The following is a 72,089-nucleotide window of genomic DNA, read 5'->3' as shown; positions in this document are numbered from 1 at the left end:
ACCCGCGAAAAAAATAAAAATTATTCCCAAACCCGATTAACCGACCCCAATCCCGTCCCAAATGTGTCGAGTTTCGGGTTTACCCAACGGGTTCGGGTTTGATTGCCATCCCTACTCCTAAAATCTATATATAATTAAAAATTTAGTTATATGAACTATTTTACAACCTTCATTAATGAGACTCTTAAATACATAAGTCTCTTAAATACATTCTTTCTTCAAATTAATAAAGTTAATATTCTATATATAATTAAAAATTTAGTTTTTTTTACAACCTTCATTATGAGCCTCTTAAATACATTTGTGCCTTTCAAGTTATTGAATGAATAACATCTAAATTATTATAACTTTGGTTACTTGCACCATTAAACCAAAAAAAAAAAAAAAAAACCTTCAACTTCCTTACGAAGAAAAATATCGAAGACTCCATTTTTGTAACTGGCATGTATTAATCCTATAATCAATGATTTTAATTAAATGAAAAATTAAAATCATTGAATGAATAGCATCTGAATTATTATAACTTTGGTTACTTGCACCATAAAAAAAAAAAAAAAAACCTTCAACTTCCTGACGAAGAAAAAAAACGAAGACTCCATTTTTGTAACTGCCATGTATTAATCCTATAATCAATGACTTGAATTAATTTTACAACCTTCATTAATGAGACTCTTAAATACATGAGTCTCTTAAATATATTCTTTCTTCAAATTAATAAAATTAATATTCTATATATAATTAAAAATTTAGTTTTTTTACAACCTTCATTATGAGCCTCTTAAATACATTTGTGCCTTTCAAGTTATTGAATGAATAACATCTAAATTATTATAACTTTGGTTACTTGCACCATTAAACCAAAAAAAAAAAATAATAACCTTCAACTTCCTTACGAAGAAAAATATCGAAGACTCCATTTTTGTAACTGGCATGTATTAATCCTATAATCAATGATTTTAATTAAATGAAAAATTAAAATCATTGAATGAATAGCATCTGAATTATTATAACTTTGGTTACTTGCACCATCAAAAAAAAACCTTCAACTTCCTGACGAAGAAAAAAATCGAAGACTTCATTTTTGTAACTGCCATGTATTAATCCTATAAAATCAATGACTTGAATTAATTAATAATTGTTGGTTACTGAATCATTTTGATGTTATAAAAGAGATGGATGTCACCGGTTTCACACACAAGCTCGATTTTGATTAGGAGCACAATGGTCGCTGCCGCACACCTTTGCTAGCGTGACGCACCATGACGCCAACGCTTTCCTTGCGTTCTGTTCTGAGTTACATCCCAACCGAGCACCAACAACGCAATCACCATAACTCTCCCCGTACTACAGCGCCCTTTGGAGTTCTAACCGCCGCCACCGTTGAACTCCCACCCTGATTTCGATCACGACAAAGGTAATACACCGATTTGTTTGCTATGAAAACCGTTAACGAATTTAAGAAAGTTTTAACCATTGTTCAACTTATATATACAAATTAATGAGGGAACGAAGCAGGTTTTGATCATCCCAAGATTTCTAAAAGATTTCTGAATGAGAAGAACAAGATGATGAAGGTGGTTACTTATTTGATTGTGGCGGTCATTCCAGAAACAGAAGTTTTGCCTTGGTTAGGGTAGATTCCAAAGAAAGTTAATTGTTTTTATGGTAGGATGAGAAGGAAAGTTAATGTGTGATGTGCTTTATGGTGAGGGAGTTGGCTGATCGTTTAATGATCATTTAAAGGCTCGAGCAAAGGTACCGGATACGGCATGGGAGAAATTGGAATGTGCTCTAAGGTGAGGGAGTTGGCTGATCGTTTAATGATCATTTACAAGCTCGAGCAAAGGTACCGGATCCGACATGGGAGAAATTGGAAAGTTTCAGCTTTTCAAAATTTTCTATGCATTGTATGGTTGCCCTCTTGTGTCTATGGGGTTGTCCTTTTCACTTTTCTTTCCTTTTTGCTTAATTTTTGGCTAAGCAAGGTGCTTAGCCTTTAATAAAATTGCTTTTCCAAAAAATATTGATAGTATTAGTGATGATGATTGGTACAAAGGGAACCATATTTTATATATACATGAATTTATACGGGTTGAACAGCAACACAAGTTGTTAATATTATGAATACTTGATATTTCATCTTTCAGTGAAATCATAATAAAAATCTTATTTATTAAAACTTATATTGTGAATACTTGATATTTCTACTTCATGTCCCACACCAAAGAATTATTAGATATACATGTTTCGTTGTAAAACACAAAAAGACTGGTTTAATAGAATATTGTATTAGACATATCCAATTTTATTGTTGTAATATTGTTCCGCTAAAATCATCAACCGAAGTTTTGTTACAGAAACTCCTAAAGCGACAACTAAAATGTCCAGCCAGAAAAAATTAAAAGGTCATCCCCAACTTTCATATGCATTGTCCCACCGACCGCAATGTGGCAATGCAACTTTTTTATGTTCACCCCATTATATTAATTAGTATCCGTATTAGGCCTATAACGTAACCGTTATGCCACACCTATGTTACAGGTAAACACGTTTGGTTCACTCGCCGGCAACACAGGATCGCCCTGAACCGGGTCCGGGATTGCTTAGTAGGTGCTATCTTCCCATTATCATGGCGGTGTTCATGATGTGGCACGCCACACGGTCAACCTGCTTACATCTACAATTAAGGTTGATGCCGAGCAGTCAGACCTCAGATTCTGTTTTATGAATATTTCACCAACAAAGATATACACTTCGCAGGTGAATTTATTTTCTTTTGATTATCATAGGTTGATTTTAATTTATATTTTATCTCAAATTGAGTATATCCAAATAAATAACTTACAAATGAGCCAAGTTGGAGTTGACCAAAAGCGGAGTTGCTTTGGGTTCCAGTTCTATTAGTTTTTTGCACGTTTGAGTCTTACAACATGAGAAAGTAGTAAGGGCAAAATGGTCAAAATCATTTTTTTGTTATTGTATGACAAGAAGCAAACCCCCCCTGATTTTTGTATGAACATAACCTTTATAATACTCTAATATTTTTTATTTAAAAAATGCATCATAATGTTTAATAATTGAAAAATTTTTAAGTAAAAAGGAATAACATGAGAGAATGCATCTACATAAAGGTTATATTATCATATATATCGTCTTGTGAATTATTCATAACCATCTAAGCATCTTAAGTATCATGATAGAGGGGCTTCGCTTAGGTTACACCATCTTATTATCATATGAATCATTGATAAATATTTACTCAAATAGCACATATGTTTACATTATGCCTTTTGACTTATCCATGATATCTAATAACAATAATAACAATAATAATACTGTTATAATTATAACATAAGAGACAATCATAATAATTGTATATGTCACCTAATTTACTATGTGTTCTTAACCATATTTTAAAAATACTCAATAGTTAATGTTACTTAGTGACATATTGTTATACATGTTCCTTAGAGTATGTATGGTTTCTAATTTAACATGGCATTAAATTATATTCTAACCATACATCAATTAAAAGACATTGATTCCAGACCCTAACTACATATTTACCTTCATAGATACATCTTTAATGATGTTTTTAATTCTACTTTATTATATTAATGTGGCTATAATTGTTATGCCCCTTTGTATGCAAACCCCTAACTTCTCGGTTTCACTCTAATAAAAGTAAGTGACTTATCATTTTTCTATAACAATCATCATTTAATTTTGTGTTAATTAATGTTGTCCATTCCAAAAGACCATCTAAATGGCTTTATAAATCTTTGTTGATATTGCAACCCATACCCGCCTTCTCTCCAACAACCTATAACCGCTCTGTCTACACGTGTGGCCATGGCAAGGAACGATTCTGTTGCTGGGTATTCAGAAAAATGGACCACACTAGAAGCCATCTTGACCCACGGTAGAAGAAACAAGCATCACATGGTATGCCCCCTACAAACTACATTGTATATATAGAATATTCATTTTAGATTATGTATCTTTATCGAAATCGAAGAGTAAAGGACACTATATCTCTATCTCTACACATAATATTATGGAGGACGCATGACACGATTCCAGCCTCTGTAATTTGTTATCTCGACCGTCTCTTTTATAAAATTATAATGTTAAAGAAATATATACTTTGAAATTTAGTATTAACTTAACTATATATGCTAAATATTTAATTATGGATAATTATAATATGATTACCCAAATGAGTTTATATTTTTTTATTTTGATCTTAATTTAATTAATTTAATTGTGTTAAAAGGATACTTGAAGGATTATTTACAAAGGTAACCCAATAACCAAAAACGCATTTAATGGGATCTTGGTGCTAGATTTTCTATCATACATTTTGGGTTAGACAGCAAAATTGCCACTAAATAAATATGGATGTTTTTTATTAGTTAAGACTCAAAAAGAAGCATATGTTCAGTATATATACATTCATCCTTTTATGGTATTATTATAAATCAAGAAATGACATGCGTTAGCTAAAGTTTGGTCTATGTGTTATCCAATAAGATAGGAAGGCGTGCGAGAGTTTATGCGTTTTTCCTTTTTCTGTTTCATGTTTTTTTTTCTTGGAAGACATCTTTTTTCTCTTCTTTTTGGCCGGCAAGTTTTGCCAAGGAAACAACTTATGGTCCATATATGGTTTAATAAAGTTTAAGCACGCCCCTTTGTAGGCGTATTGTCTTACATATTATGCACCGGCCGTGTCAGACGTCTTACCACGAACAAACAATAGCTATTATGCATTCCGTGCATCGCACGGGCTTTCACCCTAGTATGAATAAAAGTTAATAATAGAATCATTGGTCAATAGCAATGTTAAAGAACATTTAAAACCCTCCTATGAATTTAAAAATTATTACATCCCTAATAAAGTTACCAGCCATAGCTAGCCCTCGAGACCAACAGTATGCAAAATCACTACTTTCCAAATCAGGGGCGGAACTAGCATGTTAGGAGCCGTAGCACGGGCTACGGCTCAACCCCGTATTCGTAGTGTATGTTTTTGTTTAATTTTTTCGGTGAAAATGAGATGAAATGAATTTTTTTGGTCAACGGAAATGAATTTTCTGGTGGTCGAAGAAAACCTCAACCGGCAGTTAAAATGGAGAAGTTAAAATGAAGAAGATGATGATGTTATATATATTAATATTAAATATAAAACATTGGAAACATAAAGCACAGGTCTGAAAAAGTAAAAAGCAAACATTTGTCACAGTGTATTTATTTTTTATAAGCATTTTACGTTGGTTTTTTTTTACTTTGTTTTTTACGCATTTTTGGTTTTTTTTTTTTTTACATTGTTTATTTATATTTTATTAAGTATTAGATGTACTTTATATTATTAAGTTTTTAGTTTTTTTGTTGTTAAAAATATTTTTATTATAACAGCACAGGGTCATAAGTAAAAAAATTAGGATACCCCTGAAATTCTCTTCTAGATCCGCCACTGTTCCAAATTGAAGGTTTTAACTTCTTAGCTAGAGATGGTTTCTATTGAAGACAGCACACAACAATTCTGATGCGTGTCACCATGGCATTTATCGTTCATTTCAACTTCAAAACAAAATTTGCTTCTTTTAACGCGAAACATGGAGAAGACGTTAACAAGACTGAATCAGATGTGGAGGTGTTGGTTGGGAGGAGGAAGGGGTAGAGGAGAAGAGAAGATGCTAGGGTTAAGGATCTATGTTTTGAAAAGAGAGGAGAGGAGAGGAGAGGAGAGGAGAAAGGAAGAGGTTTGAAGACTTGAGTCCACATCTGTCTTAAGAAGAGGTCGCGTAGACCTTTTTTAATGAAATCACTTCAAGAAAACAAACGCACTGCAGACTCAAACGTCTGCGCGTGGTCTACGTGGGACATACATAAAAGGTCAAGAAGAGTTTTTCACAAAAAACAAACACCCCCTTAAATCTATACCTATCAAGGTTATATCCAGGAATCTAGAACTATTCACTTTCCACCATTTTAAAATAGAGTAAACTGCCATTTTGGTCCCTGAGGTTTGACCATTTTTGCCATTTTAGTCCAAATTTGAAACCTTTTGCATCTGGGTCCCTGTGGTTTCATTTTTTTTGCCATTTTGGTCCAAAACTAAAATCAGCTTATAAATCCTGATTTTTTTTGTCCTTATCCTCAGGGGCAAAATGGTCATCTCTTCATCTTTGCATCTCTGCATCTCTCTTTCTCACTTTCCTTCCAATTTCTTCATGAAACCATCAAATTGTGAGATGAACTCTCATAATTTTCCTCCTAATCGTCCCCCTTATACCACTCTTCGTTTTTCTCCAACCGATTTCCTTTCTTTGGGGCCTAAAAACCCTAATAGTGGTCCCTCTATCTCATGCCGTGTATCTCCTTCTCTTTGTAATCTGATATTGGAATCCCTGTGCACAATTCTGTTGGAAAATTAGTGAAAATGAGTTTTTCACTAAATATTTTGGACATCAATAATATTTATATATGTGTTGTATAAATAATTATTTATGGGTTGTGTTCAAACTATGTCCAAATAGAGCTAAGATGAATGAGATATCGAAGCTTGAAGTTGTATGTTTGGAACAAACAAAGATGAGAAAAATGGATTGAGATTTGTCACCTTGTCCCACATAGGTGGAATGACAAAATTTAAAGTGGTATATAAGGAGGAGCACTCCTTGAAGGCAAACACTAGTGGGGACCAAAGGGTGCATCGCCCCCGCACATATGCACGCATGACATGGGCTATAGGCCCAATGTGGTGCACTTTGAACTTCGCACGCCGCCTTTGTATTTTTGCCCATGAGCGCGTGGTCAGATACATGGCGGGTCCGCTTGTGGCGCACCTTTGGGTGGCCTAGGCGGATGCCATGGCATGGCACATGTCGATGCGGCGCGAGCTCCTTAGGCGCATGACGCACGTCATTGGCTATGGCGAAGTATGCAAAGTGGCATCCGTGTGGCGCGCGAGTATGAATGTCGCATAACCAGGTGGCGTCCTGGTGTGCATAGCGACTTCCAATTAGCATATGGCGTAAGAAGGTATGTCTCCGCGGAAGCGTAGTGCAGGCTCAACTAAGGCGCGCCTGCATGCGCGCTCGACCGGTCAAACCAGTCTACTTACTAGAGAGTTAATGTTAGACGGTTTCCACTAGTGCCATAAGTTGAATGGCAGTTTCTTTTTACTACCATTTAATATCCATTAAGTTAGAGTTTAACCATTTTTATTACAAGATTAATTATCTTGTTAATTACAAGATTAATGATCTTGTTAATTACAAGATTAATGATCTTGTTTATGTCAAAATTAAGAGGGTTTAATGAGTCTTGAGGTATCTCATTATATAATGAATATGGTTTATTCATTTGTAAAGAAGAAGAATGATATACTCAAGAACAATCTCTACATATTATGAGACTTTAGAGGAGAGCATTCTCTAAATTATTCACAACTTCATATTTTCCTAATTGTATGAACACCAAATTATACCGGTGCTATCTCGGGCATGAGAGTCATCTCCGGCAGTACACATACTGTTCCGGTTGTTGTACCCTGTGGACAGAACCGTCTGAGAGGAGGCGCGGAATCTGTTTTAAGGGAAGCGTGTTGAACACGTGCCTCAACCAAAACCGTCAACAATTTTGCTTGTCTTGCAGCGGAGTTTCGATCTCGTAGGTGCGGTTGAAGTTTCCAAAGACATCGACTTGAATCAAGATTGGTACAGTTAAATTGTATATTACATTTATTTATTTAGTTTACATAACCGGTATTGTACTAGAAGAATTTCCCACAAATAACAAGAGTCTTGTTATTATATATTTTGTAATATATTTTATTAAAAAGTGAACCTAGTTCCTACAATATTAAAATAGACTTTCGTAAAGATTGTTACTACAATCTCAAATCCCTTCTCTACGAGGATTTAGGTTCACGAAAGTTAAAATTTTAATTGAGATTTTGTTAAAATCTTGAAATATTTTTTGGGAAATATTTATTTACTACAATGAGTCGGATTAATTTGATGATTGGAGTATAATCTTTAATCCGAATTCCGTGTTATAAAACCGTACAATTTGATTCATGTTTTAGAATGGGTTTTGTTCGTGTTTAGATAACACGAATTTTATACAAAATATATGTATTTCACTATGTTTTTGAAATGATAAAAGTTTCTAATGAGCATATTAGAAACATATATTTTGTAGGGAAAAGATCAAATAGGAAGATTAATTTCGCTAGGAAGGATAGGAAGCAATAAGAGGATGACATGTGGCAAAGATGAAAAACATAAGGAGGTGTATTTTGGTCAAAACTCATCATCTTCAAAAAAAACCCAGCATCTGCAATTCATTTCTCTTACCCGCATACTCAAATCCACCATTTTCAAAACTATAAACTACCACATCACAACCAACACCACCACCACCACCACCTACGATCGCCACCATCTTGCCGGAAACTAGACCTGAAACCTCCACCTTCAACCACCTGTTGGGTTTTTCAGATCTGACACCATCATTCCACCATCCACCGCCATCGCTCCACCGCCACCAGTTTCCCCACGGTGTATTAGAGTTCTTTTTCCGTCCATCGTCGTTAATCAGAGTTCTTTTGTAAGTTATGTTATATTTTGTTTTCATTGCGTTTTAGTTATCAAACCTCAATTGTGTTTTTCGCCTCATTATGTTTTAGTTAGAGTTCTTTTCATTTTTGTTCTTCTGGATGTTAAAACAGAGACATGGCCATGCTAAAATAGAAGCATGATCATGTTGGAACAAAGGTATGACCACAAACTCATTGCGTTTTAGAACCTGCAGTGCAAAGAACATGATCATGGTTGGACAGAGGCATGATCATGTTGGAACTAAGGCATACCCATGTTAAAACTACATTGCTTTTTAGAACTTATGTTAAAACTCCATTGCTTTTTAGAACCTGTAGTGCAAAATATTGATTTTTGTTTCATTGTGTCTTACAACCTGGAGTGTAAAGAACATGTAGAAACATGGTCATGTTGGAACAAAAGCATGACCATGTTAAAACATGGTCATGGCCATGTTAAAACTTCATTGATATTGATTTTTAGTTTTATTGCGTTTTACAAGCAAATAACATGATCATGCTAAAATAGAAACATGGTCATGTTGGAACAAAAGCATGACCATGTTAAAGCATAAACATGGCCATGTTAAAACTCTATTGTTTTTTAGAACCTACAGTGCAAAATATTGATTTTTGTTTTCATTGCGTTTTACAACCTGAGGTGCATAAAACATGATCATGCCAAAACAGAAGCATGGTCATGTTGGAACAAAAGCATGACCATGTTAAAACATAAACATGGCCATGTTAAAACTTCATTGCTTTTTAGAACTACAGTGCAAAATATTGATTTTTGGTTTCATTGCGTTTTACAAGCAAAGAACATGATCATGCTAAAATAGAAGCATGGTCATATTGGAACAAAAGCATGACCATGTTAAAATTTAAACATGGCTATGTTAAAACTCCATTGTGCAAAATATTGATTTTTGGTTTCATTGCGTTTTACAACCTGGGGTGCAAAGAACATGATCATGCCAAAATAGAAGCATGGTCATGTTGAAACAAAAGCATGACCATGTTAAAACATGAACATGGCCATGTTAAAGCTTCATTGCTTTTTAGAATCTGTAGTGCAAAATCTTGATTTTGGGTTTCATTGCGTTTTAGAACCGGAGTGTAAAATAACATCAAAGAACATGATCATGTTAAAAGGGAAGCATGATCATGTTGGAACAAAGACATGACCATGTTAAAACATAAACATGACCATGTTAAAACCTATTGCGTTTTAGAACCTGGGTTATAGTGTGTTGTTCTATCCATTGCGTTTTACGCATCTGGGTTTTCAATTTTTTTTCAAAAGTATAGCAATAGTGTGCTCGTTTTAAAGATATAAAAACGCTCGTTTTTATGGTGTAATTTTTATAAAAAAATATTGTCGTATGAAAAAAGTTATTAACGTTTTAAAAACGATGGGGAATTGGAGGAGAGAGAAACTATTGACTTGAATGGACTAGAATACCCTCAAACTAACTCACGCGCCTCTTTTTTTTTGTTCACTTTCACCCATTTTAATCTCAGCCATTGATTAATTAAATTGATGGTCAAGATTACTTCCTAGCCTTCCTAGCAAAATAAACTTCCTAGTATATCCTCACCCATATTTTGTAACCCCATACAAAATTAAACGTTTTTGTAACGTTTAATTTCTTAATAATAAGCTTTTAGTAACCATAATTGATATATTAATGTTGGTTTTAAAAGTCTTAAATATTTATATTTTCTAATAAGTATATTAGAAAGTAATTATTTTATAAAATAACTAGTTTTAATTATTTCTAACGAGCGTGTTAGAAACGTTGTTGGAAGAATAACAAGATTAAAACTTTTTATCTCTAACGAGCGTGTTAGAATTTTATAGAATAATAAGTTTTAATATCATCTTTTATATCTAATGAGCGTGTTAGATACGATGATTGTGTAAAACTAACTTGTTAAAAGACGATTAGATTTTCTAACGAGCGTGCTAGAAAATATACGTGTAGATTTTCTAACGAGCATGTTAGAACAGATTATTATTTCAAATAATTACCGACGAGCGTGTTGGAGACAATTATTTTGGATAATAAACCTTGTATCGGTTTCGTCTAAACTATTAGATTTCTAACGAGCGAATTAGAAACGGATTTTTTCCATATAGTTTAAACGATTTTTATTTGTTTATTTCTAATGAGCGTATTAGAAATAGTTTATATTTTTTTTATAAACTTCGAAACAAATTTTGTAATCGATTATTTCTAGCGAGCGTGTTAGAAACGATTTAAAGAGTTTGATAGTTGTTTATTCTCTAACGAGCGTGTTAGAAACGATTTAATGACTTTGTCAATTGTTTATTTCTAACAAGCGGGTTAGAAAACGTTTATTTTATATAAACCAAAAACGGCTTATGGCAGTAAATAATCATTTAATTTTCTTATGGGCGTATTAGAATTAGTTTATCTTATAACCAACTATTTTAACGATTTGCAATCATTAATTTCTAACGAGAGGGTTAGAAACGGGTTAACTATGATAAACTATTTAAGATGATTTGTAATCGTTTTATATATTTTCTAACGAACGTGTTAGAAAACGTTCATTTATATAAACCAAAAGTGAATAAATGTATTCGTTTTATTTTTAACGAGCGCGTTAGAAACGGTTTACTTTATATAAATCGAATATTTTAAATGTTTGATAAACATTTAAATTCTAATTAGCATATTAGAATTTGTTATCATACAAACCACTCATTTTAACGATCGGTAATCGTTATTATCTAACAGTGGTTAGAAATGGTTTAAATATGATAAACCAATTATTAAAACGATGTGTATTTGTAACACCTCGAAAATTCACGTCCTATAATGTATTGACACGTGTCACAATCTTGAACGTGAGAAAGAATACTCTACAGGGACTAAAAGTTGACAAACATGGAAAGTATGTGAATATAAAGGTTCAAATTGTCAACAAAGGATAAATATATCCTAGAATGGCCCTACAAAATGTACATACCTTCAAACGAATAAATCATGGATCATACGGAGCTAAATGTGAAAGAAAGTGAGAGATTACAAACTACAGGGGTTAAATGTGTCAACATGTTTAAGTTATACCTCTGAGTGACCTTTTAGCAAACCCGAAGCTTTGTAACGATTAATTATGCTCACTAGAATGCGCGATAAAAATTTCATAAAGTTTCGTTGCCACATGAGAAAATTATGATCAAATTCGTTTAAGAGGGGTTAAAGCGTAAACGTTAAAAGTTTTGACCTTTCGGGTAATAACAAGGTGACCAAGGACTTAACAAGATGGGTAAAACTCTCGAGGCCCTTGTACGTAAATAAGAAGGGCTCATAATGCAAGAAATACCCTTCCGAAGAGCCAAGAGCCAACCTGCAATTATTGAAAGATTTGAAATCTGTCAGAATGATTTAGGCGGGCCGCGTAAGACTAACAAGAGTCTTACGCGGGCCGCGTGAGACGCCCAGATACAGAAAACGTGGACAGCAGCACTGCTCAGCCTTTTAACCGACTTAGAACGATCTTTTCAGCAGCATGGGCGCCCCCTACATGCTTTTTAGACCTTAGGGACACTTGTGGATGATCCATGATTAGTAGACTTGTTTGGCAATGATCTAAGGTGATTTAAACACTATAAAAGGCCTTCATGTTACAACCTTGTGATTATTCATTTCATCTGCAATTGTGGAGCTTTCTGGAGCACAAGTGCCTTTCCAAAGCATCCCAAATCGTGCATAGGACTTCAGTAAGTATGCTTAACCTTTCTTAGTTAAGTTTTTACTTAGTTTTAGCTTAAAAGTCAAACCGTCGTAATTAACGGTTGACTTAGCGATTAATCACTAATGGTCCAATTATTAGACGAATTGAAAGTAGTTATAAGTTGGTAATTATGTGGGCATTAAACCCTCAAAATGGCACCCTCTGATTCCCGCTCTAACTAGATCAAATGTCGGGTCAAAGTTGTTTAGAAAAAGTCAACAGAATGCTAATTTATGAATTAACACATAATTAATAGTGTAGAAGGCATGTAACCTATTTTATCATTCTTTTAACTTGGTAATAAGTATAATAACTGGTCTAAGCTTGTTTGATTCGACAATTTTCTGTTTAGACACGGTTCGGAACCGAAAGTCGCAAAACTTTGACTTTTGCTTTGACTTCAGTTCTGACCCGTTTTAGTAGAATTTAGAAATGCCTTAGGACTTCCTTAGGACCAGGTTACATGATAGTATAACCCTCTGTGACTGGTTCGTTGATTGTCCGAGTCGTTTGCACATTTCCGTTAAATGCTTAAAAGTTGACCATAATGCCCTTTTGTTCATAAAACGAGAATTTTGGGAATGTGAGAGAGCAAAAACCTTGTTACTGATTTATAAACATGTCCCTAAAGTTTCATAACGGTTCGAGCTAAATAGCGCAATTAAGAGACTTTCGTTAATTAAGCGGCGCACTTAGCATAAAGCCTATCTAAACCCAACTTTGACATCAAACCTTTTGCCCACTGATGTAATATAATATTTTGAGATTTTTAAGGATTTTTAATTATTTTTAACCTGCTCATAACCTAAGGTTATGGCGTTGATTCGGTAAATACCGATTATACCCTTTTCGGGCATAAAATGAGTTCTACATAGTATTTTGACACAAATCCAATTGCTACTGATTTTATATAATAAATAAAGTATTTTGAACTATGTAACATGATCAGAAAACTCGGATTTCCTGTTTAACCCGGAAATCCCTTAAAATGGCTTTTTACGCGTATTAAACGCCTAGTATAGCTTTAAAACCATTTTGTCATATAAAGACTTATTACCTACTAATGTAATTTGTTAAAGTAATTGGTTTTACTGATTACTTCAGACCCGAACATCAGAATTACAAATAATCTCTTTTGTAATCTTTAAAAATGACCAAAATACCCCTACGGGGCTTATATTAAGATTAAACTCGTTTTGGGCATAATGGGAGGTATCCTACTGATATCACAACATATTTAGGGCATATTAACTTAGGAAACCTGTAAATGACTCTCACGGTTACCCGTTACGTTTCCTACGCGATCGGTTCGGTTTATGTAACTAGTTTACATAAATTAGCCGAAACGGGTCAAACCTTATCGTTTTTATCTCAAAATCCAGAAGGTGTTTAGTTCACCCATATTATACAAGTCTTTAAACTTGTCGGGACTAAAAACACATTCTATTCCGGTCTTCGCCTAATCGTGCGTTCGAACCGTATCCTTCGTTAAAACTAACCGGTCTAAGCTTAGGCTAAATTAAAGACCCGTTAGGATTCTAATAGGTTATTATTAAACCTTCGTTCCAGAATAGGAGACCCGGTAAAAGCTACCCGCACTTGCTATTTGTGATTGATACTTGCAAAGGTAAATACTTTTAACTTAATTTCCCTTATATGGGCTTGGGGTACGGTATATAAAATACCGCTTGGTCCAGCATTGAATCTTTGATCGAATAGAGATTAAATCATTGATATGCTTTGTTTTGAAATGTTTTGTTTGCTTAAAGCCTTTGGGGGGTTAATGACCATGTCCCGGATATCCTTGGCATCATCTTACGAGATGGCCACGACCTGAGCACGGGGTGTAGGCGTACACCCGTCAGTGCATAAATGAATAAATAATGTGGTGTGTCTATTGATCTTTAACCCGGTCTACGGATCGGGCTACTGAACGCATAAGAAACATGTAATTCGTTTACAAGTATTATATTCAAATAATTATCCCAAGTTATAAAAGTTTGTGCCACGTGCATTCAAATCAATTTTATTAAACTTTTCAAACTGAGTCGGTTGAATGTATTTACCAGTGTAAACTGACGTATTTTCCCAAAAGGGTTAAGTGCAGGTACTAAGCAAACTAGGCTGGCTTTCTCCTAGCGTCCTCAATAAGTCTCGCAAGCTTGGATGTCAAACTGTTGAACAATGTTCCTATTTTTGATCCCCCTGTGGATTATTTTCAACTGTTTGTGATACTTGATATTACAATTATATTCGGTTGAAATATATTTATCTTTTGCTTCCGCTGTGCATTTAAATATTGTGATGTTTGACTGTAATGTTACCAACTACGTCCCGATAATCCCCCACCGGGCCCACTGGTGAAACGTGGAAATATCGGGGTGTGACAGTATTCGTTTTATTTTTCAAACGAGCGAGTTTGAAATTGTTTTATTTAATAAACTATTATAAGGTTTATTGTCTTGATTTTTAATCAAAACATAAATATACATTTTATTTTTAAAACACTTGCAAAACGAGAAATGTTTTGAACAAATAAAACATGTCTTTGTGAATTATACGCGATTCGATATACTTCCACGAGAAGTATAACGTCTTGAACCATATAATAGTCTCGGAAAGACTATTTAGTGAAAAACAACTCGATGTTGTTATAGACATAATAAGTTGCTTAACTACTTGCGAGTAGTTAATTGTAAACAACTTTATAATTTTGGACAACTTGTGATTATTCAAGTTTACAGTTCCAAGATGAGGGAGTACCTCAAAACATGACACCGAACGAAATAATTGCGTTTATTTCAGTCAAAAGTGTTGAAGATAGTAACACTTTGGCATTTGATGTTTAGACCTCTTTAGTGTATCAATTTTACTTTATTTTTTTTGTCCACTTTTATTTTATTATAAATGGTAGACTATCGTTTGGGTTTATTTCACATAAACAAATGGTCTAAATATAATATAAGATAAATATTTATTTTGGACTACTAATAATTTGTCAAAAAGATATACAGTTTGGTACAAAGTGTAAAAAATAATTTACACAAACACAACGAGCGGGTTGTGATCATGACTTATGTAATAAGTCACAAATCAAACATCAAATGCATAACGGCGTCGTAAGAAACGTGGTGAATGGTTTGAGATGAAATACACGAAAACGAGATATGTCATCTAATGTTGAGAGCATCAACATGGAAATGCACATGTGAGTTTTTCATAGAATATAACATATGAAAGAAATATATGTTATTATTGTAAATGATTTTAATAAATTTAGAAAATTTATTAATGGAAATTTACAATAGTGATGGACTTGTAGATGTTTCTACCACCATCAATGCTGTTTAAACTATGTGGAGGCTTGGTCCTCAATTTGGGAGAGTATCCGAATACTTGGTATTAATGAAACAACAACGTAAATGTATATATCACTATAGGTATACGTGAATGCTTTGTTGTTGAGAGTCAATCTAATTGGCTATATCTCAAGACTCAAGTGATTTTTTACAAAGATCTTTCATCAAAGTGACTTGGATTAAGACTTATGTTTAAGTCTTTAGGAAGTCAATGGTGAAGCCTTGGAGATAAAAAGGCAAACGAGTTATGATCCTAATGGATGAAGTTAACTATGGTTTTGAGGCCTTCCTAAAACCGATGGTTTTGGAATGGTGAAATAAAATTTCATTATTGTGTCTAAACAAAGAAACAAATGTTCGGAAGAGATAGTGCGTTATCTCTTAAGGCTGTGAAGAATCAGAATGATGCATCTTCTGTTCACATGCTAGAGTATTGTGGTCTAAAGCATGCTAGACTAATACTTGTTAATTTATATGCTCGACGGAGATTAAATTAACTTTAAAGATTCAAAATATGTGATGACACAAGAAAGAATTTTGTGCTAAACAAACTATAAATATAACTTCATTAAAATGCAAGCAATGTGGGGGGGGGGGGGGAGGAGGCCATTTAAGAAACAAACCCTTTAGGGTATGTGGAAATGGTAGTTGAGAAGTTTTCTCACACTTGAAATGAAAGGGAGAACCTTTCATCACCCTATTTGGATGCTATCCAATTACACTTAAATGTGGGGTGACTTGCATTTGATTGTGGAAATGGTAGTTGAGAAGTTTTCTCAAACTCAAAATGAAAGGGAGAACCTTTCATCGCCCCATTTGGATGCTATCTAATTACACTTAAATGTGGGGGTGACTTGCATATATTGCAAACGCATGACCAAGTGGAGTACACAATGGTTATATGGAGTCAATCGAGTAGATTGGACTCAAATGCCAATTGGTTAGATTCAAAATCTAGTAAGATGTCAGTCATGACACACCAAAGGCATGGTGAAAACGTGTCTAGCCATGAATTGAGTTTCATGTCATTCTAAGGACAAGGTACATAACTGGATCCAGGTTGAGATCACGAGTTATAAGTCTTATGAATCGACTAAAAGGCAAAAGTGACTAGCGAGTCAAGAACACGTTAGAACAACCGATCTAAACGTAAAATTATTGTTGTTGACTTAGCGAAGTCAACAAGTAATTTTGGATCCAACAACGAGTGGGTTGATAAGAGATCAAGTTGTGGAATGAGACTAAAGCCCATGAAAAAGGGACATGAGGGAAACCTAACCTAGTTGACTGGAGATCCCAAGATCTAAGTTCAATAGGACAACTTAATCATGAACCGAAGGGTAGTCACTGTGGGGGCATAACTAATATATATGTTTATATATAAGCTAGTGTATATGTTCATATATCCCCCTAAAACTATAAAAGGGTGTTTAAATACGTCCTAGTCCATTCCTATAATATTCAGTGACATTGTTGTGAGGCTAAGCATAATATATGGCTAATTGATTTGTGGAAATCATAGTAAGCCATAATGCTTTTAATGATTCAAAGGAATCACCTATGTGAGAGAGAAGTAGGGTCGCTTCGAATGGCATTGTGGGGTGCGCAATCCTAGAGCTCTCGCAGAACCAGGCTAGTGTTCCAGGACCGTAATAGGACACGATAGTGAGGGGATGGCCCGGCTAGGGAAAATATTGTGTGAATGTATATTGTCGTTTACACAAATGGGGGGTTGTTCAAGGACATCACGTCTACAAAACCCTAGTAGACAAAGTATGCTTCACAAAGGAAGGTTTAAAGGCAAAACCTACCTATCCTGCAATACTCGACTGTCGAGGTTTTATCGGGGAATTTTTGGGTGTTTTCATCGATCTCCATTCATGTGGGGGATTGTTGGAAATTTAGTGAAAATGAGTTTTTCACTAAATATTTTGGACATCAATAATATTTATATATGTGTTGTATAAATAATTATTTATGGGTTTGTGTTCAAACTATGTCCAAATAGAGCTAAGATGAATGAGATATCGAAGCTTGAAGTTGTATGTTTGGAACAAACAAAGATGAGAAAAATGGATTGAGATTTGTCACCTTGTCCCACATAGGTGGAATGACAAAACTTAAAGTGGTATATACGGAGGAGCACTCCTTTAAGGCAAACACCAGTGGGGACCAAAGGGTGTATCGCCCCTGCACATATGCACGCATGACATGGGCTATAGGCCTAATGTGGTGCACTTTGAACTTCGCACGCCGCCTTTGTATTTTTGCCCATGAGCGCGTGGTCAGATACATGGCGGGTCCGCTTATGGCGCACCTTTGAGTGGCGTAGGCGGATGCCATGACATGGCACATGTCGATGCGGCGCGAGCTCCTTAGGCGCATGACGCACGTCATTGGCTATGGCGAAGTATGCAAAGTGGCATCCGTGTGGCGCACGAGTATGAATGTCGCATAACCAGGTGGCGTCCTGGTGTGCATAGCGACTTCCAATTAGCGTATGGCGTAAGAAGGTATGTCTCCGCGGAAGCGTAGTGCAGGCTCAACTAAGGCGCTCCTGCATGTGCGCTCGACCGGTCAAACCAATCTACTTACTAGAGAGTTAATGCTAGACGGTTTCCACTAGTGCCATAAGTTGAATGGCAGTTTCTTTTTACTACCACTTAATATCCATTAAGTTAGAGTTTAACCCTTTTTATTACAAGATTAATTATCTTGTTAATTACAAGATTAATGATCTTGTTAATTACAAGATTAATGATCTTGTTTATGTCAAAATTAAGAGAGTTTAATGAGTCTTGAGGTATCTCGTTATATAATGAATATGGTTTATTCATTGGGTTAACTTTGTAGAATAGTAACCAATTTTCAAGAGTGTTCTAATTAGGTCACTCATAATTTTTTTTGTTCCAATTAGGTCATTCAAGTTTCATTTGATGTTTCAATACTAGATATTTTACCTAAATAGAAGGTCATCCATCTTACATGGCATTTATTTAGGTTTTTTATTTAAAAAAATTTGTTGACATGGCACATAAATGCCAAATGGATTAGAAAAAAATGCGAAATGGGTTTAAATTTTTTTTTAAATTGTAGAAAAGTTAAAAAAATGCGAAAAAAATTAAAAATGTGATTTTTTTTTTCAAAATATCTAAAAAGTTATAAATGAAGAGAAACAACTAAGGATAAGTTTCAACGATTTGTAATATTTGATCCTTTTGGGTTTTGATTTTGTTTTGATTTATTATATTTCTTTTTTTAATCCATGTCATCATGTTTTTTTTTTTTAAAGTTAAATAAATGTCATGTAGGACTATGACCTGCTATTCAAGTAAAATCTCTAGCATTAGAACACCAAAATAAAGTAGAATGATTTAATTGGAACAATAAATTTTATCAGTGACCTAATTGGAACACTCCTAAAACTTCATTACTATTCTGTGGCATATTCCCTTATTCATTTGTAAAGAAGAAGAATGATATACTCAAGAGAAATCTCTACATCTTATGAGACTTTAGAGGAGAGCATTCTCTAAATTATTCACAACTTCATATTTTCCTAATTGTATGAACACCAAATTATACCGGTGCTATCTCGGGCATGAGAGTCATCTCCGGCAGTACACATACTGTTCCGGTTGTTGTACCCTGTGAGACAGAACCGTCTGAGAGGAGGCGCGAAATCTGTTTTAAGGGAAGCGTGTTGAACACGTGCCTCAACCAAAACCGTCAACAATTTTGCTTGTCTTGCAGCGGAGTTTCGATCTCGTAGGTGCGGTTGAAGTTTCCAAAGACATCGACTTGAATCAAGATTGGCACAATTAAATTGTATATTACATTTATTTATTTAGTTTACGTAACCGGTATTGTACTAGAAGAATTTCCCACAAATAATGAGAGTCTCGTTATTATATATTTTGTAATAATCGGGTCATGCTATTCTCACACGTGGAAAATTATTTTCACACCCCAAAGCGCCGCGCTATGGCCATAGCGGGGCGCTTTGGTTGACAAAAGTTGATTTGACTGACATAAAGGTGATACAAGGTTGCAGAGACATAAAGGTGATACGAGGTTGCAGTGCCCCGTGAACCCTAAGCATCGCGCTATGGCCAAAACGCGGCACTTCGACCCCAAATTTTCATTATTTAAACCTGCATAGACAGAACATTTAGAATTCGAGGGTATTCGATTGTTTTGTTGTTTGTTGATTTCTTTGCTGTATTAGTTACGTGTCTTGAAAAAACGATGTCGTGGTTAAGCAACTATCTTTTCGGTGAATATTCTAACGAGTCAGTTGTTCCTGATTCTTACGAGGGGACCGCTATTTCTGACTCGTATGAGAAACCGGTCTCGTCCAACTTGAGGGAGGCAGAGGTTGTATCTGGCATTCGTTATCATGATAACACGGTGAAGCTGGATTTGAATACCCCTGTGGAGGACCCTTACGCACAACAAGGTTATTCGAATTTCGGTTACGGTGGCGAGTACAGCTTTGTACAGCAGGAGTGTTATCCAAACGACAGTTACGGTTGTCAACAGAGCTTACAAGGTTATTCGAATTTCGGTTACGGTGGCGAGCAAAGCTTTGTACAGCAGGAGTGTTATCCAAACCAGAGTTACGGTTGTGAACAGAGCTTTGAACATCAAGTCTATTCGATCCTCGGTGACGTTGGTGAGCCGGAGGATGTGTCTGTTGACGAGGAAGGCTGTTACCCGGTTACATTTTCGTTTGATACAACGCAGGGATAACATAGAGGATATCGATGTAGATGCGGAATTTCAAAAATTGAAACAACAGATCGATCCAACACCCCCTCAAGTGAAAAGGAGCTTCTTTGAAAAGTTTCAGCAACTCCTCAATCCAGGGAACAATAACAAAAAACCTCCTGCTGTTCTGAAGAAAACTCGCGGTCGCCCAACATTGAAAACGCAGGAAGAAAGAAAGGTTGAAGCCGCTAGAAAAAGCTCGTACATTCCGTCAGAAGAATCTTGGGTCGAGGCCTCAGACGATCTTCCCCGTCACAGCTCGTACATATCACCCGAAGATTCTAGAAGAGAAAAGAATACCAAACCGCTCAACCTACACCCTGATTTCCCGATGATCAAGCTCGGTCCTAAGACGGATATAGCGATCCGCAACTACGCATCTCAGATTCCCAAAGTGATCCATCCATACATCGTTAGAATAAAGGACGTGAAACCAGATGGTCATTGTGGGTTTCGATCAGTGGCTGTTGGGTTAGGAGTGAAACAAAATTCATATTTGATGATCCGGAAACAACTTATAAAGGAGTTACGTATGAACGAATCGCTTTGGAGACAGGTTTTCGATCCGAAAACATAGGACATTATGATGCGCTGGTTAGACGGATCGATTTCAAGGGGGTGGGACGAGCAGGTATCGAAAATTACATGACGATGCCTGAGACGGGGTTTCTTATTGCCCAACGATACGGTGTGATTGTTCACACCTTCGACATTCGTGGGAGCGATACAATTTTCCCACTGTTGGGCGGGCCAAACGAAGCTGAGCAACCTCCCCTAGTGGTTGCGGTTATGTTCGTTGACGATGGGCATTTCATACATGTAGAGCTTGGAGGTTGTTATCCAATGCCTCCCCCAAACCTACTCTGGACAGCGAACAGAACAGAGCGCGCAGCAGCCTGGCATACATTATACAGGGATCAGATCAACGCGCACGAAATGCTTACGTATCGTCCCCCTGACCTTAATGTAACCCCATATGTTCACGATGTATCTTAAATGTGTTTAATAATAATCATGTTTGTGTTTGTTCAATATATGCGTTACATCACGTTAAAAACCGAATGTCACCGACACGACCCAATCAGATTCAATACGCACTTGTACGACCCAAAATGACAATATACATCATAATACTACAATTAATGAAAAAATACGTCATGTTCATGTACGGTAGGCGACTGATACACATAACACTACTCATAGGATTCCTTGTGCTTTCAAACCAAAATGATACGATATAATGGAATATGACATCACACGTAACCGATTTGATCCGGAACTTGCAGTATAGTCCATATATATTAAAAAATGATGTTTAATGTAAAAAGCGTAAATTTTAGACTATTATCGACGCGTTTGTGAATTAAAAACAATTTTTAAAACATAAAAAAAGGACCTAAGCGCCACGCTTTGAGCTAAACGAGGCGCTTTGGACATCAAAGCGCCGCGCTATGGCCATAGCGGGGCGCTTCGGTCCATCGTTTAAGCTAAAGCGGGGCAGCTTTTCCCCCATTTCAACCAAAAACAAAAAAACACACACAAGCGGGGTGATTTCACACACTTGAGCCGGAGATCGATTTTTCAAGCTTTCAACCGCTAAAAGGTAAGATCGAACACCCTTAATCGTTTCGGTTAAACGTACATGTTGATAATTGTTTTGATTGGGGCGGGTTTTTCAGATCCGGCTGAGGCCAAAGCGCCGCGCCGAGGCCAAAGCGGGGCGCTTTGGTTCATGTTTATTTTATTTTTTTTATTTATTATTTGTTTAATATTATTTGTTTAAAAGTATTTGTTTATTATTTAAATTGTTTAATATTATTTGTTTATTATTTAAATTGTTTAATATTATTTGTTTAATATTATTTGTTTATTATTTAAATTGTTTAATATTATTTGTTTATTATCTTTTATTTATATTGTTTAATAATATTATTTGTTTATTATTTAAATTGTTTAAATAATATTATTTATTTATTATCTTTTCAACGTGCAGGGATGGATTCCTCCGATGACGAGATTGAGCATATGGAGGCTGAGGGAGAGGTGGGAGAGGAGGGAGAGGAGGGAGAGCCGGCATGTCCGTACCTGCAGTTTCCGCAGGGGTCACGGGCAAGGAGAAGATGCGCTAGGTTGCGCACCATAGAGATTGGGGGGGGGCATGTAGGGATAGACTGGGACCTGCTGGAGACCGTGGGAGAGGCCGCGCGGGCGCGTGATATAGTTGGACTAGATACTCCTTGGTCGCGCCTATTTCAGATAGCGATGGAGGACTCGTACCCTGAGCTTACGGTCGAGCTTCTTTCTACGTTTACATACGCGCCGCATCCGGCGGATTACGTGGAGGACCCGGATTTTCCAGTCCACGAGGTTACATTCCGTCTCGCCGGTCAGCAGTTTCAGATGAGTGTGCGGGAGTTTGCTGTCCATACAGGTTTGTACACAGAGCCCGAGCTTGATATTGATTTATATACGCAGGCGGTTACGGTGATGGACAGGCAGACGCTTATCAGTTTCTGGAGGGCCATTTCCAGGGTTCCCATTGGGAAATCCTGGCAAAAGGCCACCACCATTAGAGACCCCTTGTACCGATACCTGCACCATGTTATCGCGTCATCTATCGTGCCGCGGGGTACCAGCAGGGAGAAGGTCAACCTCAGTGAACTTTTCTTTCTATACTGCCTACTTCGCCGCCAGCCCTGCGATCTAGCAGCCTGCCTGGCAGATTACTTTGCCACAGCATACCACCGGTAGCTCCGCGGGCAGCTGCACACTGGCTCATACATCACCGCCATTGCACGCTCGCTAGGGCTCGTGCCCGAGCATGATCCGGAGCTGTCCGATCCGATCCCGTCAACCAGGTTGGGCCGCGCGTCAGTATCTAGCATGCAGATCACCCGTACCTTTGATGTTGGTCTGAGGTTCAAGGGTCGTGACGGGCTGATTTGGCAGCCGGAGGTGTTGCCGGAGGTCATCCCGGTTGTTATTGAGGTGAGGCCTGGAGTGTTAGCCCCTCCTCATGTTCAGGAGGCCGCTCGGCAGGCTCAGCTACAGGCTCTGGGCCTCGATCAGCCTCAGGACGAGCCTCAGGCTCAGGCTCAGCCTGTATTCGAGGATCCGGCTCAGGAGGAGCAGGTCGAGGAGATCCCGGTACCACCAGTTCAGCCAGCTCCTGAGCCGCCACAGTACCCGCAGCACGTTTACGCTGACCTGCCTCTGGCAGCGCGTGAGGTGGCTCGGGACTTCGACCGGCGCCTCAGACGCCAGGGCGCACGCATTGATTGGATCGTCGAGACGCTCGTTTCTCTACGAGAGCTCGCTGGGTTGCCTCCACTTCCCCTCCCACCGTCCCCACCGCACGAGGATTAGTACCTTAGTTTGTTTGTTTAGTGTTTTGTTATGTATTATGTACTCAGTTATACCTTTTTGTTTTGTATGTACAAACTGATATATATATATATATATATATATATATATATATATATATATATATATATATATATATATATATATATTGCAGTTAATCTTCTATTTACATCACGTTGGTTTTGGATTGTTTACGTTCAATTCTTATGGCTTTCTGTACATTTTATTTAACGTGTTCGTTTAATTTAACAAATAAACTACGTTAAGAACTTATATTATATACGTTCTATAAAAATAATGACGTAATGACGTAATTATAAAACAACTATAAATTATATGTAATAAAACTCAAATAAAAGTTTTTCATCCAAAAATCCCTACCAAACTAATCCAACCAAAAATCCCTACCAAACTAACCCACATCCCGCCTGTTTCCAAAAACCAAAAAAAATCATCCAAAGCGCCGCGCTATGGCCAAAGCGGGGCGCTTTGGCCTTGGTCGACAGACAAGGACTGACTTGGCCATAGCGCGGTGCTTTGGATGTGCAAAAAGACAAATAGTGTGTGCGAATAGACCAAGCCTATATTTTATTAAAAAGTGAACCTAGTTCCTACAAATTCCACACCCCCAAAGGATGTCATGACTCATCTCGAACCCCAAATTGCATCCGCAGGTGGTAACAAGTTGGTGGCTAACCTGAATCTTGAAGATTTTGTTCAAGAATCGAACAATGATACCGGAAATCATCTTTCTGCCCATGAAACGAGCTCTAATTTCGTTGCAGCTTTGGGATCTTGGTGCCAGCGCGTATCGGGTATGCAGTCCGTGTCTAAATCCCAACCTGCTAGAGGTAGCTCACTTCTTAATTCCCCTGCCACTCAAGGTCCAATTGATGTTACAGAGTCTCAAAAAATTAATGAAATTAATTTGGATGGAACTGGAGTCCCTTTAGCTACAAAACCTGTTAATCCGATTGGCTCCCCTCCCCCTGTTTATAGCTTGAATTTTCATATGGATTTGGGTAACCAGCCTAATGTTGCAAGTTATGGGGGTAAAGAAAATGGCACCTGTGCATAAATAGGTTAGGTTTGCTTTTTGACAACTGACTATTTTGCCCTTTAGGAAAAGGATAAAAATCAGGTTTTTTTTAGAAATCTGAGTTGAGTTTGCTTTTGGACCAAAATGGTAAAAAAAAAAAAAATGAAACCACAGGGACCCAGATGCAAAAGGTTTGAGATTTGGACTAAAGTGGCAAAAGTGACGAAACCTCATGGACTAAAATGGCAGTTTACTCTTTTAAAATATTAAATCTTGGTCAATTCATTCCACGTGTGACATTTGTATGGGTTCACGAGGGCCTTTGGTGCCGATGCTCTAACAACTTAACATACAAGTTTTTTTTTGCCCGAAGAAGTCTAAACAATGTTTCTAAAACTGGTTTTAAATCATATCGGGTTAGGCTTAGAAATGCTTGAACCGGATTAACTAGTTAACACTATAATTCTATAAAAATACAATTTCAACTAAAAAAATAATCCAAAACTACATGATTCCATAATCGAAAACCATTTTTTCAACAAAGTCTCATTAAATAGAAGTCTAGAATATGTTTATGACATTGGAGTGTTAAACGTATCAAGTTCACAATCGCGTAAAAGATGAAATTCACTATTATCGCTATCACAAACTCAAACTTTTAACATGGGATTAAACCGGTAGGCTAGTATGAACCACCATTACCGGATTTACCGGCGGTTCGAAGACTATATCAGAACCCTATTTATACTGGGCCCAACCGTATCAGAACAATAAACAGTAGTCGGTTGAACCGGTATTTAAAACATTATATCTATTACATTTTGTAACTTTGATATACAGTAAATATATAATATTTTAAAGATCGAAATTACAAGTATGCCCTTAGTTGTGAAATTTGGGCCAAACCAATTTACGATTTTGTTCCGTTTTAAAATTACGATTTTGCCATTAGTTTAAAATTACGTTTTTACCTCCAGTTCAAAATAAAATTATGTTTTTTCCCCAGTGAAAAATTACCAATTTTGCCCTCGGTTCAAAATTACGATTTTGCCCCGTTTAAATTTACATTTTTGCCATTAGTTTTGTTTTCTTCCTCCCAGGTAAATTACGATTTTGCCCGCAATTTACATTTACAATTTTGTCACCGGTTTTGTTTGCTTTCCCAGTCAAATTACGATTTTGCCCCCAGTGTATAACTACAGACACAAGATGGGAGAATAGTACCAGTCAGCTGTCTGACACTCCCCCATTGGCCCAACCAATTTACGATTTTATCCCCGCTTTAAAATTACAATTTTACCATTAGTTAAAAATTACGTTTTTACCCCTAGTTGAGTCTAAAAACAAATTTACATATCAAGTGTCAACTAAACATAATGGTGGTTAAATTTGAAACCTTTTTAAACTTATGGGGCCAAAAGTAATAGGGCTAGATCCCACTCAGAAGAAAAAAAAAAAAAACAAAGGGGAAGTTTGATCAGTTCTGTAAAAACTGGTTCGATCAAGCTATCTTTGTTAATCGGATCCATATCGACCCGACCCGAGATTGTCTTCTGCTCAAATTGCTCTGGTAAAAATCTAATTTCTTCGGTTTATTTTTGGTTATTTGTGTTTAGGGTTTATGGAGTTTTGCTTCAATTTGTTATCAATAACTATTGATTTTTGCCAATTGTGATTGATTTTATAATCAATTAGAGAAATTTTTACATTTTTAAGTTATCTGTTAGTCTAGGGCTGTAAACGAGCCGAACTTTCGTGAACCGTTCGGCGGGAAGTTCGTTTATGTTTGTTAGATTAGCTTAACGAAGGGACACGGACAAAAAATTTCGTTCGGTTAGCTTAGCGAACGAACACGAACAAAGGTCTCGTTCGTTCGACGGGCGTTCGTGAACGTTCGGTAATATGTTTGGTTACGTTCGTTCATGTTCGTACGTGTTCGTTTGATTATATTAAAAAAAAATAATAGATAATAAACCTTTTTTATTTAAACATATTGAAAACTTTGAAACCCTGTTTTTTTCTAAGTTAGCTAAAATTTGGACATTCATGACATTTTTTGGGTCAGTTATGTTTAAGTTAGTTAAACTTGATTCATCGTTTGGTGGTTGTAGTAAACTTCTTTTGTTTTGATTTATCATTTGATGGTTGTAGTTAACTACTTATGTCCAAAGTTTAAGGTTAACAATGTTTTTATTTTCAAGTTAAATGTTCGTTCACGTTCGTTTTTATTCGTCTGTGTTCGAGACCAGTGTTCACGAACATAAACTTATGTTCGGTATGCGTTCATGAACAGTTCGCGAACATGTTAATTTCCTTAACGAACGAACACGAACATGGCCTTGTTCGTGTTCGTTCGGTTCGATTACAACCCTATTTGTTACTAATTTTTATTATCATTGATAGATTTAGTTTTAGAAGTTGATCATGTGAGGGTAGGTGCTCAAATTAGTAAACTTTATGGAAATTGTATGGTAATCTTGGAAGTACATTGAAGAATAGTAGTAGTTTCCATATAGTGTTAAGTACCCGATTAACTCGACCCAAACAAATCATTACCGGAATACTTGAAAACCCATTAAAGCGATTGTTATTAGGGTCAGGTATCGGTTAGACCTTTAAATATCGAAAGCCCGAATAACCCGAATTACATCGGTCCAACTTTTGGCTTGTTATCAAGAATTCGTGAATACACGTTAACTTTCCAAATAGACCTTGCGCTCATTATTGCATGTTCCCTTTAGACTTATGTCAAAAATACATTTATTTCTGATACGACTTTGTACTCTGTCACCCGAGCAATTATATGTTACGTCTTGTCGTTGGGGCGTCGACGACATGGCACCCATCGCGACGGTGCGTAACTAAAGTTCACCGCGTCTCTAGTTTGTGCTTGTGTAGCACCTGCAGGGGCGGATGTACATACATATAAGGGGTAGCCTCCGCTACGGCTTGGCGCTCCGGCGGTAGTGTAAACTTAGTGTAAATTTTTGAAAAATTTGACGTTTTTTCGATTTCGTTACCGCTTATTTATAAAACGTTACCGCTTGGCGCGAATCCTAGATCCGCCACTGAGCACCTGGCCCCTATAGGCGAATAAATCGATCTTAGCTCTGACTCCTGACTCCTGTTGAAATGGAATAATGTGTGTACGCCTACACGCAGTGTCTCGGTACATGGACTAAGAGAACACAAATTGAAATTGGACGATTGCTTTACTAATTTAACGAATATGTTAAAACTGCGAATTGAGCGAAAATAATATCATCTTGCAGGTCAAGCAGTCATGGGCCGTTGGAGCGGAATATTAAAGGTTCCTTTGTTTCCTGGTAGCAGAAGTCATTACAAAGTTGCAACGTCTCTTTGTATATTGACTTCTTCGCAAAAGCCAGTTGTAAGTCTTCAAGAACCCCTCTTATTAATTTCTTTATTTTATATGCTAGCTTCTGTACTTTTATGATCAACGGTTAATGATGCTGCACCGAAATCTGAGTCGGACTTATTTGTTCGGTCGAGCTGCTCTTGAGTTTAGATTTAAGCTGCAATACATAAATAAACCTGTTAGAAGGTTACCTAAAATTGAGCATTTAATTTCTTAAATTTATATATACTTAATTATACGTTTATAAAAATTATACCTAAAATTGAGTATTATATTCTCTTAACTTGTCGTACGGTGTTGCTATACTTTAAAAAAGGGATCATTTTAAAGGTTTTTTGTGTTGTGCGTAAAGGTTGCGTTATTAGAAATGTGGTCGCGTGTTTATGTATATAGGTTGTGTGATTATGTATATAGGCTGCGTTTTTTTGCATGATTATGTCTAGGGCTGTAAACGAACCGAACGTTCAGCGAACAATTCGTGAACTGTTCGGCGGGAAGTTCGTTTATGTTCATTCGATTAGCTTAACAAACGAACACAAACAAAAAATTTCGTTCGGTTAGCTTAGCGAACGAACACGAACAAAAGTCTCGTTTGTTCATCTGCGTTCGTGAACGTTCGGTTACGTTCGTTCAGTTATGTTCGTTCGTGTTCGTTTGTTTATATTAAAATATTAATAAATAATAAACCTTTTATCTAAGCATATTGAAAACTTGAACCCCTATTTTTTCTAAGTTAGTTAGCTAAAATTTGGACATTCAAGACAGTTTTTGTGATAATTTTGTCGAAGTTAGTTAAACTTTGAATAATTATGTCATGTCTAAGTTGGTTAAACTCATAGTTGTTAATGGCGAATAGCGACAAATAGCGATAAGGTAGCTATATGCTACATAGCGAATAGCGATAAATAGCAGGCGGCTATTTCATAAATAGCGATACACTAGAAAAAAATTAAAAAAAATTATATGTATCTTATATCAAAATACTCTGGTATGTATGCTATTTTACATGTATATTTAACAAAAACCTAAAATTCAGCTATTTTATAGCTATATTTAATTGCTATTTATATTTAAAAAAAAAAGATGTTGCTAATCGCTATTACTGCTATCTATCGCTACATCCCTAATAGTGAGCCTTGACCTATACGCTACGTAGCGCGCTATAGCGATCGCTACGCTTGCTATTGACAATTATGGTTAAACTTGATTCATCGTTTGATGGTTGTAGTAGACTTCTTTTGTTTTGATTTATCATTTGATGGTTGTATTTAACTACTTCTGTCCAATGATTAAGGTTAAGAATGTTTTTATTTTTTATTTTCAAGTTAAATGTTTGTTTGCGTTCATTTTTATTCATTTGCATTCGAGATCAGTGTTCACGAACTGTTCGCGAACAATTGAACTTCCTTAACGAACGAACACGAACATAAATTTGTGTTCGGTATGCGTTCGTGAACATGTTAATTTCATGGCCTTGTTCGTGTTCGTTCGATTTGATTACATCCCTAATTATGTCGATAAGGTTTTGTGATTATTCCCCCACTTCATTCATTTCGCACGTAATACGAATTTCCTACGGGAACCGACCCTATATATATATATATATATAGGGCCAGGATCATTTCAGAACCATAAATATTTACAGAACTCGCAGAACTCCTAATAAACAATCTTTTTACTTATATATTTTTATGTTTAGGGTAATTTTATCATTTTTTTATATGTAATTTTATAATTACACATATTTAAACTAGTTTTTTTTACATATATGTAATTAGTTATGACATATATATAATTTTGACAATTAAACATATGTAAACTACTTTTAACATGTATGTAATTAAAGAAATACATATAATAGATGATAAAAAGATCCTAAATACAAAAACTTATATATAAAATGATTGTTTATTAGGAGTTCTGAAAGTTCTGTAGTAGTTCTGAAATGAACTCAACCCTATATATATATATATATATATATATATATATAGAGTAAGGTTAACATACAAAAAGCCTTATCATACATCACGTAGGAGACAATGGTAACCGTTGGATCAGAGGTATAATCACGCATGGGACCACATAATTACACATGGGACCACATAATCACGCATGGGACCACATAATCACGCATGGGATTATAATCACGCACGTTCTATGATAATAACGCACGTTATATTTTTTGTCATGTATGTTAATGTAGGTTAAGCCTTGAAGTACATTATACTTTCTCTCTCTCTCTCTATATATATATATATATATATAGGGAGCCGCTAGAATGAAAACCACCTCGAGTTGTAAGAACCGCGAGAACTACACCCCACGGAGCGCCGTTCGCCATGATTTTTTTTTTACAAGTAGATGTGTATATTATAAACACAGCCGTAAAAAATCATGGCGAACGGCGCTCCGTGGGGTGTAGTTTTTTACACCACAAGTTTGGTGAAAAAAAAAAAAGAAAAAAGAAAAAAAATTAAAAAACACCAAACTTGTGGTGTAAAAAACTACACCCCACGGAGCGCCGTTCGCCATGATTTTTTACGGCTGTGTTTATAATACACACATCTACTTGTAAAAAAAAATCATGGCGAACGGCGCTCCGTGGGGTGTAGTTCTCGCGGTTCTTACAACTCGAGGTGGTTCTCATTCTAGCAGCCCCCTATATATATATATATATATATATATAGGGTAGGGCTAGATAGAAAACCCTATATATATAAAAAACCCGAGAAAACCCAAGCTCCCGACATTTTTTTTTTTTGAAAAAAATAACACATGTAATATACATGTTTTTAAGACTTTTGGGCCAAAAAAATCAAAAAAGCGCCGAAGGGATATTTTAAAAAAAAAAAACAAGTTTCAGCAATTTTCAGCGAAATTATGGATTTTTTGCTTAACACGTGTTAGGAGCTGAAATTTGTTTATTTTTTTTAAAAAAATCCCTTCGGCGCTATTAACCGAAGTCATTAAGGCCTTGGGCCGGCCCTAGCTTAGTTAAATGTGTTTAGGGTTTTCCTCTTCTTGTCTATATATACTAGATCTTTCATTATGTAATTTTATAACAATATAATACAAATTCAGTTTACATTGTTTATTATGGCATCAGAGCCAGTCTAACCTAATTGCCGCCGACATCTCTGCCTCTCTTAACCTTTCTTTTTCGATCGGCTTTCTTCACCGATCGTCCTCCATCTTGCAGCCATGACACCTCCTATTACCCCCTTCACCAAAGCAGATAAAACAGCAAATAACTCTCACAAGTTTGCTTTTACCCTTACACCCACAAACTATGCCAATTGGCAGGCCATGATTCATCCTTTTCTTGTCACAAACGATTTATTCGGATACGTTGATGGCTCCATACCCTGCCCGCCAGAACTGGTCCAGCCTCCTTTAACCGAAAAATCATCTTCAGAGACATCTGAATCAGTCCCTAACCCTGGTCATCGAGCATGGATATCGAATGATGCACACATCCGCATGCTGATCTCTTCCACAATCTCAGAAAAGTGCTTTCAACATGTGCAGACCACAAAAACTTCTCGTGAATTATGGGAAGCACTCCGCCGAACCTATGCACCACAAACATCGGCTCGAGAATTTACTATCAGATCCCAGTTTTTACGTTTACAGATGCATGGTGATGAAACTACAACTGCGTATCTTGATCGAGCACAAGAATACGCCACCGCTCTTGCAAACATCGGTAAACCTATGGATGAAAAAGATATACTAATGCTTGTTGTTTCAGGTTTACGTGAAGAATATAATGGAGTCAAACAGATTCTCTTTTCTCGTGACTACACTGCTGTCTTCACTGAACTCCCTGCGCTTCTTGCTGATCACGAGTACATGATCAAGAAGCCAATCTCTGATGTTCCTCCGGTCCATGCCTTTACAGCTCATACTACACCATCGTCATCCATTCCTGATGAAACACTGCAAAGTCTTCAACAACTTGTTACAAAGTTAGGTTTTCAGCTTCAACCACAATCATCTTCATCTTCTGCATCCACGGCCAATTCTAATGGAGGCTCCTCCTCCAGCCCGTCGGCCTACTACACCTCTCGTGGTAGGGGCCGTGGGGGTAATGGTTTCAATCGTGGTGGTCGTTTCACTCAATCAAGGGGCACTTCTTACAACCGAGGAGGTTCTTCACAGTTTTCATGGGCATCAAATCAAAACACTGTGTACGGGTCGTGTAATAGGTGTGGCATTGGCCATCTTCCTACCCATTGCCCAAACAGGGACCCATCTACTATTCGTTCAAGGCAACCTATCTCTAACTTTACTGATTTCAGGTCTCAAAACTCACAATCTTGGATTACAGATACCGGCTCAAATTCACATGTTTCTCCAGATATGCAAGGGTTCGATTCTGCCCAGTCTTACTTCGGTGAGGACAACCTGCACGTTGGTAATGGTAAGGGTCTTCCTATTCTTCACATTGGTTACAAAAAAATCTTTTCCCCATCTAAAACCTATCACCTAAAGAATATTCTTCATGTTCCAGATATCAAACAAAATTTACTTTCTGTCCAAAAATTTTGCTTTGATAACAATGTCTATTTTGAATTTCACTCTACCTTTTTTTGTGTGAAGGACACGTTTACACATCATACCCTCCTCACGGGTCCAAGTAACGATGGGCTCTACTCCATTCGCTTTCCGTTCTCGCAGCCAGTTCCTAAAGTCGCTTTTTCAGCAAATAAAGCTTCCACACCCACATGGCATCAACGATTAGGGCATCCTCATTTTAGTTTATTCCGTTCTATGATTTCAAAATTTGATTTACCTGTACTAGACAAGTCTTTTAACATTCATTGTGAATCATGTTTAATTGGAAAATCTTCAAAGTTGCATTTACCACCTTCTGATTATAAAACATCTAATATATTTGATCTACTCTTTTGTGATGTTTGGGGTCCTGCTCCTGTACCCTCATTTGATGGCCACAATTACTTTCTCCTAATCGTTGATCACTTTACAAAATTCATGTGGATTTTTCCCATAAAACAAAAATCGGATGTACTAGACACTTTTAAACGTTTTATAATAATGGTTGAACGACAGTTCTCCACTAAAATTAAAGCGGTACAATCCGATTGGGGAGGAGAGTTCCGACAACTCTCTTCATTTTTTAAACAAATTGGCATAAATCATCGTATCTCGTGTCCTCACACCAGTGAGCAAAACGGCACGGTTGAACGACGACATCGACATGTCGTTGAAACGGGCCTTACTCTCATGGCCCAATCTCGTGTGCCTTCTCGTTTTTGGCATTTTGCATATGACACCGCGGTTTATCTAATCAATAGAATGCCATCTAGAACCACCGCCAACCTTTCTCCTTTTGAACACCTTTTTAAAATTCAACCCGACTTCTCCTTTTTACGGGTTTTTGGATGCCAATGCTTTCCCCATCTCCGTGCGTACAATCCAAACAAAATGGATTTCCGCTCCGTCTCGTGTGTTTTTCTAGGCTATAGTCCATCCCATCATGGCTATCGCTGCTTCGATCCGATTCATGAACGTTTGTACATCGCGCGTCACGTTCGGTTTATTGAAAGTGCCTTTCCTTTCCATACACCGCCATCTGAACCAACAACACAACCTACACCCACCTCTAATCCGTATGTCTCCTCTTACCCGGATGGTCCTACTTTTCCAACCGAACAGCCTACTCCGCCACAAACCAGTGCAGCAGCTTCTTCATCTCCACCTTCATCTCCTCACACAACCGCATCTCCGGTGGCTGACCTTCCTGATCCGCCGCTTCCTGAAACTTCCTCATCGGCTCCTGTCGGGCAGCCTCCATCTCCACCACTACAAACCTATTCCCGTCGCACATCATCCACAATTCCCGCATTCAATAAATTCACTTCCACGGATCAGTCTCAACCCACTTCCACTCAGCCGTCTTCTACCTCACAAACAGATTCAAATCAGCCGCCTCCTAACTCAAATCGTGCTCGTCCCAGCCACCTTCGTCAAAACGTGAAACCTCCACAAAAATATAATCCTTCCGCTTATCATGCAACCACTGCGCCAGAAACCGAACCCGTAACCTTTACCAACGCAAATGGCAATCCTCAGTGGCGTAAGGCTATGGCCGAAGAGTTCTCTGCACTATTAAAGAATGGAACATGGACATTAGTTCCTCGTGATCCAAATTATCATGTTATAAATTGCAAATGGGTGTACAGGATTAAACGTGATCAAACAGGGGCGGTCAGTCGATATAAAGCACGTTTAGTTGCCAAGGGATACAATCAACAAGAGGGTGTTGATTATAACGAAACTTTTAGTCCTGTTGTGAAACCTGCTACCATTCGCACCGTCTTATCTTTGGCAGTTACTCAGAAGTGGTCACTCAGACAATTAGATGTTCAAAATGCTTTTCTAAATGGTAATTTGCAGGAAACAGTGTATATGCAGCAGCCTCAAGGATTTGTTGATCCTCATTACCCAGATCATGTGTGTTTGCTTCGCCGTTCCCTTTACGGTCTTAAGCAGGCTCCTCGGGCCTGGTTTGAACGGCTTTGTTCGGCTCTTGGTTCGCTTGGATTCTATGGCTCTAAAACGGATCCTTCACTGTTTATATATTCACATCATGGGACACTTCTTTATATGCTCGTTTATGTTGATGACATTATTCTTACAGGGAACAATGACAGGGCTATTGATCAGGTTGTAAAACGTCTTGGCGCCACCTTTTCTTTACAAGATATGGGCCCTTTGTCTTACTTTCTCGGTGTGGAGGTTGTGCGTCAGGGTTCTGATATTATTTTATCTCAACGGAAATATATTCAGGATATACTTGCTCGTGCAAATTTGTTGTCGGCCAAACCTGTTCACTCTCCTTGTACTACCACATCATCCCTGTCTCTTGGTGACAGTCCAGCCTTCTCGGATCCGGTACGGTATCGCCAACTTGTGGGTGCATTACAGTATGTCACTCTCTCTCGTCCAGACATCTCCTTTGCTGTTAATAAGGTTTGTCAGTTCATGCACTCTCCCACAGAAAATCACTGGTCTGCGGTTAAAAGGATTTTGCGGTTTCTTCTTGGAACTATCAATCATGGTTTGCTGATCTCTCATTCATCACCGATTCATCTTCATGCCTATGCTGATTCGCATAACAGTTACATTCAGGCTTACTCAGATGCAGATTGGGCTGGTTGCCCTGATGACCGTCGATCCACGGGGGGATTTGCCATCTATCTCGGGAATAATCTAGTGTCTTGGTCTGCCAGAAAACAAAAGACTGTATCGAGGTCATCAACCGAATCTGAATACAAAGCTATGGCCGATACCGTCTCAGAGCTTGTTTGGCTTGAAACTCTTCTTCGTGAGTTACATGTTATAATGAAGGCTGCTCCTACTCTTTGGTGTGATAACTTGGGAGCTACTTATCTTTCCAGAAATCCAGTTTTCCATGCTAGAACCAAACATATTGAAGTTGATTATCACACTGTTCGTGAACGTGTTGCTCGGGGTCAACTGATGGTTAGATTCATATCTACAAAGGATCAGATTGCAGACATTTTCACAAAACCACTTCCGACTGATCGATTTGCTTTACTAAAGACCAAGCTTAAAGTCAGTTCCCGCCATTAGCTTGAGGGGGAGTATTAACCGAAGTCATTAAGGCCTTGGGCCGGCCCTAGCTTAGTTAAATGTGTTTAGGGTTTTCCTCTTCTTGTCTATATATACTAGATCTTTCATTATGTAATTTTATAACAATATAATACAAATTCAGTTTACATTGTTTATTAGGCGCTTTTTTGTTTTTTTTGGCCCAAAACATGTATATTACATGTGTAATTTTTTTCAAAAAAAAAAATGTCGGGAGGTTGGGTAAAAATGGCTTCCCATTTGGGTTTCCAGAGTTTTCTAAGAATTTTAGGGTTTTTTATCTAGCATTATCCTATATATATATATATATATATATATATATATATATATATATATATATATATATAGGGGAAGGATAAATCGAAAACCCACTTGAGTTGAGAAAACTCAGAAAACCTTTGTAAAAAAACCATGTAAACTCAAGATACATTTCTAAAAAAAATAGGAAATGTAATATACATATATTTGAACATTTTAAAAAAAGAAACACAAAAAAACACCAAGTAGTTTTTTTTAAAAAAATGTTACAAAATTTCAGGTTACATAATATGTATGTCCATAAAAATGTAACATATAAATTTTCAACATTTTTTTAAAAAAAAATAGTAAGCGTTTTTTTCATTTTTTTTCATAAATAGGTCCGTGTACATTTATATTACATTTCCTATTTTTTTTAGAAAAAAATAAAAATGTTACATAGGGTTTATTTGGGTTTTCTCAACTCACATGGGTTTTCGATTTATCTTTCCCCTATATATATATATATATATATATATATATATATATGTAGTTAAAGGGTTAAATACAAAAGGCTCTTAACGTGCGACGGTACGCGACCACCAATAAAACGTGCGTAATTATGCAAATAATGTGCGTGATTAGGGTTAACCCAACCCATGCGTTATTATGCAAATAACGTGCGTACTTGGGTTTAACCCAACCCATGCGTATAAGGGGTGAGGGAACGTAGTAGAGCGATAGAGCCGCCATCAAACAGAATGTACTAAAGTGGGTAACCCTGATGGGCTAGTTCAGGCCCAATGGGGGCCCAAACTATACTTACCGGGCCTACATATTAAACCCAGATTAGGACATACAGCATCAGTAAACAAAGCTTAAATTCTGATTAGTTTTCCGTCGAACCCTTAAGATATAATTGAACCAGTAATCAATGGCATTGGCGAAGCTTTGAAGGGGCCTGGAGGGGCGCCCGACCCCCCGAACTTTTCGCTCATTAGTGTTATATATGTAGTTTTCGTATAGAAATTTTTGGGTATATACGTTTTCGACCCCCCGATTCTATAGAAATTTTGGGTATATACGTTTTCCGACCCCCCCCCCCCCGGTCAAAAACGTCAAGCTTCACCACTGATCAATGGTATGGTATGTTACCTGAGATATGCAGGTACCTTCTATGAACGCTATTTTCTTCAACGGTGACAGAGTCAGAGGAACAGGGAATCCAGTGATCGAAAAGCTATCAGATCTTGAAGCGATTGCCGAAATTATCGTTTCAAAACTCGGTGAAGACTGTAACGTTTGGGTTATCGAAGCTTCTAAGTTTAATGGACCATTTGCCGTTTATAAGGACTTCATCCCGTCAGTAAACAAGTGGGGCGAACCCAGCTCATACGATCCAACCGGAGATCCGGCTTGTACGTCCACTGTTTCACTGTTGTCGAGCTGTCTCAAAGAGGTAATAGTAACATCAAAAGTTTTAATATTAAAAAAAGAGTTAAATGCTATTTTAGTCCCTGTGGTTTGGGCCATTTTGCCAGTTTAGTCCAAAGGTTTCATTTTTAACCTGTGGGTTCAAAAAGGTTTCACAGTTGCCATTTTAGTCCACTTGGATAACTTCATCCATTTTTTCTGTTAACGAGAAGGTCAATTCGGTCATTTCGTATGTAATTCTGTTAACTAAAAGGGCAATTCAGCCATATAAAATGACCGAATTGGCCTTCTCGTTAACAAAAAAAATGAATGAAGTTATCCCAGTGGACTAAAATGGCAACTGTGAAATCTTTTTGGACCCACAGGTTAAAAATGAAACCTTTGGACTAAACTGGCAAAATGGCCCAAACCACAGGGACTAAAATGGCATTTAACTCTTAAAAAAAATTTATATCTGATTAGATGTGGTAGTTTCAAGTTTCAACCATTTACTTATGAATGGGTCGATATGGGTTATGCTTTATCTCAAACGGGTCAATCTAAAAGAAAACGTAGCTAAAAGGAGAATTACAATTTAGAAAGAGTTAATTACTGTTTTCGTCCCTATGGTTTGTCAAAAATCACTATTTCAGTCCATTAGTTTAAAAATTGCGATTTCAGTCCCTGTGGTTTCACTTTCGTAACCATTTCAGTCCACCTCGTAACCATTTCAGTCCATGTACTTACATAATAAATGGATTGAAATCGTTACGAAAGTGAAACCACAGGGACTGAAATGGTTACAAAAGTGAAACCACAGGGACTGAAATCGCAATTTTTAAACTAATGGACTGAAATAGTGATTTTTGACAAACCATAGGGACGAAAACAGTAATTAACTCATTTAGAAAAAGAATAGCTAAAAGCGGAACGGGTCAAAAAGGTTGAAAATCGTGCGCAATTAGGCCTGTAAATGAACCGAACAGACACGAACAAAGGCATGTTCATGTTCGTTCATTAAACTTTAACCGAACACGAGCACAAACATATAATCGAACGCATTTTTTTGTTCATGTTCGTTTGTTAAGAAAATGGGCATGTTCGTGTTCGTTTATGTTCGTTCGTTTAAAACCTAAACAAACAGTTTACGAACATAAACAAACAAACTTAAACGAACATAATTTAAAAAAACTATAAACAACACATATGAACATAATTGAAGAAACATAAAACACAAATGAACATAATTTACTAAACATAAACGAACATAAAGTAATTTTTTGTATAAATTAGTGATTAATTACAATAACCCATTTTTATTTGGGGTATTAGATTTTATCACCCTCAACTATTTGTTATTGGCCGCTGCCACCCTCAACTATCACTTTGACGCCCGTCACTCCAAACTTAACACTTAGTGTGTTCTGTCACCGCGTCGTTAACTGATCACTAACTTTTGATTCTGTTACTACACTTTTTGGGGTGTCATAGGGATCTTGGGAAGGTTTTAGGGATATTAGGACACCCCCAAAAGTATAGTAATAGGATCAAAAGTTAGTGATCTGGTGACAGAACACACTAAGTGTTAAGTTGGGGGTGGCGGGCGTCAAAGTGATAGTTGGGGGTGGCAGCAGCCAATGGCCAATAGTTAAGGGTGATAAAATCATTAACCCTTTTTATTTCTAGGAAACCCAGTTACCAATTAGTTATATTAATACAAGTAGTTAGAAAATTACTTTTGTGTTTAATATGTGTATAAATATAACTACTTATGTACTTTAATTAAAACGAACACGAATGCACATAAACGGACGTTCACGAACATAAAAGAACGAACAAAACATGCGTTCATGTCCTTTCGTTTAATTAAATGAACAAAAAAATGTGTTCATCTTCGTTCGTTTATTAAATAAACGAACTTCCCGCCGAACAAGTCCACATACAGTTCATGAACGTTCGGTTCGTTTACAGGCCTATGCGCAGTGTAATACTTAATTGTATACAGCCTCGTGAATCATTTTATTCAAAGATTTTGGATAATTATTCTAAATACATTGCTTTTTTAATTTACGTATATTTTTTTTTAAAAGGACAAAACGCTTACGGGTCAACCCAATCACATCTGGTTGCGTGATCGAATTTTCAGGTTAATAATACCCTTTCGAGTAGAAACGAGGAATCATGTGGCGGTGAAGCCCTCGGGTCATGTTTATCTCACCCGAAAACATTACTCTTCGGATTCAGCAAGGGCGGAACCGTAATTAACCAGCTAGTCACCGAGCTCGCCTTCTCTGACGTAAAGTCAAACACACTTTCCTCCCAACACGAGACCAACATCATCATACCGACTTCAAAAGAAAGTCTTTTAAACAGCATAACCGAAATCCATTATGTGGATGTTGGGTTAAACTCTAGTGGAGCATACATTACCGACCAAGATGTTATCGAAAGAGTCTCTAAACGTATTTCAGAACGAGCGTTGGGGATTCGTTTCGTGCTTCATGGCACACCGAGACAGTGGCGGGATAGTATGCGGGTTTGGATCGGGAAGGAAAAGGACACGATGGTCAATCTGCTTGATGTCGAATCGCGAAAGAGTGGTGGGAAGTTGAGTTTTTGTGAAAGGTTTTATTTTGGTGATAAGATGGCTAATATGCAGATGCACTTTGAAGTTATTGAGAAAATGGATGTTAGTTGAGTGATCTGATCTTGGTTAAATGATACATTGATCACTTTGTTAGTGCATTAGATTAGTTAGTTAATGTTAGTTAGTGTCGCACTCACGGTTTTCGAGGCGTGAATTATGTTGGATTTACATAATGTTTACTGAGAATAAAAACTATGTTGAGAAGTAAAAAAATTAACTTTTTTTTTTTACTTTTTTACATTTTTGAATATTTTTACCCGACCCGTTTTGACTTGTAGAAAAGTAGAGGGGCCATTTTATATACATCTTTTACAATTTGTGACATAACTAGAGCTAAGCCCCCTCCTACGTTTTGACTGGGGCGTAAAACCGTGCCAAATAGTACCAACGACTACCAATACTGAAGTTGCGGCGTTAATGTGAAGAAATTAGACCGAAATGTAAAACATAAAAAAGAATAACTAAGTCGATCTAGGACTCGTGCGTTGTGACGGACCTGTCAAACGTGAAAAGATAGATGTAAAAACGTTGAACCAGACACACACGTTGCGCCATGTTAACTCGCACATTCTCTAACGAAACGTAAAAAAAACGCTGAACCACACAATCACGTTGCGCCGTGTTAACTCGCAAAATTTAGATTGAAAGTAAAACGGAAATTTGCGAAAGATGAAAAGTATTGGGACCAAAGTTGACTGTAAAAAATTGTGAGATTAAATAGCAAAAGATGAAAACTTTTGGGTTAAAAGTAAAATATCAAGTTTTGTGAGGTTAAATTACAAAAGATAAAAAGTTTTGAGTTAAACGTAAAATATCAAGTTTTCTGAGGTAAAATTACAAAAGATAAAAAGTTTTTGGTTAAAGGAAAAAAAAACAAATTTTTTTAACCACTCTAAGACCACCCGTAGTGGGGCATTATTTTTGAAAAAAATCCAAAAAAAACGCCCCCCTCCCCATTACATAGGGTGTTATGGGGCAGTTTTTTTGAAAAAAAATTGGCTTGGCGTTTTTAAAACCACGCCTAAAAGAGATTGTGATGGGTTAACTGGGTTTGACTGGCCAATGAGAAACTAGCTTGTTTTTTTTTTTTTTTATAAAAAAACGCCTAAAAGGGATTATTGGGCATTATTCACACTACGCCACTTTTGCAATAACGTCCCATGCTGACTGGATTGCCACGTGTCGGATAATGCCCCATGGTGGGGGCATTATTTTTCTTAACCACTACACATGGTCTAAGTCATTATGCATGGAAAAGTTGTGAATTAATACTATGTAAGTGAGGTTAAATTATAAAAAGTTTTTGGTTAAAAGGTAAAAAAAAAAACAATTTTTTTAACCACTCTAAGACCACCCGTAGTGGGGCGTGTTTTTTAGAAAAAATTGCAAAAAAACGCCCGGAAACGCCCCCACCCCCATTACGGCCGGCGTTTTCCGGCGTTATTTTTGAAAATTTTTGTTGCTGGCGTTTTATTTAAAACGCTCAAATTGCTTTGTATATATTTTGACCCACCAATCACTTTTGAGATGCCTCTGACAACCACTTTTGTCCACCAATGACTTTTGAGATACCTACATGCCTCAATTCCGACACTTCACTTTTCAACCTGACATCCATTTGTTTTTTTTTTTTGCATTAAAAATAATATGGGCGTTATTGGAATAATGTCCCACTACGCCACTTTTGCTATAATGCTCAACGCTGACTAGGATGTCATGTGTTGGATAATGCCCCATGATCGAGGCATTATTTTTGTTCACCACTATGGGTGGTCTAAGTCATTATGCATGGAAAAGTTGTGAATTAATAGTTTAATTAATACTATGTAAATAAATTTGGAATAGTTTTTCTTTTTTTTTTTGGTGGTTGTGTTGTCCCTGAATCAATTGTCATTTTGACTACTTTCTTGTTCTTTTTATGTAAAACTTAATTTTGTTAATGGAGGTGGACAACGATTATAACATGTTAAAAACATAGGGACGAAAGGAAGCTACATTCCCAAAAATATATTACATTGAAATGTATCTAATTATCTATATTTGAATTGAATAATTCAACTATATTGAATATGAAAAATTTGTATAATTTGACAACGACTTGACTTTTAAACTGTCCTTTCGTTATGTAGTAATTGGATTTCACAGAAGTATGCATTTCTATTTTGATGTGCATATGGAAAACAAGTCTAGAAAGTATTGTTGTTACTTTGATTAATTTTTTCAATTTTCTAGTAAATTCTTCATGATCTCAAATATAATTGAGCAACTATAGAATCTTTGATCCCATTTCATGTCAAAACATCTCAATCTTTACTAGCTTGAGTCAACCCTCCCCCCCCCCCCCCCCCTTGTTATCACGAAGCTGTCTTGTGAGGTCCCGTGCGACGTCATTGGGAGCCTGAGGACCAGCATATCTGTCTTGCTTATGATCATGGGTCAGTGGTTTGCGCAACTCCAAACACGTGGGAATCAAGTAGTGCAAGCACTTCTAGGGTACATAGTAACCGTGCAAAGACTCATCAGGGAGTGACCCTAACTCTCAACCAGAAGGACCCTAGAAGGGTCAAAACTTACGGGTACACTTTCATTAATCGTTGAGATACTCCCTAAAGATATACAGTAGTCAGAACCCCACATGGTTAAGTTCAAAATCAAGTAGATATAATCTTCCAACATTTAGCATGTAACATTTGCAAACTAGTCTACTAGGAGGGAGACGGTGTTCAATGTCTGGTTTCAAGCTGATTAAACCAAGAACCAAACTGAATCAAAATGATTTAAACCAAAACCAGGTATATATTTAATTTTGTATAGTTTTAAACTTAAACCAAATTAGGTAATCGATTTGCGGTTCTAGAAAACCCAATCCGGTTAACCAAGGAACATGAATTACATATGTTGGGGTATTGATTTTTCTATTTGTACATCATATGACCTATTACAAAACTGAGGAAACTGAACTCCAAACCAATAAAAACTCATCTAGTTAAAACTTTTTTTTTTTAACAGGAACCAAACCAAAATAGAATTCGGTTTCAGTTCAATTTTGCCTACTTTGAATTCGTTCGGTTTGCTTCTCAATTTAGACTACAAAAATTTAAACCAAAAAAACCCAATCCGTTTAGCACCACCAAGTCTCAGCTTTAATTTTTTACTTCTAAACTAGGTTTAAAGAAAAGTTCTGTGTTGCGGCGAGTTTCTTTTGTTATTTAGTATGTGTTTACATGTGTTTTGAAATCACTACGAGCGTGTTGCGAACGGAACTGCTGACAATAATAAAAAGAAAATGTATAAAAAAAAAACACTAAAAGATAACCCAAAGAAAATCAACCAAAAAAGTTGTATGGTAACGATGTTGTTCGTATGAAACACGTGGTCAAAGATGGGCAAATTGTTTTGGGTACTGGTACCAAATTTGCCGAACCGAAAGATCTTAAGTACCAATTTGGTACCGATTTTTGGCGTTCCTGGTACCGGTTCACAACCGTTTTTTACCTTCATATACCGGTACCGTAACTGGTGTTCTGTATCGGTTGGCACCGAGCTCATCCCTACCCCTGAAACTAAAAACGAAAAAAAATAAAGTTAAAGAAAATCAACAAAAAAAGTTGTACGATACTGTTGTTCGTACGGTAACCGTGATCAGGGATGAGCAAATGGTATCGGGTAGCAACATTGAATTTCCGGAACCAAAAGATTTCCAATATGTACTGATACCGAACAGGACCGTCCGGTATTTTCAATACCAGTACTGGTTCGATACCGGTTGATACTAAGATTCTCCCAACCCCTGATATTAAATAAAGGATTAAAGTTTAAAAGTAAAGAAAATATCTATATATTATAATATTAAAATAGTAAAAATATAAAAAAAAAACTATATATTATTATAATATTAAAATCACTATTCATTTCAATTCGTTTAGTAATATAATAATAATAATAATAATAATAATAATAATAATAATTTGTAAATGACTAAGAATCTTATGAATCTACTCAAATATGTTTTTACAATACACCATATTCAAAATTATTTGATTTATTCAATGACATTTTTATCGTAATATAACTTCAGATGTGACAAAATATTTAGGTATTGTCCGTTTCATGGATCGTAAGGGAATTGGAATAGGAATTCGCGCAGAAATTTAAATTTAATTTGTAATTTAGGTGTGTTTGTTTTGCAAAATGGAAAAATTTGGGACAATCCCATATTTCCTCTTAAAAAACTTCTTAAGTGCGTATTTACCCAACTTAAAATTAAAATTGCATATATCCCCTTCTTTAACTAATTAAATTGCAAATTTATCTATTTTGATTTATTCATTAAAAAAGTCATATAATGACTTTTTTACCTTTATTTTTACTGAAACTTTAAAGAACTACATATTTATTCAGTTTTACTAGTTTTTGTGGTTTTTTCACAATTCTTTTTGTTTTTAATTTTTTACGTTTTGCTAGTTAGTTTTTTTGTTGTTGTTTTTTTTTCTTTCTACTAAGTTATTTATTTTACTAAGATATATCTAGGGGTGTTTGTGATTTTCAGCTGATTTATAAATTATATACATTAAAATACGTTTAATGATTAAAAGAAAAAACACAAAACAAATAACTTAGTAAAAAACTAACTAGAATGATTTTCACCGGATTTATAAATATACTAGGTTATAGCCCGCGTGTACACGCGGTTTAACATATGAAGATACTTTGAATTTGTTCAGATTTAATGAAAACTAAATGAAAATAAATTCAATATTAATAATATAAACTTAAAATTGTATTTGTTCAATACACTTCTCAAACTTATTATATATTGAATAAATCCACAACTGAAGTGTAATCACTTGGGCCTCACCTTCATTGACAGTGCCATGATTTGTTTGTAACTTGTAATACACATTAGCAGTACCAGCAGTTCCAGGACCAAAATCATACTATCTCCATTGTATGAGCCAATCTGAAAAAAAAAAACAGATATAAAAAATCAAAAAATAAAAAAACACCAAGTCCCATTTCATATCTTAAATTATCTTGAACAGAAGTGAAGCCATCAAATAGCATCACTTGCCTTTAGTACATTCCTTCTATGATACTTGAATAGTTAAAGAATATGGTTTTAATTTCACTAAGGGAAGTATACTGGTAATGTCCAATTAAGATTCAAAATACAATCTGATTCAAACAAAGAAGCTCCAAAACCTTATACGCCCAGTTTTAGATGCACGGGTCAGAATTGCCAGGCCAAGGCAGCATTGAGTTATGGGTCGAAAGTCAAAACGGACAGTTGTTTTACGAACCAGCCCATATGGGTTTCGGATCGGGAATGCTACTAACAAATCTTAACAGCATTACAGTTCTAAAATCATGATTATGGTCATTAAATTCCACTATAATTACCTCACAATTTCCATCAAAACAACTAATCAAAATACAAATCACTCTTTCTTTAACCTAATATCACAGAAGACTTCGATTCTTAGTTGATTTGTGTACCTAGTTCCCCATTATCATTTCACTATGTACCTAGTTCCCCATTTTACTGATCAACATACTCTATTCCCCACCAACAATTTCTTTACTTCTGTTATGCTTCACCACCACTTGAAATTAAAAAAAAAAAAAAAACTGATAGAACTAACCTTGAAGAAGCCCACTGGTCCACCGTCTTCCGCTATATCATCATCTCTAACACCATCAATCGAAACAGAAATAAACAGAAAAACACTAAGAGATTACAAAGTCAAAGTCGTATGTTCTTTGTTATATAAATACTATACATCTAACAAATAATCAATTCTTAGTTCTTTGTTTACAGAAAAAACTTATGACATATCGGCTTTCCGAAAGTAACTCACTTCAATCGATTAACTTAAAAAATCAGATTAGGTCATTCAACTATTCAAATTGTAGTAAATCCTAAATTGTTTAAAAAATTAAAACTACACTGTGCATCATAACAATTACTTTGTAAACAATTAAAACACGTTGATCAAAATAATACTATCATTTGTTACAAACTACAGTCAAATAACACAAATTAACTATCAATCAATAACAGATACAAATGAACAGAACAATAAACGAATTATAAAACAACTTACAACACGATTTCTTAGCTTCGAAAGAAGCGAAACGCTCCGATAAAACACCATCGCTGATAAACAAAACAAACTGCAATGTAGAATCAACAAAACAATCGTCAAATAGGCGCAAAAACGCAGATCTGGAGACTGAAAATAATAAAATTGAAATTGATGTTGTGATGATGATTGATTGATTAGAGTTGTTGTACCTTGACTCGGAAAGGAAATGAGAGGAGAATACTGGAAAGAAGGAGAGATGGAATGGTGATGCGTTGTTGAACTTGAATATGTAAACGAATAAAAACAAATTTAGGGTTTCTTGGCTGAAAGGAAAAAGGAAATAAGGTGCAGGGAAATAATGAATCCAAAAGTTGATAGTGAGAGGACAGGGTAATGAGTTTCTTGGGATGAGTAAATGGAATTCAAATTCAAAAATTGAATCCACATAATCTGGCCGCCCAAATTTCAGCATATTTGAAAGAATTAATAATACACAAAAATTGAAAAATCTCACAAAATTACACCTAGGATAGGATGATGTGGACTGGCTAGAATTTTGACATGTGTATTGGTTGAATGTGGGGGTGCCAAGTGGCAGAACCTTGTTCTTTTATTAGGTATAGAGATACATTATTATACGTTTAAAGCAAGTTACATTCTTTTCTTTGGTTTGTAGTCCTCTAATTAAGCTCCCACTTATTTAGAAATTATTTATATTCTATTGAAAAATATGCATCTACGTACTTTAGCGGTTTATTTCAGTGTTTAGATTTTAAAAAACACAACAAACGAAAACTAACAAGCAAAAGGTAAAAAAAAATAATAAAAACAAAAATAAATTGTGAAAAAGCCACAAAAACTAGTAAAAATGAGTAAATATGTATTTTTTTTAAAGTTCCAGTAAAAATAAGGGTAAAAAGTCATTATATAACTTGTTTTTAATTAAAATAAATCAAAATGGGTAAATTTGCAATTTTATTAGTCAAGGAAAGGGGATATAATCAATTTTAATTTTAAGTTAGGTTAATATGCAATTAAGAAGTTTTTAAGGTTAAATATGCAATTGTTCCAAAAGAACTGAGATAGAATTAGAATGTAGATTCACTTCTTTATGTTGTTCAGTTTCAATTCATTTTTTTGTTGAAACCAAGAACATAAGAAGTGAAATCAAGATTTCAATTCACTCAAAATTCTATTCCATTCTTTGAAATAAACACCAACTTAGAATTCAAAGTACCTTTTTATTTTATATTTTTTCGTAAATTTCTATACAATAACTAAAATAAACGAAATCACAATATCACACCAACACCTTTAAAATACTTCATAGTTTTTAGTGACTTTAATAGAACTTTTTTATTGAGTTTAGGCCACTTTTACCACTTCAGTACAAATATAAAACCTTCACTTTTGTATCATCAGTTTATGGTTCTGAGGTTTCATTTTTGTTGCCATTTTCATCCAATGGGCAAACTCGGTTAGAATTTTCTGTTAACTTCTCCTTTTTTGTCGTTTTCCTCATCTAAATGAAGGGTATAATCGTCATTTTATGCCATAATATATTTTAATTAATTGAGGAAAACGACAAAAAAAAAAGGGGGAGAAGTTAACAGAAAATTCTAACATAGTTTGCAAATTGGATGAAAATGGCAACAAAAATGAAACCTCAGGGATCTAGATACAAAAGGTTTATTTTCAGACTAAAGTGACAAAAATGGCCTAAACTCAGGGACCATTTTGGCATTTTACTCTTATTTTTATAGATCTTTTTAGAAAACAAACCCATTTTTAATCCAAAAATAAATTATAATGAAAAGTTAAAAAAATCGAATAATTAGCATCCTCTCACGTTATATATAACCAAACATATAACGCCAGAGAAGATGTGCTAACAATATATTTGCTGAAAGTTGGAGAGGCAAATATGAAAAGTTTAAATAACTTGAGGACAAAAAGTGAAAAACCAAGTATAGTAATACCCGAAAAATATCGTTATATTCTAAAGTTGTCATATGGCGCCAAGTTAACCGGCTTAATCCGACCGGTCAGTTGCCGGTTTTGTGTTCACTTTGCCGGCTTTTAAGATTAAACAAGTACATGTACGGCCATTTGGCACACTAATACTAACAAAAGGTAAAATAAAATTAAATATATTCTATATTGTTTTTAGTTAATATACATTGTAGAAAAAAATAATAGATTAATGATTTTTAAAAAAAATGTGGGTCATGGTACCTCTTTTATTTTATTCCAGTTGTTTGACAACTTTTGAATGAGTAAGTGTTGAACAGTAAGTGGTCTAAACTATTAAGCGTTGAATCAGTAAGAGGTCTGAACCATTAGAAGCCAATTTAATACTTAATCATTTAGAGACAAATATCTAACCAATTCAGATAAGAGGTTTTAACCATTCAGACTTAGTATAATGCTTAACCATTCGGAGGCAAATGTCTGAACCATTCAGACATCTGCTCGCGAAACAGACAGTCTGAACTCTGAACCATTAAGAGCTGAATCAAACGGCCCCTAAGTACTCAAATAATTCATTTTTAAAGATTAAAAAAATTGATTAAGAATTTTTTTTAAAGTTTATTGTGAATAAATGGGATGAAAGCAAGAATGATATGTGTGTATATATAGTTGGCCTGCTTCAAAACAAACACAAACACAAAAACACATACATCTAATCATTCATTCATTCATTCATTTATTCCCTCTTGAAGTCTAGTGAACATTTTCATTAGATTTCAACCTTTCATGTTAACGAATTTGTGTTTCGTGTTCTAAATCTTCGTATCTTAAGCTTATCAGGTATCTAAATATATCTACTTCGTTGCGATTATATTAGTTGTATTGTTCTTTTATATGTTTATTTTCTGAATGACTAACAAGAATGGCAATCTTGGGCCGCAATAATATTCATTCGCTTCATGACATTGTTCTTCTCTTTGTCGTCTTGATATGATCATGTATTATAATGGGATTCAATAAATTTTAATATGTCAAGTTGCGTAAAGTTTGAATCCGAATTTGCATGTATGTTTTTATTTATAATGGCTTGATTTTTAGAAAAAAAAAAAAAAACTTGTGAGTTGGTGCTAATGACGCATCCCATGGATCGAGCTTAACGTCTAGGCCGGGCCTGGGCCTAGACAAGCTCGACCCATTTGACATGATCCAACCCACATTCAATTATTGTAGCCAAAATAGCAAGAATTCTTTTTAAAATAATAAGATTCAAGAAATTAACCGAAACATAGAGATTCAAGAATTCAGGGGCGGAACCAGAGGGGGGTCAGGAGGGTCCATTGACCCTTCGGTCACCGGAACTTTTTGAATTTTTATTTATAAATTTTGAGTTTTTGAAGAACAGACTTAGAGATGGACCCCCTAACTTGAACCAATATAGAATATAAGCTTATGATGACCCCCTAACTAAATCGTTCTGGTTCCGCCACTGCAAGAATTATTCAAGTCTTGTTCATATGGGTGCATAATAGTAGATACATTTCAAAGAATTTACAGAAAAAAAGGCAAAACTTCATTAAAAGAAATCAAAGATTCATATTGTGTTCATCTAAGCTAGTTTAAACAACAATGCAGATACTAGTGAACAATCAAAAGCCGAAAAATGGATGATAAGTCAATCGCTCTCAGTGCAGTCATCCGAGAAGCCATCGATTTGGTATCTCTGAGCTTTATCACATCGAGCAAACGTTTTTTTTCTTTTTAATAATTTTATCACGCGAAAGATGCAAACTTAATGTTTTTTTGGGTTGTAGGAGAATGCACCCGTAGAAGAAGTGTTTCAACACCTGAAATGTACAAGAGAAGGGTTAAATTCGAGTGAAGTTCAAGAGCGTTTGGATTTGTTTGGCTACAATAAACTCGAAGAAAAGAAGGTATTTATATAGAGCTCGCAAAAGTGGCGTTTTGTGCTAAAAGGGTCTTGTACAACATGACACATATAACACGACTATGAACCTGAACACACACATTTAACATGATTAAATATAAACATGCGTGAATTTCAATGATTGTCCTTTATCTTTATACCTATTTTCAGACGCTGTCCTTTATGTTTAAAATTGACGAGTTTTGTCCTTTATGTTTTCATATCATACACATTTTGTCCTTTGGGCTTAACCCAGTTAGTTTTTTTAGTTAAATTTGGTCATATGCTTTGCACATAAGGGCATTTTTGTCAATCCAAAGAAAAGTTCAACGGCAGATTTACAGCTCAAAGCTTCTGCAACCTTTGAATTGACAAAAATGCCCCATGTGCAAAGCACATGACCAAATTTAACTGAAAAAACTAATTGGGTTAGGCCTAAAGGACAAAACGTGTATAATATGAAAACATAAAGGACAAAACTTGTCAATTTTGAACATAAAGGACAGCGCCTGAAAATGGGTATAAAGATAAAGGACAATACTTGAAATTAACTCTATAAACATTTTAGTAACACACATGACACGACACTACACCTTTAGCACGATTGTTAACATGACTCACTAACACGATTAAGAAATAATACGACACAGTTAACACAATAAAATAAAAGTTACCAAAAATTATAATCCATATTTTACTATAACATATGTAATTATTTGTAAAACTACGTAGTTATGATAAACTCGTGACGTATGTGTCGTGTCAAACTATAAACTAACTTAACATAATAAGTTAAACGTGTCATAAAAGTGTTAAGCGGGTTGAACGCGTTTAGACACATTTTTAATCGTGTCATTAACGTGTCAACCCGTTGATGACCCAAACATGTTTACCCCAAACATTGAACCTGTATCGAATTATGATCATCTTAACGTCACAAATAATGTACAAATCATTGTTTTTTGAGTAAATTACAATTTTGGCCCCTGTGGTTATATCACTTTTACCCTTTTAGCCAAAAAATGAATCTTTTAACATTTAAGCCCCCAACGTCTTTTTTTCTAACCCTTTTGGCCCCTAACACTATCCCCATCCATTTACTTTAGGGGCCAAAAGGGTTAGAAAAAAAGACGTTGAAGGCTCAGATGTTAAAAAAAAAATTGGGCTAAAAGGGTAAAAGTAATATAACCACAGGGGCCAAAATCGTAATTTACTCTTGTTTTTATTGATATTTTAATAATGAATTATTGCATTTCTTTTTACAGGAAAGTAAAATCTTGAAATTTCTTGGATTCATGTGGAATCCACTCTCATGGGTGATGGAAGCAGCTGCTATCATGTCAATCGCACTTGCACGTGGAGGGGTAAATTCTCATTTTACTTTGATGTTGACTTTGACTTTGACTTTGACTAAAGTCAACTAGGGACGGAAATGGGCTGGGTTTGAATTCTCATTTTACTTTGATGTTGACTTTGACTTTGACTAAAGTCAACTAGGGACGGAAATGGGCCAGGTTTGGGACAAATACTGTACTTTATCTGGTCTATTACCTGTCGGGTATCAGGCATAACCGCACGCATTATATAATATGACTCTTGAATCTTGATTTACTTCAGGGAAAGTCTGCTGATTACCACGACTTTGTCGGGATCATCGTCTTGCTTGTTATAAACTCAACCATAAGTTTCATAGAGGAAAATAACGCGGGAAATGCAGCTGCTGCATTGATGGCCCGTTTAGCGCCAAAAGCAAAGGTTCTTCGTGATGGAAAATGGAGTGAAGAAGACGCTTCGTTATTGGTTCCAGGTGATATTATTAGTATCAAGTTAGGTGACATTGTTCCTGCTGACGCTCGTCTTTTAGAAGGCGATCCGTTAAAGATTGATCAGGTATTGTTCTGTTATACAACGGGTCAAAACGGCCTAACGGGTCAGTTTGGGTTGATAAACAAATAGTTGACTGTGTTTGTTGAATGTTTATAGTCTGCACTTACTGGAGAATCACTGCCCGTGACGAAGAATCCGGGAGATGGTGTTTACTCGGGTTCCACGTGTAAGCAAGGAGAGATCGAGGCCGTTGTGATAGCGACCGGAGTTCATACGTTTTTTGGGAAAGCGGCTCATCTTGTCGAGAACACGACTCATGTTGGACATTTTCAGAGGGTATGTGTGTCGAACATTGTTCGATTGTTAGGTTTTTGGTTACGATCAGGGGTGTTCATGGTCTGGTTTTGACGGTTTTTAAGTTAAACAGTGAGTCAAACCGTCAGTAACGGAATTTGACTTTAAGTAAATTAAAACCAAATTGTTGAAAATTTAAAAAGAAGCAAACCATTTCGGTTTGGTTTCACGGTTTGGGCTTTATTAACCTCTATAATTAAAAAAACATCTACAATACGATAAAAGGGTGGGGTTCTAGAGTAAACACTAGTGTATTTGCGAACTGAGTGAACAAATCCTGCCATTGATCTACACACGTGTATGGCCAGGATCTCATCATCAAATCGTAAAATACACTAGTGTATTTCAACATCAAATCCTGGCCATTGATCTACACGTGTGTATGGCCAGGATTAGTTCACTCAGTTCGCAAGCTACACTAGTGTTCACTTTTGAACCTAATCCAACGATAAAAATGAAAAAAATTAACGATATTGTTTCAACGGTTAAAACTTAAAAGACGAATGTCATGCATTCTATCTTTTTAGGCAAAACGCAATCATGTGTATAGTCCAACTAAAAATAATTTAAAAACTCGCGTAAAATATAAAAAGTTACATAGCCCAAAAAGCTCGGTTTTTCCGATCCATTTTGAGTATAAAGCTTAAAAAAATTTGTTCTTCGCGGTTTGAAAAAAATTCTAATCCGACTGACAAAAGGTTTAAAAACCGACCACGAAAACAAACCAACAAACCAATAACCGGTTTGGATGGTTTTACGTCTTACAGGGGCGCAGCTTCCTTGGGGCGGGACCCCCCCCCCCTAACTTTTCGACGCGTAGTGTTATGAACAGTACCTTCGTATAAAATTTTTTAGGCATAAACAACTAGTAACAACATAGGACATCTTATGATTGTTTTTTTTTATGTATTGTAACACAGGTTCTAACTTCAATAGGAAACTTTTGCATATGTTCAATAGCTATTGGTATGATAATTGAAGTTATTGTTGTATATGGTATCCATCAACGGGAATACCGTGTTGGAATCGATAACCTTCTAGTTCTGCTGATCGGCGGGATCCCTATCGCGATGCCAACGGTCCTTTCGGTCACCATGGCCATCGGGTCACACCGTTTGTCTCAACAGGTAAACCGAAATGCACCAGTTTTGTCTCTAGTCGTCATTGATTAACTCTAACATGATTTGAACAGGGCGCGATAACGAAAAGAATGACCGCGATTGAAGAAATGGCCGGGATGGATGTGTTGTGTAGTGACAAGACCGGTACATTGACACTTAACAAGCTTACGGTTGACAAGAACATGATCGAGGTCTTTGCGAAAGACGTTGACAAGGATATGGTCGTGTTGATGGCTGCCCGAGCATCGCGGTTAGAGAATCAGGATGCGATCGATGGTGCTATCGTTGCTATGCTTGGAGACCCCAAGGAGGTACTATTGTTTTCGGTTTCTTTTGTAAACAAGAAAAGTAAATAATTTGGTTTGGTGGCCAGTGGTGAAGCTTGACCCGAATGACCGGGGGGGGGGGGGGGGGGGGGGTCGAAAACGCATATACCCAAAAATTTCTATACAAAAACTACATATATAACACTACTGAGCGAAAAGTTCGGGGGGTCGGGCGCCCCTCCCCGCCCCTTCTATACTTCGCCACTGTTGGTGGCGGAACCAGAATATTTTTTTCGTGTTTTTCTTAGAAAAACCTCGGATTTTATATATAAAAATCCAACAAATTCCAGTGAGAAGTCAACAGACCCTCTTGACCCCCTGTTTATTAGATTTTAATTCTTAATATTTTAGGCCCGAGCTGGGATTCGAGAGGTCCATTTCCTACCGTTTAATCCAACGGACAAAAGGACCGCGCTTACGTACACAGATAAAACCGGTAAAATGCATAGAGTTAGCAAAGGCGCACCCGAGCAGGTATAAACATTGATCTAAAAAGAGTTAATTACTGTTTTCGTCCCTGTGGTTTGTCAAAAATCACTATTTCAGTCCATTAGTTTAAAAATTGCGATTTCAGTCCCTGTGGTTTCACTTTCGTAACTATTTCAGTCCACCTCGTAACCATTTCAGTCCCTGTACTAACAGAATAAATGGATTGAAATGGTTACGAAAGTAAAACCACATGGACTGAAATGGTTACGAAAGTGAAACCACAGGGACTGAAATCTCAATTTTTAAACTAATGGACTGAAATAGTGATTTTTGACAAACCACGGGGACGAAAACAGTAATTAACTCAAAAAGAGTTAATTAAATTACTGTTTTCGTCCCTGTGGTTTGTCAAAAATCACTATATCAGTCCATTAGTTTAAAAATTGCGATTTCAGTCCCTGTGGTTTCACTTTTGTAACCATTTCAATCCCTATGGTTTCACTTTCGTAACCCTTTCAATCCATTTATTATGTTAGTACAGGGACTGAAATGGTTACGAGGTGGACTGAAATGGTTACGAAAGTGAAACCAAAGGGACTGAAATCTCAATTTTTAAACTAATGGACTGAAATAGTGATTTTTGACAAACCACGGGGACGAAAACAGTAATTAACTCATCTAAACATATGTCTAAAATGTAACATGTAACATTTCACATCAATAAATCATTTGATAACATTGTGCAGATACTGAACCTTGCACATAACAAATCCGAGATCGCGAACAAGGTACATTCGATAATCGACAAGTTTGCAGAGCGTGGGCTTCGGTCGCTTGGAGTCGCTCGCCAGGTGATTCAACTGTTTAACACGGGCTCGATGGTTAATATCATAACTTTGTTTATAAAAAGTTGATTTTTTTTTTGTTTCAGGAAGTGCCAGCTGGAACGAAAGAGAGCCCGGGTGGCCCATGGGAGTTCGTCGGGCTTCTTCCGCTGTTTGACCCTCCACGTCATGATAGCGCTGAAACGATCCGAAGAGCGTTAGATCTTGGCGTGAGCGTTAAAATGATAACGGGTACTTTTAAAACCTGTCCCCGTTTCAGTTTTAAGTGTATATATGAGTCTAGGGGTGCTAAACGGGTCGTGCTCGTGGGTTGGTGGGTCCAACCCGAACCCGAAAATTTTGGATGAACCCGAATACGATCCAAACCTGAAAATCATGTCATACATATGAACCCGAACACGACCCGAATATTTGCAGGTTGACCCGAACACGACCCATTCAACCCGATATTTTTCTATTTTTTTTTTATTTTTTTTCACAAATTAATATATTAGAATTAAAAGTTTACTACATATTGTAAAATAATTCTGAGAAAAATGCCCGGGTAGTCCCTGTGGTTTGCTCCGTTTCTCTTTTTAAGTTATAATTATTACATAACATACTCACCCAATTTAATTTATGACATAAAACATATTGTAAAATAATAAAATATAATATAATTGGGTTAAACGGGTCAACCTGGCATCCCGACCGGGTTGACATGAACCTGACCCGTTTAGGTAAACGGGTTTGCGGGTTCAACCTGTAACTGACTCGACCCGTTTAGACTAAACCCAAACCCATAAATTTTGTGTTAGGTTCGTGTCGTATCAGAAATTCACACCCCTGTATGAGTCATGTTTGGGTTCATTTATTAAAACTATCAACCTGACACGATTGACACCCTTATGATTGCAGGTGACCAACTGGCAATTGGCAAGGAAACAGGAAGACGGCTCGGAATGGGGACCAACATGTACCCTTCTTCAGCATTGCTCGGTGACACTAAAGACGGTTTCGGAGCTCTGCCTGTCGATGAACTCATCGAGAAAGCCGATGGTTTTGCTGGTGTCTTTCCGGGTAAGAACTACAATCTTCATAACTTACTAAAAGAGTGAAGTACACGGATAGTCCATGTGGTTTAACAAAATTTTGAATTTGGTCCCTAGCTTTCCAAAAGTACACGGATGGTCCCTGTGGTTTGCACTTTGTAATGCATTTAGTCCCCACCCAACAAATCTAAAGGTTTTTGCATGTCCAAGTTAGGGACTAAACGCGTTACATAGTGCAAACCACAGGGACCATCCATGTACTTTTGGAAAAAGTTGGGGACTAAATGTGTTACAAGGTGCAAACCACAGGGACCATTTGTGTACTTTTGGAAAGCTAGGGACCACATCCAAAATTTTGGTAAAGCACAGGGACCAGTGGTGAAGCTTGACGTTTTCGACCGGGGGGGGGGGTCGGAAAACGTATATACCAAAAATTTCTATAGAATCGGGGGGTCGAAAACGTATATACCCAAAAATTTCTATACGAAAACTACATATATAACACTAATGAGCGAAAAGTTCGGGGGGTCTCCAGGCCCCTTCAAAGCTTCGCCAATGACAGGGACCATCCGTGTACTTTACTCTTACTAAAACATACTAGATGGTGTTCTCAGTTAACGTGTTTCTCGCGTGCAGAACATAAATACGAGATAGTTAGAAGATTACAAGCCCGAAAACATATATGTGGGATGACGGGTGATGGTGTAAACGATGCACCCGCTCTAAAGAAAGCAGATATCGGGATCGCAGTGGCGGATTCCACTGATGCTGCTCGTAGTGCTTCGGATATTGTTTTAACCGAACCCGGGTTAAGTGTCATTATTAGCGCGGTTTTAACTAGCCGATCCATTTTTCAAAGAATGAAGAATTATACGGTAACTAACTATCTACTCGCTTAAAGTCTTCTGTTTTGTAGTGCGTATCTTTTGGACTAATAACATTTTTTATTTTCTTTTTCAGATATATGCGGTTTCAATCACTATTCGTATCGTGGTAAGTGTATCCGTTTTAACGTTAAAAAGTCGTATGTTTGACCTCGAAAGTCAAGGTAACTTGTTGACCGTCTCATTGTTGACTTTTTCCGCGTGCAGCTTGGTTTTATGTTGCTGTGTGTTTTCTGGAAGTTCGATTTCCCTCCGTTTATGGTTCTCGTTATAGCCGTCCTTAACGATGGTAAATCGAAGCATTCGTTATCAGTTTACGTAGTCAAACAAAATAACAAATGCTGACTTTTTTTTATCGTTCAGGTACGATCATGACAATATCGAAAGATAGAGTAAAGCCGTCTCCGATTCCCGACAGCTGGAAGCTCACGGAAATCTTCGCGACCGGGGTGGTTCTCGGTGCTTACCTGGCACTAATGACAGTTATTTTCTTCTGGTTGGCATATGAAACTAACTTTTTCCCGGTATGCAGCCTTTTCAATCTGACTCATTGTTTTCATAACCGGTCTGACCAGTGAACCGCTAGTTTGATGACTGGTCCAGTTTTCAAAACATTGCTTTGACTCAGATTTTTAAGCTTTTTAAGACATTTTAAGCTTTTTAAGACATTTTAAGCTTTTTTTATATATTATTTTAAAAAATACATATTTTGGGGTCTGATTAAAAAAAATGATATTTTGATATATATATTTTAATTTTTATTATATATTTTTAGTTTTTTAATACATTTTAAGCTTATATATATATTGGGGATGGATCATGAGAAAACTAGTTTAAATGAGAAAACCAAAAAACTAACTAAAAAAGCCTAAAAAGGATACCAATTTTTTTTTTACATTTTTTTTATAAAAAATCGCTATATTTTATGCATGGAAAAAAATATATAAAAAAAAATAAATAATAATTTTTTTTTGTTGTATTACACATGTGCACTATTACGGATATAGTGTACATGTGTAGTACACATATAATGCACATGTGCAGTACAACAAATTTTTTTTTAAATTTTTTTATATATAAAAAATAGCGATTTTTTTTATAAAAAATTGTAAAAAATAAATTTGGTATGTTTTTTAGCTTTTTTTTAGGCTTTTTTAGTTAGTTTTCTAGTTTTCTCATTTAGATGTAGTTTTCTCATGATCCTCTCCCTATATATATTAAAGAAATATATATATATGTATATTAAGGCCCTATTTTTATAACAGGGCCCAAAGATTTTTTAGGATTCTCGGGGACGGCCCTGCTCTGACTTTACGATATTCTGACCCGTTTTCTTGTTTCTCATGCAGAACTTATTCAGTGTCAAGGATTTGAACTCACATCATCGCGACATGTCAATCAAATCCGAGAAAGAAGAGCTAACAGCGATGATGGCGTCAGCTGTTTATCTTCAAGTGAGCACCATCAGCCAAGCGTTGATCTTCGTGACACGTTCGCGCGGCTGGTCTTTTACTGAGAGGCCCGGGTTTTTGCTAGTAACTGCATTTTTTATTGCTCAACTGGTAAAACACTAAAACTTACCTTTATTATGGTAACTTTTTAGCCTAATGTTTATTTTGAATATCGTTTTGCGTTTTTAGGTTGCGTCGATTATATCGGCCCATGTGACGTGGGAACTAGCCGGAATCCAAAAGATCGGATGGGGATGGACCGGGGTGATATGGTTGTATAACATCTTGACTTACATGTTACTTGATCCGCTCAAGTTTGCGGTTCAGTATGGGCTAAGTGGGAGAGCTTGGGGTCTAGTTGTGGAGAAAAGAGTAAGTTTATAGTCTGTTTGACTTTAAAACTTAAGTTTGACCTTTAAAGTCAAAGAGTTGTAGTTTGACCTTAAAAGTCAAACTGGTATCCTCTTTGACTTTAAAAAGTCCATCTAAGTGGAAAGTCAAAGCGGAGAAAAACTGATGCGATTATAGGGGATTGAATTTGTGACATGACACGAATGACGAATTCAACGTGAAATTCATGGGTTTGGGCCGAACCCCGTGAACACGTTTATCTAAACATGTTACCTTGTTTTGGGCCGAACCCCGTGAACACGTTTATCTAAACATGTTACCTTGTTTAACCCGTTAATTTTTGTATTTTGTACATGTTACCCCCGTGAACACGTTTATCTGAACACGTTTTCAGAAAGGATTGGCGGCGCAGCTTGTTGCCCGTCTACCTTCTGTTTTGATATAACTTAACAAGTTGTTCTAAATAAATTATATTTTATCTTAAAAAAAAAAAACTGACATAAACTTTTATAATTTAGACTTCACTATTTTACATACCTTTGTATTTTATAGAATATTATTGCACAAAAAATAAAATAAAAAATTGTGTTAAATAGGTCGTGTCTTTGTCAACCTGCAAATATTAGTGCCTTGTTCAGATCCACGTGTCTAACCCACAAACACGACCTGTTTAACACCCCTGTATAATTAACCGTTGTGGGTTTTGTAGACTGCATTTACGACGAAGAAAGACTTTGGGAGGGAAGCGCGTGAGGCAGCATGGGCAACGGAGCAACGCACATTGCATGGACTCCAGCCAGCAGAGCCAAGAACGTTTCCGGATCAAGGGACATTTAGGGAGATTAGTGTGATGGCCGATGAAGCTAGACGAAGAGCGGAGATCGCAAGGCTAAGAGAGCTTCATACACTTAAGGGCAAAGTTGAGTCTTTTGCAAAGCTAAGAGGGTTAGACATTGATGCAGCTAACCAACACTACACAGTTTAATTGGATTCCAATTTTCATTTCTTTTTTCATTTAAAAAAATTCAAATCAACACATGTTCTTAATTTATGTTATTTGATATGTTGTTTCTATAACTTATTAAAGTCTATTTATTATCTTGATGTTTCACCTTACATACTGAAAATGTTGTCTCCTTGGTATTCGCTAGAATATATGTCGAGTGAACGAATAAAAATGAACAATTCATATTTGGTCCCTCAGGTTTTTTTACCCCTTCGACTTGGTATTAAAAATTCATATTTTTATTTTATGCTTTTTCTAGGTTTTGGCTTTGTTTGATTGCTATTTAGTATGGTTTTATGACCCTTCGCCATGCAACATTAGCATCACGGTTTTACGCCCCCGCACTGCAACGGGGAAGGCTTAAGACTAGTTTATACTACTATAGCTTGAAACTCTTAGCAGATATTCTTATTATTATTATTATTTAGATAAATATTGTATATTTGTTAGAGATAGCCTTTGTATTATTTAGGTGTATCGTTTCCATATTTACAGATTAGGGTTAGCTTGTATTGTTCCCTATATAAAGGGATTCTCTTTATCAATAATATGATCAGAGAATTTCCCCATAACCTAAACTTTTATGGTATCACAGCCTTAACCTTCTTTTTCTCTTCATCCTAGGGTTTCGACTCTAAACCTGTCGGCAGCCCCTCCCTCTTTGTTCCTGTTCTCCTGCCTTCTTTTCACTTCTCAGCCATGAATGACAAGCCTGATTCCTCTGCTGCCGCCACCAAACCAACAACCCTACATCCAGCTTACTCAGTCACAAATATCCAGTCCAAGATTCGCACCTTGGACGGGTCCACGGTGACCTACTCCTCGTGGGTACAGCTGTTCCAACTTCACGTTGTTGCGTACAAGGTTGCCGATCACATTGACGGCATTGATCCTCCACCTAAGGCCGACCCGTCTTACGCTCAATGGAAAGAGCTTGATGCCCTTGTCCTGCAGTGGATACTAAGCACTGTTTCGGACAACATTCTGCCTCGGATTCTGCCCAACACAACTTCAGCCAAACAGGCTTGGGATAAACTCGAAAAGATTTACCTCAGTAATAAGAAAGCCCGAGCAGCCGCACTAGAAACTCGATTCTGCAATCTTTCCCTCTCAGCTTGTGCATCTCTGGATGATTACTGTCAACAACTGCAGAGCCTTGCCACACAACTTGCAGATGTCGATCACCCTGTCACCAATGCACGATTAGTCTTACAACTGGTTCGCGGTCTTCCTGCTGAGTACAACACCACCGCCTCATTTATCAATAACAAGGAAGCCGACTGGGATCTTGCTATTTCTCTCCTTCAAGATGAGGCCATTCGTATTGAAGCACAAAAAGGCACCACTTCCTCTATTATGGTTGCAGCGAACTCTAGCAGCAACTCCTCACCACAGCCGGCTCTCACAACCACTTCTTCTGATCACCCTACCGAGTCTACTACCAGCAACCAATCAAGGGGAAGAGGCCGCGGACGTGGCAGACGAGGTGGTGGTCGCCGCGACAACCGGGGTGGTGGGGCTGGCTACGGCCGCTCATTCTGGACAGCAGGGAATCCTTCTGCATACAACTCACCATACCCCAATTGGGCCTGGTGGACTACACCCCCCTGCCCCTACCCAACCCAAAACAATTGGCGGCCCACTAATGGTTCAGCCTTTAACCAATCAGCCCCTACTAATGCTCCAGCCCACTTTGCTGCTCCGGGCCAGTACTCTTCCCCTCAGTTTGGGCCGCAACAATATGGGTACGATGCCTTGAGCCCATCCGATCTAAGTGCAGCCTTTTCCAATATGCAGATGAACCCGAACAACTCTTGGACTAATGACATAATGGATACTGGAGCAGGCTCCCATTCGGCACGTGATTCAGGTAAAATAATTCTTCCCAGTTCATGTCTTGTACGCAGGTCAATTATGGTCGGTAATGGTACTTGTATTCCAATTAAAAGCACGGGCACTGGCTTCCACTCTTTACCAAATCGAACATACATTTTACCCGATATCCTTCACAGCCCTCATATCATTAGAAATCTTATTTCTGTACGACGTTTCACTCGTGATAATAATGTGTCTATTGAATTTGACCCGTTTGGTTTTTCTTTGAAGGATCTTTACACTAAACGGACTCTCTCAAGACACAACAGTACCGGGGACCTCTATCCTTTCACTCCACCACAACTACCTCCGCAAGCATGCTTTCTTTCAACTCCAACACTACCTTGGCACGAGCGTCTCGGCCACCCTGGGAATCAAGTTTTAGATTTATTACATCGTACTTTCAATTTTTCGTGTAATAAAAATAATTTATCTAATGTTTGCAATTCATGTCAACTTTCAAATAGTAAACGTTTACCCTTCTCAGTATCAAATTCTTTTACTTTTGCACCTTTTGACATAATACACTGTGATTTATGGACCTCCCCAGTCACGAGCAAAACCGGTTACAAATATTACATGGTGCTCGTTGACAATTTCTCCCACTTCGTTTGGGTTTACCCACTTAAATTTAAATCCGAGGCCTTTCCTACCTTTGCTAAATTTCATACGCTAATTCTTACACAATTTCAACGTAAAATAAAAACTTTCCAATGTGACCTTGGGGGCGAATTCGATAACCATGCCTTTAAAAGCTTCGCCACCCACCATGGCCTATTATTTCGCTTCTCTTGCCCCCAAACATCTTCTCAAAACGGACGGGCCGAACGTATGATTCGTCGTCTAAATGACATCATACGCGCCCTCCTAATCCACGCAAACCTACCCCCCATTTTTGGGTCGAAGCCCTTCACACCGCCACATACCTCCATAACATATTACCCACCAAACGATTAAATTTCTACACACCTACCTTCGCCCTCTATCTTCGTCACCCCGATTACGAGCATTTACGCGTTTTTGGGTGTGCTTGCTACCCCAACACTTCTGCCACCCAACCCCATAAACTTCACCCTAGAGCCATCCGTTGCATTTTCCTTGGTTATCCTCCGGACTTCCGAGGATACCGGTGCTTTGACCCTACCACTGGTAAAGTCCATATTTCCCGTCATGTTACTTTTGACGAAACCACATTTCCCTATACCATCCCACAAACGCCCACCACTTATCATTTTCTTGATGACTCACCCCCTCCCGGTTTCTCATTCATCCCTCCTTCACCTACCACTCGGCCTTCACCTGTCACTCCCTATCCGATCACTTACAGTCGTCGCCCTCGGCCTCCTCCTCCTACCTCTTCCATCCCACCCTCCACGGACCAACCTCCACCCACACAACCCACAGCCTCACACCAATCCGGCCCACCTCCTATTAACCAACATCCCATGACTACACGTTCCAAATCCCGTTCCACATCCACTTCTATCCATCTCACTCCCAATACCATCTCACCGGTCCCCAAAACCTATGCCAAGGCCTTTGATGATTTTAATTGGTTGAGTGCCATGAGGACCGAATTTAATGCTTTACAGGATAATGATACTTGGGAACTCGTTCCCAGACCGACTGACCGCCCCGTAATACGTTGCATGTGGCTATTTCGACATAAATTTCGGTCTGATGGTTCTTTGGAACGTTATAAGGCCCGTTTGGTTGTCAACGGGAATTCTCAGACTGTCGGGATTGATTGTGAGGATACGTTTAGTCCGGTTGTTAAACCAGCGACTATCAGGACTGTTTTATCTTTAGCAGTCACCAGGAATTGGCCGATTCATCAGCTAGATGTCAAAAATGCTTTCTTACACGGACATCTGAATGAAACAGTCTATATGCACCAGCCCCCGGGCTTCGTTGATCAACGGCATCCTCAGTTTGTATGTCGCCTTAAAAGGTCCTTGTATGGTCTCAAACAGGCGCCACGAGCATGGTATACACGGTTTTCAACTTTTATCACATCGCAGGGGTTTAAAAGCAGTGCATGTGACCACTCTTTATTTGTTTATCAGCGGGATCCCGCTAATATTGCTTATTTATTGCTATATGTCGACGATATTGTGTTAACAGCTTCTAATGACATTTTGCTTCGAGATATCATTGGCACTCTCTCGCGAGAGTTTGCTATGACCGACTTAGGGCGTCTTCATCATTTTCTTGGCATCAAAGTTGATCAACTGTCTACCGGTCTCTTTTTATCACACATCAGTATGCAAAGGAAATCATTGGGCGTGCCAACATGACTGCATGCAAGCCCTGTCACACACCTGTGGACCTCTCGTCCAAACTCAGTGCATCTGACGGTCCCCCTGTAGCCGATCCCACTTTATACCGCAGCCTTGCGGGGGCCCTACAGTACTTGACTTTTACTCGTCCAGATATTTCCTATGCTGTCCAACAGGTTTGCTTATTCATGCATGACCCACGGGAACCCCATTATGCTTTCATGAAGCGCATTATACGGTATATACAGGGTATGCTTGATTACGGGATTCGTATTGTTAAATCAAGGAGTCATGACTTAGTTGCTTACTCAGATGCTGATTGGGGGGGTTGTCCTGATTCGAGACGTTCTACTAGTGGATATTGTGTGTTTTTGGGTAATAATTTATTGTCTTGGTCTTCGAAACGACAACCTACTGTTTCACGTTCGAGTGCTGAAGCCGAGTACCGTGGGGTTGCTAACGCAGTTGCGGAAGCCACTTGGATACGCAACTTATTACTTGAGCTGCATACACCTTTACAAAAGGTCTCCATCGTATATTGTGACAATGTGTTGGTTGTCTACCTCTCGGATAATCCTGTGCAACATCAACATACAAAACATGTCGAGATTGACATTCATTTCGTCTGTGAGAAGGTTCGAATCGGACACATTCGGGTATTGCATGTTCCATCTGCTCTTCTGATGCGTGTGTAGTGTAATATTATTTTGATGAGTATTTAAGCCCCTTTTTACACTTTTAGTCAAGTTTTAAATTTATAAAACACGATATTCACTAACACTAAACACACATATGGGCAAGTGCACCCATCGTGGACGTAGTATAGTGTTGGTAAGATACCGAGGTCGTCCAAGGACACAAGAGCTTTTAATACCGGTTTATCCTCAACGTCTAACCAAATCAAAAAGTGAGAAAAATATTTTAAACTAAGAAAAATAAAAACTAAGTAAATGCTGAAAAATAAAATAAAATAAAAAAACAGATAGACAAGATGAATCACTTGGATCCGACATGTGTATTAGTATAACCTTTGCTTATTTTCGCACTTTTGCACTTGTTTAAGAGATTATCTTAGTTATTGTAGTAGGCCCCTCTTTTGAAGGCGACGTTACCCTCAACCCAGTAGTTTGAGTCAGCAAGGATGCAATCCTAAAGGGTCGGATTATTGAAAGATAATGAATTAAGTTATTAATGCAAATTGTGGTAGGCCCCGCTTTTGGCGGTGACGTTACCCTCGGCTAAGTAGTCTGAGTCAGCAGGGATACAGTCCTAAATAGCCGGGTTATAGTATTAATAGTAGTTAACTTATGAGGGGGTCAAAGAGTTTGGATCCCCGCCATCCAATACCTATGGGCATTGAAGGAGATCCTACTAAAATTGACCCAGGTCCCAAGCAGGACCTCTAAACGCTGAACAAGGGCAAGACCCTTACCAAACCGTTCCCTTAACCCCCGACCAGGTAGCCAACATACCTCCATATAGACCGTGGAGATATGAATGGTGAAAATCTTTTATTTTATATAGACAGTAAAATAATGCCAAGACACCACGGACAAACGATAAGGAAAGATCACCTTCAACATAAGTAACTAGTTATTAAAGTCATTAATACAAAACCAAATAAAAAGTGCAAAAGATTAAAAATAAAAAGTATTATACTAAACACTTGTCTTCACCAAGTGATGTAAGAGACTTAGGCAAACATGGCCTTGATTGTCAAGAACTCTTACGATCAATCTTGGATCCCGAGACGACTCACACACTCTATGATGGACAATGGATGATGGTGGTGGATGATGGTGTTATGGTGGTGGTGGGTGGTGGATGAAGTGTGAGAGAGGTGGTGTGCCAAGGGATGAGAGAGAATGAAACCAAGCTCCTCTATTTATAGGCTGAACAGAAGGCTGGACACGGCCCCGTGTCCGCTGGACACGGCCCCGTGCCCGTCTGACATTCTCTCTCTTCATTAATTGTAATTCGCAATTACAATTAATGCGCCTGCTGTACTTTCACCACGCCCCCGTGCCCGCTGGACACGGCCCCGTGGTGGGCAATGGAAGCTTCTACTGGTTTGTCTTTTCTGCTGCTTCCTGGGCACGCCCCCGTGTTCGCTGGACACGGGGCGTGTTCAGACTCTGTTTCTTCTTCTTTGCCTTGGGAGGTGCCGTTGAGGGTCCGGGCAGTCTACTTTTGTTCCTTTTCTTGTATTTATGGTAGAATTAGTTGTCTTTTTGCTTCTTTTGTGATTTTGAGCTCATTTCATCCTGAAAATACAAAAGGAAGACAAAAACACTCTTTTTCCAACATTAGTACTTAAAAAGGGTTAGTTTTATGCCTTAATTGATGTGATTTATATGTTGCATTTTACACACATCAAATACCCCCACACTTGAACTTTTGCTTGTCCTCAAGCAAAACTCTTTAAATGTGGCTTACACTCCCAAATGGAATAGGTAGAAGAGAAGTTTTTTAGCTTGTCCTAGAGTGTCGGGAATCCAAGGTCTTTGTAAGTTTTATTTTTATTTATTTGCAATCCTATTCGTTATGATTTATTTTGAACGTTTCATAAGATAAATTACTTATTTGGGCATAGCATGCCTTATTAAAATTCCATTTATATACAAGTTCACATACCTCACGGGGGATCACTCAACACTCGGCCGAAGGTGTATATTTTTAGTGAATCACTCGAGAGCGGCATGGAACTTACGCCTTCCATAGGCTTGCCAAGCAATCAATCCTCCTCCTTTTTAACTTTTTACCTTTGTAAATATCAAGAGGACTTTTGGGGTGAAGGGTTAGGCTTGGGTTAAAGGTGGGTGGTTGGTTAGTGGTTAGTAAAAAGGGCGAAAATCGTAAAAAGCGTCGGTTTTCGTAAAATACCTTGTTTTTAGCGACTTTTTATTTTGAAGTATTTCTCCAAACAAGCTTTTATATAGCTTTTGTTTGTTTTTGACTTCATCATTTTTTTTTTCAACATAAAAAGGCGAGTTTACGAAAAACCGAGCTTGTTACTAAAATAAAGGGTGAAAAAAAAAATAAAAAGGTTTTTGGTGGGTAAAAAGGGTTTTTTGGGGTAATGAAATGAAAGGTTCAGGCTCAAAGGGGCTATCTAGGGGGATTTTTGGGTAGGTGAGAAAAAAAATGAAAATAATGGTTTTGAAAGAAAAATTGGTTAGTCCTAATGCCTCTATCATTTACTTACTTGGGTTTAAGTTGGTAAGGACCGGGAATGTATCGTCGTGGCAAGTTCTAGATTTGTAAGAACCAAGCGGCTATTCACACAAGAAACGAAAAATGAGCATTTAATCTAAATATGTATATTTTTATGCTCAATAAAGGCTCAAAACTTACTTTTGTGGGAATGGGTTTTTAATGTGATCAAGTATATATAATCAAATTTTAACTAAGCTTGTCATGCCGTTTCATAATTTTCTTATGTTGGTTCTTTGTTATCATGACGCTATCGGTTGTAAACTTGTAAAAATATAACCTTTTTAGAACTTGTTATTCCCAACTTAAACTAAGACAAGTAAATAAATAAATAAAAAAAATGAAAAAGTTTTTGAAAAAATTTGGGGTGTTTAGCGGTTCCAATAGAGTTTTGTGTAAGGCTTGTGTTTAGGATTTGCAAAATTCAAGGTTTTAGCATCCCCCCCACACTTAAATTACACATTGTCCTCAATGTGTCCAAAAATAAAGTTTTTGATTGATTAGAATGTGTAAAAGTGGGTTTAAAAAGCAAAGATTTATGTTACTGGCAGTCTGGACACGGCCCCGTGTTCATTGGACACGGCCCCGTGGTGAACTGCCAGTAACGAAAACTTACAGAAGATGAACACGGGGGCGTGTCGGCTGGGCACGGCCTCGTGTCTGGCAAAAATTTGCAGGTCAGTAACCAAACAGCAGGTCTGGGAGATGAACACGGGGGCGTGTCGGCTGGACACGTCCCCGTGTGGACAGTCTGTGAGCCTGAAAAATAGGTTTTCTCTCCCGGTTTCTCCATTTTGGGGCTGCAAGTGCTAATGTTTAGCACTCTAACCCTTGCATTGCACCTGTTTAATCACTCAATACCAACCAAACAAGCACAAACCATCCTAAATTACCATCGTCAAGTATCATCCAAGCATAAAGTAAAAATAAAACAAAGATAAAAAGTAATTAGAGAAAGTAAATTGTTCGACAAATGGCACGCAGGCCATGAATTGTTTGATAGATAGAAGGGCACTTAAACCTGTGGGCTCATCACCAACCAGCCCCTTGTTCTTTCAAGCCTCCTACTCCATGTCTTTATCACTACCATCACCTCCGCCCCCATGCCTCGCCATGTACTCCCGGATGCTACCGATATCATCTTGTATATCGTTAACGTTGCGCTCGATAGCTCCAACCCGGTGGTATGTGTTGTTGGCGAGATTGTAGGTGTTCCTTGTGCACATGAGGTTTTCCTGCAAAAGATCATGTAAACTTTGAAAGTTAGGAAAACCACCTCCTTGAGAGGAGGATTGACCCGGATCGCCTTGGGGTGGGTACTGAAAATGGGGATGTGGTGCATGAAGAACTAGAGCCTCTTGCGGGTTCCATGCATATCCTTGCGTCCTTTGAAAGCTCACCGTCCCGTCTTCCGCCTCATAAAGTAAGTTCATGGCTCGGCAAATGTGGTAATCGACCCGTCCCGACCATGGACTTCTCTCAAAGGATCTTGGGATATTCGTGAAATGCTTGAAAAGACGGTACACCCATCCCCCGAAGAAGATTGGTGTAGGAGCATGAGCAAGGCGATTCAGGTGCATGTTTCGCAGTAGGAGGTACGGAACATCGAGAGGCTTCTGGGTGTGGATGCAGTGAAGGACAACCAAATCTTTCAACCCAACAATGCCACTACTGTCGTGGCGTTGGTTCAGCGAGTACGTGAGGAGCCTGTGGATATAGCGGTATAGTGGGTCCCTCAGTTTGGTGCTTTTGGTGCTGCTTGGGTTGTAGATCCCTTCACCTATTTGAGCCCATGCGGCTTGGCGTTCAGTTGCATCCAAGTCTCGTAATCCCCCAGTATTCTCTTCATTCCCCGCTTCCTCATCACTGTATAGCCCTATGATAGATCCAAACTGTGCCATGGAGGTTGTGAACGTGGTCCCTCCACATCGGAATGTGGCTGCCTCATGGTCAAACGGTTCACATCTCGAGTTGAAAATGAAGGTGCTGTAGAACTCCATCGTGCATTGATGTACCGACCGTAGTCGGGTAAACCTCGTGAATTTAGACATCTGAAAAGAATACATAAAAATTAGTACGAAACAAGGAAAATCAGAGTGAAACTGCAAACAGTGGGCTGGACACGGCCCCGTGTTCAGCGGACACGGCCCCGTGTCCAGGCGTCTGTAACCCAAAAATTCCATTTTTCGTCCCGGTTTCGAAAATCTGAAAATTTTTAGCCCAATAGTAGCGGTTTCCCCCGAAAATGAAACCCTAAGTGTCATTTTTCCCAAAACAAACCGTTTACCCTTTCAATTTCGTGTTTTTCGGTTCAAGAACAAGGGTTTGGGGTTTTAGTTGGAAATCGGACAAATCTATCAACAATACATGCTTATTTACTTTCTACTACTCTAATCTAAACTACTACTAACAAATTTCATCACAAATTTTGAGTTCGATCCGGATGAATATGAAGAACCCTAGATTTTCCCCAATTTTTGATGTTTTAACTACATGCAAGTAACTAATCTAACTACTAAAGAGGATAGAATCATACCTTGACGTTGTTAGATTCGGTGGTGACGTTGAAAAACTGCAGAAAATCGCCTCAAACCAGAGCGTTTTCGGCTAAACGGGGCGTGTGGAATGGTGTAACTGATAGGAAAAGAGGGTTTTATCCCGACAGTTGCCTCGACACGGCCCCGTGTCCAGCGGACACGGCCCCGTGCCGAGCAAAGTTTTTGAATTTTTTTTTTATATGTGCTCGTGTGCATGCCCCTTATTTCCGAAAAATGGTTAGAAGATTTACCGGTTTTTAAACGTACACTTACCTGTAACATGTCGGGTATGAGTTTATTCGTTAACCGTTTGAAGTGAGATCTCCTCTTCCTCATCCTCAATGGATCCTCGGTAGAGTTTCAGCCGTTGGCCATTGACTTTAAATGGTGTCCCATTTCGAGTTTTAATTTCTACTGCACCGTGTGGAAAAACATGGGTGACGGAAAAAGGTCCTGACCACCTAGATTTTAACTTACCAGGAAATAATCGAAGTCGTGAATTAAACAATAGAACTTGATCTCCTACCCGAAATTCATTGGATTTAATATATTTATCGTGTAGATTTTTCATTCTTTCCTTATAAATTTCGGAGTTAGAATATGCATAATTCCTCAGCTCGTCTAATTCATTTATTTGACAAAATCGATTTTTACCGGCATTTTCCAAATCTAAGTTTACGTTTTTTATTGCCCAGTAAGCTTTGTGAGCTATTTCTACTGGCAAGTGACAACTTTTTCCATAGACGAGTTTATATGGGGTTGTGCCTATAGTGGTTTTATAAGCAGTTCGAAAAGCCCATAAAGCGTTGTCTAATTTGTCGGCCCATTCTTTTTTATTTATTCCTACGGTTTTTTCAAGTATTCGTTTTAAACCTCGATTAGTCACTTCGGCTTGCCCATTTGTTTGAGGGTGATATGCCGTTGAGACCCGGTGATAGACCCCATATCTTGTTAATATTTTTTCGAGTTGATGATTGCAAAAATGGGTACCTCTATCACTTATTAAAGCCTTTGGTGTCCCGAAGCGAGAAAACAGCTTTTTCAGAAATTTTACCACTACTCTCCCATCATTTGTTGGAAGAGCCTCGGCCTCCGCCCATTTAGACAAGTAATCGACTGCCACAAGTATATATTTGTTTCCCTTTGAAGGTGGGAAAGATCCCATGAAATCGAGTCCCCACACATCAAAGATTTCACATACGAGAATGCCATTTTGAGGCATTTCGTTTTTGGAAGAAATATTACTTGATCTCTGGCAGGCATCACATGTCTTTACAAGGTTTTGTGCATCCTTGTAAATGGTTGGCCAGTAAAATCCTGAGTCAAATACCTTTCGTGCGGTACTTGCGGCACCATGATGTCCTCCGTATGGACCTTCATGACAATGACGGAGAATTCTTCGTGCTTCATTACCATGGACACACCTTCGGATGAGCTGGTCGGCACACATTTTGAAAAGATAGGGGTCTTCCCAAAAGTAATGCTTTACATCAGCAAAGAATTTCTTTCTTTGGTGATGTGGCCATCCTTTGGTGACTATACCGCTAGCTAGGAAATTAGCGTAGTCGGCATACCATGGTTCTTGTCTACTTTCCATCATTTCCAAGGATTCCGTGGGAAATTTCTCGTTGATTTGCTCGTCTCTGGTTGTCTCCAAAGCTGGGTCTTCTAAGCGCGAGAGATGATCTGCAGCAGTGTTTTCTGCTCCTCTTTTGTCTTTGATTTCGATGTCGAATTCTTGGAGGAGTAGAATCCATTTGATCAAACGGGGTTTTGCGTCTTGCTTCTTGAAGAGGTACCTGATGGCTGCATGGTCTGTATAGACTACTGTTTTAGAAAGAACAAGATAAGAACGAAATTTATCGAAAGCAAATACCACTGCTAGTAATTCTTTTTCTGTAGTTGTATAATTTTCTTGTGCATCATTAAGAGTTTTACTAGCATAATAAATTGGGTGGAAATGCTTTTCTTTTCTTTGTCCCAAGACTGCTCCAACAGCAAAGTCACTTGCATCACACATGATTTCGAAAGGAAATTTCCAATCTGGCGCTATCATGATAGGTGCATTGACTAGCATTTCCTTGAGGGTTAGAAATGCTTGATTGCATTCCTTGTCAAAGATGAAGGGTGCATCTTTTTCAAGTAATTTTGTTAGAGGCCTTGAAATTTTTGAAAAGTCTTTGATAAATCTTCTATAAAATCCGGCATGTCCTAGGAAACTTCTGATTGCTCGTACGGAGGATGGAGGAGGTAATCGAGAAATAGTTTCTATTTTTGCTCGATCAACTTCCATTCCTTCGCTTGAGATTTTGTGACCGAGTACTATTCCCTCTGTTACCATGAAATGACATTTTTCCCAGT

At 37.4% G+C, this 72,089-nt stretch overlaps 3 protein-coding genes across 4 annotated transcripts; 2 read left to right on the top strand and 1 right to left on the bottom strand.

Moving 5' to 3' along the window:
* Positions 1 to 26,332: 26,332 nt before the first annotated feature.
* LOC110900106 lies at positions 26,333 to 40,447 on the top strand. The gene is made up of 4 exons (XM_022147009.2): positions 26,333 to 26,474; positions 28,177 to 28,295; positions 37,327 to 37,617; positions 39,718 to 40,447. Exons 2-4 carry the CDS (start codon positions 28,188 to 28,190, stop codon positions 40,267 to 40,269), a joined length of 951 nt encoding a protein of 316 aa, XP_022002701.1. The 5' UTR covers positions 26,333 to 26,474; positions 28,177 to 28,187; the 3' UTR covers positions 40,270 to 40,447.
* Positions 40,448 to 45,138: 4,691 nt separating this feature from the next.
* On the bottom strand, positions 45,139 to 46,914 carry LOC110902203. 2 transcript variants are annotated; one of them, XR_004876506.1, is made up of 4 exons: positions 46,514 to 46,724; positions 46,323 to 46,392; positions 45,861 to 45,906; positions 45,139 to 45,178 (listed from the first exon to the last, which is right to left on the bottom strand). XR_004876506.1 is itself a non-coding variant. In XM_022148915.2 (4 exons), the coding sequence occupies exons 1-4, from the start codon at positions 46,774 to 46,776 to the stop codon at positions 45,151 to 45,153; spliced, it is 393 nt and encodes a 130-aa protein (XP_022004607.1). In that variant the 5' UTR covers positions 46,777 to 46,914; the 3' UTR covers positions 45,139 to 45,150. The 2 variants fall into 2 exon arrangements, 1 of the variants encoding a protein (XP_022004607.1); XM_022148915.2 differs by having other exon boundaries at positions 45,861 to 45,892; positions 46,514 to 46,914.
* A 2,068-nt stretch (positions 46,915 to 48,982) lies between these two features.
* On the top strand, positions 48,983 to 59,945 carry LOC110900105 (plasma membrane ATPase 1). The gene is made up of 19 exons (XM_022147008.2): positions 48,983 to 49,115; positions 49,908 to 49,989; positions 50,087 to 50,206; positions 51,465 to 51,563; positions 51,817 to 52,089; positions 52,183 to 52,362; positions 53,301 to 53,507; positions 53,573 to 53,812; positions 54,179 to 54,301; positions 55,003 to 55,107; positions 55,188 to 55,332; positions 55,999 to 56,160; positions 56,769 to 57,007; positions 57,093 to 57,125; positions 57,224 to 57,305; positions 57,380 to 57,540; positions 58,366 to 58,578; positions 58,657 to 58,839; positions 59,528 to 59,945. The coding sequence occupies exons 2-19, from the start codon at positions 49,936 to 49,938 to the stop codon at positions 59,801 to 59,803; spliced, it is 2,895 nt and encodes a 964-aa protein (XP_022002700.1). The 5' UTR covers positions 48,983 to 49,115; positions 49,908 to 49,935; the 3' UTR covers positions 59,804 to 59,945.
* Positions 59,946 to 72,089: the final 12,144 nt, after the last annotated feature.

Source organism: Helianthus annuus, chromosome 13 (assembly GCF_002127325.2).
Source record: "Helianthus annuus cultivar XRQ/B chromosome 13, HanXRQr2.0-SUNRISE, whole genome shotgun sequence".
Classification (NCBI taxonomy): domain Eukaryota; kingdom Viridiplantae; phylum Streptophyta; class Magnoliopsida; order Asterales; family Asteraceae; genus Helianthus; species Helianthus annuus.
Note: the sequence above shows the minus strand (reverse complement) of the source record. Positions and strands in the feature narration are given on the sequence as shown.

Coding starts and splice junctions, on each gene's coding strand:
- LOC110900106 (XM_022147009.2), top strand. CDS start 28,188: ATGGGCCGTTGGAGCGGAATATTAAAGGTTCCTTTGTTTCCTGGTAGC. Junction 28,296..37,326: donor CTTCTTCGCAAAAGCCAGTT/GTAAGTCTTCAA, acceptor TGAGATATGCAG/GTACCTTCTATGAACGCTAT. Junction 37,618..39,717: donor TGTCGAGCTGTCTCAAAGAG/GTAATAGTAACA, acceptor TCGAATTTTCAG/GTTAATAATACCCTTTCGAG.
- LOC110902203 (XM_022148915.2), bottom strand. CDS start 46,776: ATGCTGAAATTTGGGCGGCCAGATTATGTGGATTCAATTTTTGAATTT. Junction 45,893..46,322: donor CGAAGCTAAGAAATCGTGTT/GTAAGTTGTTTT, acceptor ATGATGATATAG/CGGAAGACGGTGGACCAGTG. Junction 45,179..45,860: donor GACCAGTGGGCTTCTTCAAG/GTTAGTTCTATC, acceptor TTTTTTTTTCAG/ATTGGCTCATACAATGGAGA.
- LOC110900105 (XM_022147008.2), top strand. CDS start 49,936: ATGGATGATAAGTCAATCGCTCTCAGTGCAGTCATCCGAGAAGCCATC. Junction 52,090..52,182: donor ATCCGTTAAAGATTGATCAG/GTATTGTTCTGT, acceptor GAATGTTTATAG/TCTGCACTTACTGGAGAATC. Junction 57,008..57,092: donor AAAGAATGAAGAATTATACG/GTAACTAACTAT, acceptor TTTCTTTTTCAG/ATATATGCGGTTTCAATCAC.